The 60,367-nt window shown below is 55.9% G+C and overlaps 17 protein-coding genes and 1 non-coding gene across 18 annotated transcripts; 9 read left to right on the plus strand and 9 right to left on the minus strand.

The window, feature by feature from the left end:
• Nucleotides 1-7,799: 7,799 nt before the first annotated feature.
• Nucleotides 7,800-9,253, plus strand: BJ171DRAFT_473082 (uncharacterized protein; the record flags this gene model as incomplete). The annotated part of the gene is made up of 2 exons (XM_053108684.1): nt 7,800-8,512; nt 8,701-9,253. The coding sequence occupies 2 exons, from the start codon at nt 7,800-7,802 to the stop codon at nt 9,251-9,253; spliced, it is 1,266 nt and encodes a 421-aa protein (XP_052968624.1).
• A 1,084-nt stretch (nt 9,254-10,337) lies between these two features.
• BJ171DRAFT_11258 (uncharacterized protein) lies at nt 10,338-12,252 on the plus strand. Its single transcript, XM_053105470.1, has 5 exons — nt 10,338-10,432; nt 10,592-10,672; nt 10,828-11,377; nt 11,516-11,686; nt 11,795-12,252. The coding sequence occupies exons 2-5, from the start codon at nt 10,619-10,621 to the stop codon at nt 12,142-12,144; spliced, it is 1,125 nt and encodes a 374-aa protein (XP_052968625.1). The 5' UTR covers nt 10,338-10,432; nt 10,592-10,618; the 3' UTR covers nt 12,145-12,252.
• Nucleotides 12,253-12,849: 597 nt separating this feature from the next.
• On the minus strand, nt 12,850-14,196 carry BJ171DRAFT_579484 (P-loop containing nucleoside triphosphate hydrolase protein; the record flags this gene model as incomplete). The annotated part of the gene is made up of 4 exons (XM_053113970.1): nt 12,850-13,102; nt 13,155-13,492; nt 13,569-13,779; nt 13,811-14,196. 4 exons carry the CDS (start codon nt 14,194-14,196, stop codon nt 12,850-12,852), a joined length of 1,188 nt encoding a protein of 395 aa, XP_052968626.1.
• Nucleotides 14,197-14,225: 29 nt separating this feature from the next.
• On the minus strand, nt 14,226-17,868 carry BJ171DRAFT_11440 (uncharacterized protein). Its single transcript, XM_053105484.1, has 3 exons — nt 17,476-17,868; nt 14,949-17,395; nt 14,226-14,624 (listed from the first exon to the last, which is right to left on the minus strand). Exons 1-3 carry the CDS (start codon nt 17,631-17,633, stop codon nt 14,302-14,304), a joined length of 2,928 nt encoding a protein of 975 aa, XP_052968627.1. The 5' UTR covers nt 17,634-17,868; the 3' UTR covers nt 14,226-14,301.
• On the minus strand, nt 17,772-20,666 carry BJ171DRAFT_11478 (uncharacterized protein). The gene is made up of 2 exons (XM_053105485.1): nt 18,638-20,666; nt 17,772-17,841 (listed from the first exon to the last, which is right to left on the minus strand). Exons 1-2 carry the CDS (start codon nt 20,448-20,450, stop codon nt 17,810-17,812), a joined length of 1,845 nt encoding a protein of 614 aa, XP_052968628.1. The 5' UTR covers nt 20,451-20,666; the 3' UTR covers nt 17,772-17,809.
• A 138-nt stretch (nt 20,667-20,804) lies between these two features.
• Nucleotides 20,805-21,984, plus strand: BJ171DRAFT_495752 (uncharacterized protein). The gene has a single exon (XM_053110165.1). It carries the CDS (start codon nt 20,849-20,851, stop codon nt 21,959-21,961), a length of 1,113 nt encoding a protein of 370 aa, XP_052968629.1. The 5' UTR covers nt 20,805-20,848; the 3' UTR covers nt 21,962-21,984.
• A 3,008-nt stretch (nt 21,985-24,992) lies between these two features.
• Nucleotides 24,993-26,253, minus strand: BJ171DRAFT_11569 (uncharacterized protein). The gene has a single exon (XM_053105487.1). The coding sequence runs from the start codon at nt 25,921-25,923 to the stop codon at nt 25,138-25,140; it is 786 nt and encodes a 261-aa protein (XP_052968630.1). The 5' UTR covers nt 25,924-26,253; the 3' UTR covers nt 24,993-25,137.
• BJ171DRAFT_421828 (thymidylate kinase-like protein) lies at nt 25,974-26,567 on the minus strand (the record flags this gene model as incomplete). Its single annotated transcript, XM_053107508.1, has 1 exon — nt 25,974-26,567. The coding sequence occupies one exon, from the start codon at nt 26,565-26,567 to the stop codon at nt 25,974-25,976; it is 594 nt and encodes a 197-aa protein (XP_052968631.1).
• A 293-nt stretch (nt 26,568-26,860) lies between these two features.
• Nucleotides 26,861-27,699, plus strand: BJ171DRAFT_495760 (uncharacterized protein). Its single transcript, XM_053110166.1, has one exon. The coding sequence runs from the start codon at nt 27,007-27,009 to the stop codon at nt 27,688-27,690; it is 684 nt and encodes a 227-aa protein (XP_052968632.1). The 5' UTR covers nt 26,861-27,006; the 3' UTR covers nt 27,691-27,699.
• An 8,422-nt stretch (nt 27,700-36,121) lies between these two features.
• BJ171DRAFT_597231 (uncharacterized protein) lies at nt 36,122-40,545 on the minus strand (the record flags this gene model as incomplete). The annotated part of the gene is made up of 5 exons (XM_053114730.1): nt 36,122-37,012; nt 37,408-37,445; nt 37,554-39,475; nt 39,641-39,732; nt 40,405-40,545. 5 exons carry the CDS (start codon nt 40,543-40,545, stop codon nt 36,122-36,124), a joined length of 3,084 nt encoding a protein of 1,027 aa, XP_052968633.1.
• Nucleotides 40,546-46,999: 6,454 nt separating this feature from the next.
• Nucleotides 47,000-48,352, minus strand: BJ171DRAFT_11662 (uncharacterized protein). Its single transcript, XM_053105496.1, has one exon. The coding sequence runs from the start codon at nt 48,104-48,106 to the stop codon at nt 47,096-47,098; it is 1,011 nt and encodes a 336-aa protein (XP_052968634.1). The 5' UTR covers nt 48,107-48,352; the 3' UTR covers nt 47,000-47,095.
• On the plus strand, nt 48,254-48,326 carry BJ171DRAFT_t85. The gene has a single exon. It is a non-coding gene; the product is annotated as a tRNA-OTHER (tRNA).
• BJ171DRAFT_11671 (uncharacterized protein) lies at nt 48,353-50,915 on the minus strand. The gene is made up of 2 exons (XM_053105498.1): nt 50,396-50,915; nt 48,353-50,314 (listed from the first exon to the last, which is right to left on the minus strand). The coding sequence occupies exons 1-2, from the start codon at nt 50,816-50,818 to the stop codon at nt 48,599-48,601; spliced, it is 2,139 nt and encodes a 712-aa protein (XP_052968635.1). The 5' UTR covers nt 50,819-50,915; the 3' UTR covers nt 48,353-48,598.
• A 792-nt stretch (nt 50,916-51,707) lies between these two features.
• Nucleotides 51,708-52,593, plus strand: BJ171DRAFT_495814 (uncharacterized protein). Its single transcript, XM_053110167.1, has one exon. The coding sequence runs from the start codon at nt 51,771-51,773 to the stop codon at nt 52,536-52,538; it is 768 nt and encodes a 255-aa protein (XP_052968636.1). The 5' UTR covers nt 51,708-51,770; the 3' UTR covers nt 52,539-52,593.
• BJ171DRAFT_495816 (uncharacterized protein) lies at nt 52,594-54,956 on the plus strand. Its single transcript, XM_053110168.1, has 3 exons — nt 52,594-53,891; nt 53,923-54,127; nt 54,368-54,956. Exons 1-3 carry the CDS (start codon nt 52,734-52,736, stop codon nt 54,496-54,498), a joined length of 1,494 nt encoding a protein of 497 aa, XP_052968637.1. The 5' UTR covers nt 52,594-52,733; the 3' UTR covers nt 54,499-54,956.
• Nucleotides 54,957-55,231: 275 nt separating this feature from the next.
• BJ171DRAFT_597235 (uncharacterized protein) lies at nt 55,232-56,153 on the minus strand (the record flags this gene model as incomplete). The annotated part of the gene is made up of 2 exons (XM_053114731.1): nt 55,232-55,275; nt 55,445-56,153. The coding sequence occupies 2 exons, from the start codon at nt 56,151-56,153 to the stop codon at nt 55,232-55,234; spliced, it is 753 nt and encodes a 250-aa protein (XP_052968638.1).
• A 787-nt stretch (nt 56,154-56,940) lies between these two features.
• Nucleotides 56,941-57,911, plus strand: BJ171DRAFT_495821 (uncharacterized protein). The gene is made up of 2 exons (XM_053110169.1): nt 56,941-57,148; nt 57,248-57,911. Exons 1-2 carry the CDS (start codon nt 56,951-56,953, stop codon nt 57,890-57,892), a joined length of 843 nt encoding a protein of 280 aa, XP_052968639.1. The 5' UTR covers nt 56,941-56,950; the 3' UTR covers nt 57,893-57,911.
• Nucleotides 57,912-58,111: 200 nt separating this feature from the next.
• BJ171DRAFT_495822 (uncharacterized protein) lies at nt 58,112-59,258 on the plus strand. Its single transcript, XM_053110170.1, has one exon. The coding sequence runs from the start codon at nt 58,251-58,253 to the stop codon at nt 59,235-59,237; it is 987 nt and encodes a 328-aa protein (XP_052968640.1). The 5' UTR covers nt 58,112-58,250; the 3' UTR covers nt 59,238-59,258.
• The last annotated feature ends 1,109 nt before the right edge of the window (nt 59,259-60,367 follow it).

Raw genomic sequence — 60,367 nt, forward strand, 5'->3', positions numbered from 1 at the left:
CAATCGATGAGATAGTGCAGCTTTCCGCGCACGAACTTGGAGTCTAAGATCTCTTCGACCTCCCACTCCAAGTTCCCATCGATGACCACCGCAGGGGGCGGCGCTTGCACCCGACCCGGAAGCGAGTTCTTCTTGTAGGGCTCAAGAAGAGACACATGGAACACCGGGTGCACCTTTATGTCCTTTGGCAAGTCCAGGCGGAAAGCCAATGTCCCGACGGCCTCGAGGATGGTGAATGGTCCAATCCTCTGGTAATCCAGCTTCTTGCTTGGGCGAGTGGTGCTGATGTTACGAGTCAGCACCCAGACTTGATCGCCCGGACGCAAGTCGGGAGCCTGGGACCTCCGGAGATCTGAGAAGTGCTTGTAGTCAGACTTTGCCTTCTCAAGATTCTCCTTCAACAGTGCCAGGTTCCGCTGGAGATGTTCAACCCTCTCCGTGGCAGAGGGAACATCAGGGCCGCCAGCGACAACGGGGACTTCGAACCTTGGGTGGAACCCATAGGTTGCCAAGAATGGCGAGGCATGTGTTGACGAGTTCTCGAGGTTATTGTAAGAGAACTCGGCCAACGGCAGCAGCTCGGCCCAGTCATCTTGCTGATACGACGTGTAACAGCGCAGGTATTGGTTGATGACCTGGTTGACCCTCTCAGTCTGTCCATCGGTCTGGGGATGGAAGGCCGTGGACAGACTGGTTTGGATCCCGAGCTGCGTGCAGAGTGCCTTCCAGAACCGAGAGGTGAACTGACTTCCTCGGTCTGAAACCACTGTGTCGGGGAGGCCATGGAGACGAAAGACATTGTCGAGGAACAGTGACGCAGTCTCCTCCGCCGACGGCAGTGAACGCCAGGACATAAAGTGTGCCATCTTTGTGAGGCTGCATACCACCACAAAGATGCAGGTGTGACCCTTGGACTTTGGCAGATCAGTGATAAAGTCCATGGTCAGTGTCCCCCAGGGTCGATCGGCTGTCTGGAGTGGCAACAGGAACCCAAACGGCTTGTGTCGCGGAGCTTTCGAGCGTGCACAGGTGTCGCACGTCGAGACGTACTCTTTGACATCTTTCCGATAGGTTTGCCACCAAAACTGTCGCGATACCAGAGCCAGAGTCCGTCGGATGCCTGGATGACCCACAGCGACTGGGTCATGGCACGACTTGAGCGCCGGAACTCGGCACGACTCTGGGACCACAATCCTGTTCTGGAAGGTGAGGTACTGGCCATTCCAGACGAACTTCGGGTCACGACGGTATTTGTCTAGACCGGGATCCCGAGCCTGCTCTTCGGCTATGAGCTGCAGCAAATCCACAGGGTCACTGCGACTTGCAACCGAAGAGCGGGCGTCTCTGCTTCGGAGCACGCGTATCACCGCGGCAGGATCGAGAAGCAGAGGCGGATCCCTCGACACGGAGGCCGACGAAGGGATGTAGTCCGAGCGACGAGACAGGGCATCGGCCTTGCCGTTCCTCGCACCAGGACGGTACTGGATGCGGATGTCGAACCGAGACAAGAACTGGGACCACCGTGCATGACGCTGGTTTAGGATGCGAGCCGTTGCCAGGTACTCCAAGTTCTTGTGATCGGTCAGAACGGCAACGGGATGCTGGGCGCCTTCGAGGTAGTGTCGCCACGCCTCGAAAGCCTCCTTGATCGCCAACAGCTCTTTCTCGTATATGCTGTAGTTACGTTCAGCATTCGAGAGTGTCCGCGAATGGAACGAGCAAGGATGAAGGCGATCATCAGCACCCCGCTGGGAGAGCACGCATCCAAGCGCAAAGTCCGACGCATCTGACTCTACGACGAACGGCTTGGATGGGTCCGGATGCACCAGAACGGGCTCCGAAACGAAGGCATCCTTCAAGGATCTGAATGCTTTATCGGCTTCGCGGGACCACTGGAAGCCATGCGTCTTCCGGAAGAGCCGAGTCATGGGCCCCGCGATCTTTGCGTATCCATCGATGAAGCGTCGATAGAAGTTCGCAAACCCGACAAAGGATCGAAGATCCGAGATGTTGCGCGGTATGGGCCAATCCAAGATCGCAGAGAGCTTGGATCGCTCCATACCGATGCCCTCGGGCGAGACCATGAAACCAAGGAACGAGACCGAGGTTTTGGAGAACTCGCACTTCTCCAGCTTGCAATACAGCTTTGCAGCTCGGAGCTTCGAGAGGACCTGCTTGACGTGCTCTACATGCTGCGACGGATCAGCACTGTAGATCAAGATATCGTCAAGATACGCAATTGCGAACTGGTCCAACTCGGTGCGCAGGACGTCGTTGATGAAGTGCTGGAACGTCGCTGGCGCGTTGGTGAGCCCAAAGGGCATCACCAAGTACTCGAAGTGCCCATATCGAGTACGGAAAGCTGTCTTCCACTCGTCCCCGGAGCGGATGCGCAGCAGATTGTAGGCTCCACGAAGGTCCAGCTTAGTGAACACCTTCGCGCCTCGAAGTCGGTCCAGCAGCTCGCCGATCAGCGGTAAAGGGTAACGGTTCTTTACCGTGATACCGTTCAGTGCGCGGTAGTCAACGCAAAGACGAAGTGAGCCGTCCTTCTTCTTGACGAAGAGGATTGGTGAGCCTGCTGGGGACGACGAAGGACGAACGAATCCCTTGGCAAGATTCTCGTCGAGATAGTCACGCAGAGCGTGAAGTTCGGGCTCGGACAGTGAGTACAGAGGCCCGAACTTTGGCGACTTGCCCGGCTCCAAGTCAATGGGGCAGTCATAAGGGCGATGCGGAGGCAAGGAGTCAGCTTCCTGTTTAGAGAAAACAGACAGGAAGTCCTTGTACTCCGCAGGCACTTCGACAGTCGCAGTGCTCGGCTCGTCAGTGGGCAGGACATGGACCTGAAAGATGGTCAGGGGTTGCGTTCCATGCCTGCATGCATCCAAAGACTCGCGCATCGAGCGGTAATCAATGCTGCAGACGCGGAGAGGAGCGTCCGAGCTGAGAGGAGGGGCGTGGACAAGGTCAGAATAATGTTCGACGGTTACTTTATTCTGAACAATGTCCGAAGAACAAACAACAGGAGGAGGTACATCAAGGAGGGAAAGAGAACTGACAACAGAAGAAGGGGTTTGGGAAGAGCGAAGGGGTTCGGGAGGAACAAGACAAGAAGGGGAAGACGAAGGTGGGAGCGTAGGAGAGGAGCTTAGATCAATCAAAGGAGTGGAATCATCAAGAAGGGGAGTGACATTGGAGGAAGTGGAGCAAGACGAAAGAGAAGTAGTGCATGGAGAGGGGTCGGAATCAACAGAAGGAGGGAGACAAAGAAGACCGCGAGACCAGACAATCTTGGGCTCGGCGGTGCGCAACCAAGGAAAGCCAAGGATAAGTGGTTGATGTGGAGACCTGATCACATCGAACCGAAGGCGTTGCGAGACGTCCCCGAGAATCACCTCGAGTGGAGCAGTCTCGCGGAGGATGGGGCCAGACGACAGCGGCTTACCATCCACGCCTTCCACTGCCAAGGGCGAAGCCTTGGAGCAGGTGGGGACAGAGTGTCGAGCAACAAAGTCCTCGTCGATAAAGTTGCCAGAGGCACCAGAATCGACAAGTCCTTCGCACGACAGAGAATCACCAGAAGGAAGACGAACAGCGACGGGAACAACCAACGAGCAACGACGAACAGACGAAACACAAGACTTTGGTTCGGTACCAGCTTCGGCACCAGGGTTGCGGCTAGCACAGACAGTTAACTTTGCCGAGGGTTGGCAGGACAGCTCAGGTATTTGCACCTGTGGATGAGGTGCAGTTCCCAGTGACACCAGAGGTGCCACGGGTACTATGCCAGAGCTGAGAGTGTCCGCCGGTCCAGAGGCAAGGCGAAGCTGTCCGCACATCACTGCTTCCCCAGTACTTACCAAAGGCACCTTACCAATGTCTTCACTTTCGGAAGGCGGTGGGCACGGCTCCGGTTCAAGGCCTTCACTTAGAACCGGGCCTGGTCGTTTCCCGAACTGAAGTCTTGCACTTCTCCATCTTCGTAAACGATGGTGCGGATGATCCTCGGGCCGGGAGGTCCAGGGGGCGGTCCGGTAGCTCTGGTAGATCCAAACTTGACGGGGCAGTTTCGTACCAAGTGGCCCTTCTTGCCACAGTACAGGCAGAGTCCAAAGCGGCGGCGGCGTTGTTTCTCCTCGGCGGTCAGGGGTCCAGAGACGGCAGAGTCCACTTGCATGGGCTCGGAAACAATGTAGGAGGGGTGCGGCGGAGCGAGGACGGGCGCGGGAGCGATGGCGGGAACGGCAGCGGAGGCGGAACCAAAGGCGAACTGGGAAGACCGGTAGCGGGCAGGCGTGCTTCGGCGCTCTTGACGGCGCTCGCGGATTCGTGCATCGAGCTCGTTACAAAGCTCGATGTACTCCTCCAGATCTCGTGGCAGAGGGCGAACTCGCGAAAGTTCGTCTCTGACATCATCCGACAAGCCAAGTCGGAAGAACGAGATCTTTGCACCGTCGTTCCAAGTCGTATCGGCGGCAATACGAAGGAACTCGGATGCATAGACTGCGCACGGGCGGTTGCCCTGAGACAGTGTGGTGATCACTGACTCGGCAGTCCTGGCCCGATCAGGGTCGTCAAACACTTTGGAAAAGCGTTCTAGGAAATCGCCAAAAGAGTTGAGTCGGGGATCACCCATCTCAAGCATCGGAGTCGCCCACTGGAGAGCCGGTCCAGTGAGCAGACTAATGACGAATCCGACCTTAATCGGGTCAGCAGGGAACCGGTGGGGCTGCATTCGTATATACAGTTTGCACTGATTTACGAATGCCCGGAACCCTTGCCGGTTACCGTCGTAACGGTCCGGCATCTGCACGCTGTACCCAGCGGCAGGAGCATCGCGAGCTGTCCGGAGCTCGGCGAGCTCGGCCTCCAAGGCACGGAGGCGGTCCACGAGGGCAGGATCCATGGCGGGACTGGGACTGGGACTGGGAAAAAAAAAAAAAGCGAGGAGGTTCAAGAACAGGAGAGCGAAGAGGGCTCAGACACAAGTGTGCTTGAGGTTCGGACAGGACTAGGAAAGGGGCGGGGCTAGGAGCGGAAGATACCAAGCAGGTGGTATCAGTAGAAGAGAGTTCGAACAAAGTGTAAGGAGTGAACAAGCGCAAGGACGAAGACCAAGTGCTTGGTATGAGCTTTATTAGCTTTTAGCCCCGAACACCAAAGAACAAGTTTTGTTCGAACTGGTGTTCAACATAGGCTCAGACATGCAGGGCTATTTATAGACCGGGAGAAGGTCGAGGGGCAAAAGTGGGCGAGAAGGGTGGAGCATCACAGAGAAGCGAGAAGGGGGTGCGAGAGTGGCTGGTGTGCAAGCGAGAGAGGCTTGGCACAGCCCGGGGACATGTGCCGAGCGGTGGGGGAGGCAGGAAACCAGTAGACGCGGGTGGCAACGGCGCGTGCTCATGCATGGGGGCAAACAAACACGTGGGGACTCATGATTGGTGCGGAGGGCGAGAGCATGCGGGACAATCTCATTGGTCCGTTGTGATGCTGGTCATCACAGGCAGGCATTGTGGCAACTGGTCGGGGAATACGTCCTTGTACTCGTCGAGCAGCTTGGTCACCACAGGCGGGGGACCGGGACCGGCTTGGTCGGTGTCGTCGACCTCACGCACGACACAGAGGAACGACGTGTCCTTCTTGATCAGCCTCTTGAATTGCATGGCTGAGAGGAGAGGTGGCATGTTGGGTGAGGCCATGCCCTGCAGGACAATGTCAGGGCCAACACGGACAGTGCGGCCTTTCCAGTCGACGACTGGAGTCGGCTCGGCACGAGCAAGCCAGCTCATGCCGAGGATGGCATCGAACTTGGTGTCGATCACTTGGAACAACAGGACAGGATGGTACTTGGGATGGAGGGCCACTCGCAGGACCACTTGGTGTGTGCACTGCTGCACACGATCGTCTGCAAGCGCCACACTCATCGGCGACTTCTTCTTGGTTGCATGTATGTTGAGCTCCTGGAGCAAGCGTCTGCTGACAAAGTTGCAGCTTGCTCCAGAGTCCACCATCATTCGGACGGTGTGACCTTGGACGGTGGCAGGGAGGTACAGCAGGGACTCTTCATGGTCCTCCTGCACAGCCTCCTGCACCATGACTTGACTTGGGGGAACGGGCGACACTTGGTCTTGGTTGGCTTCATCACGGCCACTCGGACATTTTGGATAGGGTTCGGCCATTGCGGGGGCCTGCGGCGTCAGCACGCCATTGCACACGACGTCCACGGCTTGCGGACACATGTCGGAAGCATCCGACACACACGACTTGACAGGGGTGAGGGCACAGGCGGTCCTGTCCCTCAAGGGTTCTTGATTTTCTTTTTTGTTTTGGTTTTCAATTTTGGTTTTCTCTTCACGTTCGTGGAGAGGCAGGCGGCTTGCGCCACCATGCACCTCTCGCACGACGCACAACACTTGGTTTGTTTCTCCTTCGGGGGAGGGGGCGAGGTGAACTTCCTCTGGAGACGCGTGGACTGCATTGAGCAATCCACGGCGTTGGTCTCCTACTAGGGCTCCAGAGCCACCTAGTAGGGTCGGCCGTTTCCCGACTTCATGGGGCACTCCTTGGCCTGGTGTCCCGGTCGGTGACAGAAGAAGCAGGAACCATGGCGGAGGTCCTCCTGCTTCTGTCTGTCCTTGGGGGAGACAGTGGCAGCTTGCTGGAACCGGGAGCGGGGAGGGCCACGAGCCTCCATGGCGTTGACGTCAACGTCCATGGGCTCAGGCATGGGTCTTGCGGGCGGGGCCGGGCGAGGCGGACGGGCTGGGACGTGATGAGACCGATGGCCGCCTGCCAGCTGCGGGTAGAACTGGCGGCCATGGTACTGGACGTTGTCGAGGTTCTCGGCAACGTCCATCATCACGTCCAGGGACTTGCGGGCATCAGGGTTGCTGGCGATGTACTCTCTGATCTTGGGCTTGAGGCCCTTCTGGAAGAGGTACATCGCATCAGCAGAGCCCAGCTCCTCAATCTGGGAGGAGAGGTCTTCAAACTCCTCGATGTAGCGGGTCACAGAACCACGCTGCACGAGAGAGTATAGCTTGTCACGGGCAATGAGTTCAGCATTGGGGCTGCCGAAGCGGCGACGGAGGCGGTCCTTGAAGTCGTCAAACACACCTTCGCTCTGCTCGTCGAACCCTTGGCGGCGGTACCAACGGTACGCCTGGTCCTTTAAGCAGAGCTTGGCGGCGACGATGTGGTGGGTGGGGGCGACTTGGGCAGCATCGAGGTAGTCCTCGAGTTGCTGCAGCCAGTCCTCCACCGAGGAGGAGCGGCTCTTCCCAGTAAACACTGGGGCACGGAAGGTCTTGAGGAAGGCTTCCGGAAGTGGGCGGGGGTTGCTCATGGCAGGGGCAGGCTCCAGGGACAGAGAGGAGAGTCGGTCGGCAAGAGAGGCGGGATCCAGCTTGAGGATCTAGAAAGAGGACAAACAGGACGAAAACAAGACGAGGATTTCCGATGCTACCATGTAACGTCCACTACTGGGACGTTGGGGCAAGACGGGGAGGGAGGGGGTACAAGACAAGACAGGACGGGGCAGAACAGGGCGGTGCTAGGCTACTCTAGCGGACGGGTGAGCTCGGGGAGCACTTACGTTTATTCACGATAAAACCGAACTCCAGACAAACGGGGGGGAACGGGGGCAACCCGCAGGTATACCCTGCGGTGGCCTGCCTGCGGTGCGTGAAAACGCAAAGCGCAGCACAGGTCACGACCCACTGCGCCGCGCAGTACGCGCAGTACGCGCAGCACAGCGTCGGAGATACCATCTCCTACAGCCCGGGGTGAAGACCATTATGGCCCGTCAGATGAAAAATGCCCAGGACCACATTCAAGGAGACGATGATGACAACCACCTGCCGACTTCCACATCACCGCAGAGGCAGCTGATGCTCACACTCGCAGTCAGCGGATACGAGAGCCTGTTGAGGTACTTTATGCAAGATGCCCATCTACACGTACCTCTTGGACGGAGCCTTTACGAGTCACTGCGGTTCGGACACCACCGATTCGCCAAGCGATTGATCGAGCTGGGGACGACGCCCAGGCAGCAGCGGCTGCGGCTTGCGGTCAAGCAGATCCGCCGGGCGGTCACCAACGGGGAGCCATCCATCTTGCTTGCCCTGTGGCTCGAGCCGGACCTATGGGAAGCCAGTGAGTTCACCACGATATTCCCAAACGACGAGCACTGGAGCTATGGGATATCCAGTGGTCTCTATCCACGCTCGATCCAGGACGTTGCCACGACGGTTGCGCTGATGCTTGGGATCGACCTCAGCCGAACCCAAATCGTGCTGCTGTGCATGATTGCCACCAAGACCAAGCGGTTCCCGGGAGAGCTCATCCACAATCTACTGTACCTGTCACCGAACGTCTTTTACATTCTTGCTGCGATCGGGCGGTCGGCGTTTTCGGTCGGGTTGTTGAAACTGGTGCGGCAGTACCAGCAGTGCCCGCATCTGAACCGAGTGTACCAGCCGCATCCTGCGCTCTTTGAGTTTTTCCAATTGTGCGTTCCGGCCTCGACGATGCTTGCTGTCATCGAAGTGGTCCAAGTCCAAACGAGTCGACTGGACTTGGACATTGAACGAGAGCCACAGAGCTGCTACTATCGATCGACCCCGCCGCCGAGGCTTCTCAGACTGTACCAGGACCAAAAAAAAATTCTATTGGTTCAGTAGCAGACACCTCCCAAAGTTCAGTTTCACACATGGATCAATATGCGCAATACGTCGACGGTGCCCACAAATCCATCAACCTCTACACCGAGCCATGGGTCAACCGACTTACCGAACCCGTTTTCGCCGCCATCATCACGGTGTTCTTCTTCACCATGGCCGGCCACTTTGCGCCTCAGCTCGAGCTTTCCCAGTATGCCCAGATGCCTGCTGTCCAGGCGGTCGTCATGGCCCTGATCCTGTTCATCAAGAACCACGATATCACCATGTCGCTGGTTATTGCGTTGGCCTTCCTGTTCCTGCTGCACCACATCACCGCCGTCAAGCAAAAGAAAGCCCAGCAGGAGTCGTTCTCGCCGATGACCAGCATCATCCCCGGCTGCCTGAATGTCAAGATGACCGACATCTACACCAGCTTTGCCAACGACCAGGAGAAGATGCTCCAGGCCATCCGCTGGTCGCAGTTCCCCGGCAATGTCCCCCTGACGGACGAATACGCCCCTCTCGTTGCCACGTACCTGATCAACGCTGGCTACGCCATCAGCGCTGCAGGTTGTGGTGCACCAAACTGAGCGCAACCCCGGGAAACTTTTTCTCGACCTCCTGGACGACACCTTCGGCCAGGGAGCGGGATATCGGCACACAGGCGAGTTCGTGCGTGCGTTTTGGATAATAAAACGATATATAGTCCAATGAGCCCTCGTCTAAGGACTCATCGGGCAGCAGATCGTAGAGGAGGTTCTCAATGAAGAGATGGAGGTTGGGGAGCGAATCCTCGAACTGGAGCGACATTCGGTCGGGATTCTTGAGGGGGTGAGCAGAAAAAAAGATTGTCCATCGGCAAAGATGTCTGTCAGTCCTGACCAATTCACGGTTCCAAATATCTTTTCAATCAATCCAAACAACAACGTTACCATCTTTGCGACAACGGATGCGACGAGCTCGACGGCTGGTGGCAGCTTGACGGTGCAAGGAGGCGGTGCCGTCGCCAAGTCGTTCTGGGTTGGCACCCAAGTCAACGCGGCCACGCTTGCTACCACAGGCAATGCGGTGATTGGCGGCACGCTGTCGGTCACGGGGACAAGTGCCGTGGCGGGTCTGTCTGCATCGAGCCTGAGCGTTTCGGGCTCGTCGTCGTTGGGGGCGATCTCGGCCTCTGGGATTATTGCCTTCACCAATACCACCGACGCAACATCGTCAACCACCGGATCCCACACTCTGGCTGGAGGTATGGGAATCATCCAAGTCGCTCTATGTCGGCACATTCGATCAATTCGGCCACCTTAAGCACCACTGGTAATGCTAGCGTCGGAGGGACGTTGGGGGTGACCGGATCGACAACTCTTGCGGGTCTGGGTGCTGGAACGACCACTCTTGGATCTCTTTCCGTCACAGGCACCACGGCTCTTTCATCGGCAACCACAGGAACAACACTCAGTCTCTCGGACACCACGGACGCTGCTTCGACTCCAGCCGGTGCATTGCAGGTGAGTGGAGGTATCTATGTGGGTAAATCGATTTATGTCAACAGCACAACGGCATCCGACAACCACATCCACAGGATCGATCGTGGCAAAGGGCGGCCTCGGACTCGCAGGGAGCTGCTAACATCGGAGGAGCACTTGCGGTGACAGGCGCAACAACACTCTCGTCCACACTTGGAGTTACAGGAACGACAACGGCAGCTGCAATCAATGCCTCTGGAGCAGTGAATATTAGCAATTCTACGGCATCCAGTAGCAGCTCGACAGGTGCCTTGATCGTCTCAGGTGGTGCCGGAATTGGTGGTGCTCTCAATATTGGAGGAAATGGAAGCATTGGGGGCACCCTTTCGGTTACTGCCGCCACAACTCTCTCATCCACTCTGGGAGTGACCGGAACGACGACCGTGGCTGCAATTAACGCTTCAGGTATCGTTTCCTTGAATAACACCACCGATGCCACATCAACATCCACCGGATCACTCACCTTGGCGGGTGGTATGGGAGTCGGTAAGTCACTTTATGTCGGCACTTCGATCAACTCGGCCTACCTTAAGCACCGACTGGTAATGCCAGCGTAGGAGGGACGTTGGGGGTGACCGGATCGACAACTCTTGCGGGTCTGGGTGCTGGAACGACCACTCTTGGATCTCTTTCGGTCACAGGCACAACGGCTCTCTTCATCGGGCAACCACAGGGAACCACACTCAGTCTCTCGGACACCTACGGACGCTGCTTCGACTCCAGCCGGTGCATTTCAGGTGAGTGGAGGTATCTATGTGGGTAAATCGATTTATGTCAACAGCACAACGGCATCCACAACCACATCCACAGGATCGATCGTGGCAAAGGGCGGCCTCGGACTCGCGGGAGCTGCTAACATCGGAGGAGCACTTGCGGTGACAGGCGCAACAACACTCTCGTCCACACTTGGAGTTACAGGAACGACAACGGCAGCTGCAATCAATGCCTCTGGAGCAGTGAATATTAGCAATTCTACGGCATCCAGCAGCAGCTCGACAGGTGCCTTGATCGTCTCAGGTGGTGCCGGAATTGGTGGTGCTCTCAATGTCGGTGGAAATGGAAGCATTGGAGGGACACTGGGAATCACAGGTACGACAACTGCAGCTGCGATCAATGCTTCTGGCGTCGTCGCCTTCACCAACACCACCGACGCTACCTCATCAATCACCGGTTCGCACACTCTGGCTGGAGGTATGGGAATCGGTAAGTCACTTTATGTCGGTACATCGATCAACTCAGCCACCTTGAGCACGACTGGTAATGCCAGTGTCGGAGGGACATTGGGTGTGACTGGTGCAGCAACGCTCTCATCCACGCTCGGAATTACAGGAACGACAACGGCCGCTGCGATCAACGCTTCTGGAGCAGTGAATATCAGCAACTCGACGGCATCCAGCAGCAGCTCGACGGGTGCCCTGATCGTTTCCGGCGGCGCTGGAATCGGCGGTGCTCTCAATGTCGGTGGAAATGGAAGCATTGGAGGGACACTGGGAATCACAGGTACGACAACGGCAGCTGCAATTAATGCTTCGGGCGTGGTAAATATCAGCAACTCGACAGCATCCAGCAGTAGCTCGACAGGTGCCTTGATCGTTTCTGGCGGTGCAGGTGTCGGCGGCTCCCTCTATGTTGGCGGGTCGATCACATCCTCCGGCGATGTCACCGCCTTCTCGGATATCCGACTCAAGAAGCAGGTCTCGACACTCACCGATGCACTCGACAAGGTCAAGCGGCTGCGTGGAGTCCGGTTCTTGCGCAAGGACACGCGCGAGGAATGTATCGGTCTCATTGCCCAGGAAGTCGAGAAAGTCATCCCGCAAGTCGTTCACGAGCGCACCCTGGCCGTCGGCGATCCCGAGACAAAGTACAAGAGTGTCGCTTATGGAAACATTGTGGCTTTATTGATTGAGGCAGTCAAGGAGCTTGCACAAATGATGGAAAGCAATTTCTCTCAATAAACTCGGGATTCTCCATCTCTCTCAAATACTGCGCCTTGTTGTTCAGAATCGCATAAGGTCGCCTCGATCGATGGGGCTGGATTGGTGACTTCCACAATCTCGCCCGTCAGGGTGTTGAAGCAGTATGCATGCGTGGCACCCGTGATCCACTTGTACAGCGCCGTCTGCAGGACATGCTCTGGGGTGAGCATACTCACACTCTTGAGCTCGATCACGATGCGGCTCATCGACTGCACCGGCTCGATCCACATATCCAGTCGTCCGCTGATCTTGAACGATTCGGTCTCGAGGCTCACGGGTCTCTCAAAGATGGTATCCTTGGCCAGCACCGCCTCAGGTTCGGCGATACCGTGCTCTTCGGCCAACAAGCGCTTCAGTAGAGCATATCCGTTGCGGCAGCATCGATTGAACTCGACAGAGTCCAGCCAGTTCAAGCTGCTGATTTGGTGCAGCAGGTGAGGCTGGTCCTTGAGCGTGGCATAGTGGGCCAGGCGCAGGATCAGGCGGTTCGTCTCGACGTTGTCTCTGTCTTCTGGTCTGGGCTCAAAGATTTCCGAGGGGCAGCTGAAGCAGCTGGGTACAGGTGCCTGCTTGCCATGCTTGAAGCACTCGCGCCACTTGCGACGATTGGGTGTCTTGATCAGGCCCATACAAGCCAACTCCAGCTTCATCGAGATGGCGTTGCCATTGATGGCCGAGACATCCTCAGTGGAGGCGGATGCCGTTGTATTCCTGGGTACTCTGGTTGCGGATATTGATGCGATAGCTCTCCTCATAGACCGTGCGGATGTTGACCGAGCGGAAGGCATCGATCATCTGGCGTTGGGGGAGGTGTGAGAGCAGCTGGCCAACCGAGAGCATCTTCTTGGTCTTGGGCTGCTTGGCGGCCTTGTCGGCTCGGTCGGTGATCAGCTCCTCTCGCTTGCGCTTCAGCTCCATCTGAACCGCTGGAAGGCCGCTGGTATCGGTCAAACTCGGGCCGCTGGTCGCCCTTGGGAGTCACCAGATACAGAGTATCCGTGGCTCGGGTCATGGCAACAAAGACAGAAGTCGGCAGCTGGGGCTCGTATCGGAACTTTTTGGTGCCATAGTCGACCAGGAAGGTGTGGCGGCACTGCAGGCCCTTGGAGCGGATGAAGGTCATGATCCGGAGCTTGCCGCGCTGCAAATCGAGCTTGGACTCTGCGAGATCGCCGGCAATGAACAGGGGGATACGGCGCAGAGTGAGCTGCTGGTCGAGCTCGCCCACAGTGGTGGGGCGGTTGTACTGCACGAGCTTGGTGGAGTTGGCCAAGATAATAATGTCGTCGTAGGCAACGCTGAAGTGGTCGTGCAGCTTGATGATCTCCTCGACCACATCATGGACACTGTGCAAGTCAGTGGCGGATGGCGTGGTGGTGACGGCGGCTGCCGACGAGCTTGACCTTCTCCATGCCGGTGATGTGCTGCTTCATGTAGTCGACCACACCCTCGGTCAGCCGGTGCGAGACGGAGAGGCCGAAGCGGCCCCATTGGCGGTCCGGGTAGATATCAGAGACCATGGTCAGATATCGGGCGTCGCCGCCGCGGTAGCCGTAGATGGCCTGCAGCGGATCGCCCAGGAAGACGAGCTGCAGCGGGCGCTGCTTGGTAAGTCTCGAGGTCACGGATGAAGCAGTGGATGTACTGGTTCAGGCCCTCGTCGAGATCCTGGCACTCGTCGACGACAAAGACATCGACGGCCTTGGGCGGGGTGATGATGCGGTCGGGCATGTGCACCAGCTGGTCGAGGGCAATGGCGTTGGGGGACAGGAACTGGTAGTAGTCCGTGGTCGAGCTGTTCACGGTGCAGACATGGACATTGCGCAGACCCAGCTGGTTGAACTTGTGGACGGTCTCCTCGCGCAGGTTGCGGCCAAAGGACAGCACAAGAAAGTAGCGCTCGGGGAAGGCCTTGGCCAGCAGCGAGATCGTCGTGGTCTTGCCGCTGCCGGGAACGGCCGAGATGACCAGGTTGTTGGCGGTGTCGGCAAAGTGGGTCAGGATCGCGTGCTGCTCGTCCGTGGCCTGCATGGTGGTGTCGGTGTCGGGCGTAGATGCGTCGGTGCTATGCCATGGTATGGTAAAATATCTTTATTGATAATTCACAAGAGTGTGGTACATCATGATGGGAGTGGATTATTTGGATTTGGCGAGGCGCTCGAGTGCGGTTTTCGCTCTTTCGTGACCTTGGTCCGCTGCCTTCTGGTACCAGGATCGGGCAGTCTCGATGTCTTTGGAGACACCTTTGCCATCACGGTAGCAGTTGCCGATATTGTTCTGACCCCATACATTCCCCTGATTGGCGGCCTTGGTATACCACTCGATTGCCTTGACGTAGTCCTGGGCGACACCTTTGCCATTACGGTAGCAGTTGCCGATATTGTTCTGACCCCATGCATTCCCCTGATTGGCGGCCTTGGTGAACCACTCGACTGCCTTGGCATAATCTTGGTCGACACCTTGGCCGCCGTAGTAGCAGTTGCCGATATTGTTCTGACCCCATACATTCCCCTGATTGGCGGCCTTGGTATACCACTCGATTGCCTTGACGTAGTCCTGGGCGACACCTTTGCCATTACGGTAGCAGTTGCCGATATTGTTCTGACCCCATGCATTCCCCTGATTGGCGGCCTTGGTGAACCACTCGACTGCCTTGGCATAATCTTGGTCGACACCTTGGCCGCCGTAGTAGCAGTTGCCGATATTGTTCTGACCCCATACATTCCCCTGATTGGCGGCCTTGGTGAACCACTCGACTGCCTTGGCATAATCTTGGTCGACACCTTGGCCGCCGTAGTAGCAATCGCCGAGGCTATTCTGAGCCGCTGCATTTCCCTGATTGGCGGCCTTGGTGAACCACTCAACTGCCTTGGTGTAGTCCTGGGCGACACCATTTCCGTCGTAGTAGCAATCGCCGAGGTCGTTCTGAGCATCTGCATTTCCCTGCTCAGCGGCCTTGGTATACCACTCGACTGCCTTTTTGAGGTCCTTCTTGACACCTTTGCCGACGGCGTAGTGGACACCGAGGCTATTCTGAGCCGCTGCATTTCCCTGATTGGCGGCCTTGGTGAACCACTCAACTGCCTTGGTGTAGTCCTGGGCGACACCATTTCCGTCGTAGTAGCAATCGCCGAGGTCGTTCTGAGCATATGCATTTCCCTGCTCAGCGGACTTGGTGTACCACTCGACAGCCTTGGTGTAGTCCTGGGCGACACCATCTCCGTTGTAGTAGCAGTTACCGAGGTTGTTCTGAGCATCTGCATTTCCCTGTTCAGCGGCCTTGGTATACCACTCGACTGCCTTGGTGTAGTCCTGGGCGACACCATCTCCGTTGTAGTAGCAGTTACCGAGGTTGTTCTGAGCATATGCATTTCCCTGTTCAGCGGACTTGGTGAACCACTCGACTGCCTTGGTGTAGTCCTGGGCGACACCATTACCGTCGTAGTAGCAATCGCCGAGGTTGTTCTGAGCATCTGCATTTCCCTGTTCAGCGGACTTGGTGTACCACTCGACAGCCTTGGTGTAGTCCTGGGTGACACCTTTGCCGTCGTCGTAGCAAACGCCGAGGTTGTATTGACCCCAGGTATATCCCTGATTGGCGGCCTTGGTATACCACTCGACTGCCTTTTTGAGGTTCTTCTTGAAGCCTTGGTCGTATTGATAGAAATCGCCGAAAATTTGCTGGCTGATCGCGTGTCCTTTCTCGGCCAAATCTTGGAAATCTTCGAATATCTTGGTTTGGTTCAAGCGAGCGCCAAATCGGTGAAATCGACATATCGTCGCCAAGTGCTTGCAAACCCAGTTGAGAGAGGATGTTGTATCGCAGAGTCTGAAGAACTCCTTTGCGGCTTCTGTCATCGATTCTACCCGGATACTAAGATCGATCAATCCGACGCCCAAGTTGAAGTCATCGGTTATCGATTCGAGCATCAGATTGTATCCTCTCGGGATGTCCATGGCGACTCCGAATCCGTGGTAGTAGCACCACCCCATCATGAGCGTGGCGATGGGCTTCATGACAGGATCGGACGAGCTGTCGTAGACGGTTTGCCAGTTCGTAACTGCGTCTCGGTATTCTTCGAGTACGAGCAGATCCCAAGCCCTTTTGAAAGCTTCTGGGATGTTGGTGATATCGGGTTGCTCGACGACGACCGGTGCGACGGACGCTTCATTTTCCGTATACTCAGGAGGGTTGTCGTCCGAGATCGTAGGTGCCGGGGCAGGGGTTGGGACGGTTGGGTTCTGGGTATCATCATCGGCGTCGAGGTCGATACAGACGATCTTGGTTGGCCTGTGCTCGTCATTCGTCTGGGTCGACACCTCGAGTGGTCGCTTCATGGTAGCCGGAATCGATACCGGAGGAGGTGTGGGTTTGGTAGGAATATTTGTAAGACGTCGATAATGCTCGAGTCGAGGCACGATCTGGACGAAAGTCGGGCGATGCTGTGGTTCTTGATGCCAGCAGTGCTCGATCAATGCCCATATGTCATGAGGAATACCCTCAAACCGATCAGGACGTTTGTTGTCTTCAATGAGTGTTAACATTCTGTGTGCGCTCATGGGTCTGTTATCACTCGCGAGCCATAATGGACCACAGTTCTTGAGGACGACGTAGAGCATTACACCATAGGCGAAGACATCGGAAGACTTTGTGTAGCCCCCCTGGAAATTATCCTTGCTAATTTCCGGAGCGATAAAGGCATAAGTGCCGCTCAAGGGAGCTCCAATGGTCTTGGTGGCTTCGGTGGGTGTGGTTTCTCTCTTGTACCTTGCGGTACTAAAATCCGACATCACAGCGTTGAAGTCGGAATTCAGCAGGACGTTGGATGGCTTCAGATCCCCATGCACCATATCTTTCGAATGCAGATACTGCATCTCACATGCCACTTGGAACATCCAGCGAAGTTTCTCCTCGATGGACGTTTGGTGTTGGCGGAGGTACTTGTCGAGTGAGCCGTTTTTCATGAACTCGGAAACCATGACTCCTCCACCATCTTGGATGTAAGCACCCACGAGGGTGAGGATGCCCAGATCGCGACAATTCCACCAGAGATCGATCTCTTTGCGGAGGGTTGTGACCTTCTCGGTGGTGGTGACGCCATGTATCTTCTTCACAGCGACTTTGAAACCATTGTAATCGGCGGTATGAATTTCGCCAAAACCACCGACAGCGAAGGGTTCGGGAGAAATGTCGACCACCCGATCTGGATCAATCCACCAGGGTGGTCTCCTGCAAAGGATGCGAGCAAGTGTGTCGTCAGTGTCTACCCCGGGTCGATAGTCCCCAGACATGAGTCTATGCCAACATACGTCTGCGGAGTTGGCGGTGCCTGCATTTTGATGGAGCCGTGGATAGGTTGTGTCGTGAGTGATGGGCAATGGACGACGGCGGTGGTGTGAGGGAGGCCCAGTGCAGAACCTGGGGTTTTGAAGCCCTCTCCAGCAGAAAACGCCGCCTCCTCGGACATCGGCCGCTTTTCCCGCAAGACGCGCACCAGCCGTTGGCGCAGGTGATGGCGTCAGCCATGCACCTCTCTATTGGCGCATCCTCGAGCCACCAATCACCGCGACCCCAGCGGCCTGCTGCGCAGCAACTCGCGCACCAACCACACGCAAGAACAGCCCCACCCACGAGCCACACGAGTCATTGGATATCGCCTGTATTTGTTGTCAATTGTTAGGGATAGCTCCTGCTTGTTCCCCACTTTGACTGCACACTTGGCTGTTCTTTTGCCTCTCTGTTTGTTTGTGTGTAGCTTTGCAGTTCCCCCTCCAATTTTCCGCCTTTTGCCTGCCATTTCTGCTCCTTCCGCACTTCCGTTTTCCCGCGCTGCTCCGCTTCCTTTGTCTTCTTCGCACGCGCCGGTTTGTTTGTGCACGCGCCTTGCTGCGATTGGCTGCAATTCGACTGCCGGTCATGTGTCCCCCCACCGGTGACTCATGACCTGCCTGACCGTCCCGATCTCTTGTTCATCTCGCATGCATTTGCCCCAACCTTATACTTGACCAATCCGCTTCTTGGACGTTGAGTCACATTGCTTCGCCTTTGCACGTTTCTCCTGCCAGGTGCTTCGCTTTTGCTTGCGCCTCTCTCGCTTTGATTCTCTGCCTGTCTCGGTGGTCCTTCTCGGCCCTCGTTCGTGCATCGCCCCCTTCGCCCTGCTCGATCGCCCACTTTTCCCTCCCTTGGCCGCCCTTCGCTGCCAAGTCCGGACTTGTCTATAAATAGCCTGACCCCCGCGATGTGTAGTCGAACCTCAGCGTTCAAAATAGGACTAAATAAAGTGCCTTCTACTTTATTCTCTGAGTGTTCCTCACGTCTCATTTCGAGACAAGTCTTATCTTGAACGGATCTTTGCTTCCCTCGCTCCCTCTCCGAGTCCACTTCGGACTTTACCCTTGCTTTCCCTGAGCTCACTTCGAGCTCACTTCTTCTTTTGCCGTTGAGTCCCCCTCGGACTCTAACATCAATTCACAGCACATGAAACCTTCTCAAGCGCTTCTGCGCTGTCGAGGTTCTCCAAAGATGATATTGCGTCTCGATGACCTCTCGTGGCTGCCCTTTCATACCAAGATCTGGCAGTCTTGACGTCATGGACAACACCCCGACCACCATGATAACAGCAACCCACTTTGTACTCGCCATCGGCATCACCCTGGCTGGCAGCCTTCCTGTACCACTGGATCGCCTTTGTGTGGCTCGGTGAGACACCTTCTCCCTCTGCAAAGCAGTTACCGAGATTGACTTGGGCCAACGCATATCCCTGTTGAGCGGACTTGGTGAAAAATTCGTATGCCATTCTGGGATCTCTCTTGACACCAAGACCATATCGGTAGCAGTAACCAAGTTTGTTCTGAGCTTCGGGGTAGCCCTGTTCGACCGCCTTGGTGTACCACTTAAATGCTGTTCTGAAAACCCTCTTGACTCCATGTCCATTTTCGTAACACAGACCAAGGTTGAATTGAGCCTGAGCATTCCCTTCGTTGGCTGATTTGCGAAACCATTCGACCGCTTTGGTGTAATCCTGAGTGATGTCTTGGCCTCGGTGGTAGCAACTGCCGATTTCAAACTGCGCTTGTGGGTCGCCTCGTTTTGCAGCTGGCCAGTGCTCGTTCTTCTCGATACCATCATTTGCAAAATCCAAAAGCCCTCGTTCTTTGATCATTTTGAGACATAGTGTGGCTTGCTTGTTGCCCTGGGCGGCGGCTCTGGAAAACCAGGCGACTGCTTCGATATTGTCCTCGTCGACATCTTTCCCGTAGTAGTAGCGAGATGCAATCGCATATTGACCCCAGTGCAACCCCTGGTCGGCCGAGTCTTGATACAACTTCAAGGCCTTGACGCTGTCCTTTTTGACACCATTCCCTTTTGCGTAGCAGATACCGAGTTTGTACTGGGCAGTCCGAAGCCCGGCATCTGCCGATTTCCTGTACCACTTGACGGCCAGCTCAAAGCTTTGGGTGACCTCGTCTCCCTTGTAGTAGCAGTCACCAAGCATGACTTGAGCGTAGGAGTACCCTTGGTTGGCCGATTCGATGATCAACGATATCATCTTTGTCAGGTTTTTCTCGACGCCCGTGCCTGTGTTGTAACAGATTCCGAGGACGTATGTGCTGACGGCATGGTCGTCGCTCGACAGCTCTTTGAAGCGTTCTACTGCTCCGGAGTGGTCGACTTGTGTACCCAGTCCGTGGAGCTTGAAGGCGGCGACTAGATGCTTGCACACCCAGCTGCGATCAGCGCCGGCCGAGCAGCGTCTGAAAAACTCGACGACGGGGGGTGACATCGACTCAGCCAGCTGAATATCATCGAGTGCGAAAAACCACAAGACGAAATCGGGCCTCTGGGATTTGAGCATGAGCCGATAACCCTCTGGGATGTCCGCCTCAATTCCGAGTCCCAGGAAGGTGCACCATCCCAGCATGAAGGTGCTGATGCATGCTGCGATAGGGTCCGTGGATGTGGACGAGACGACGCGCCATCGGTCGAGGGTGGTTGGGAACTCGGACTCGATAAACGCATTCCACGCTTGATCGAAAGCATTCTGCACGTTGTCCGTTCCAGGCGGCTCGGGGGGTGATTCCACATCATCGGGGTTCTCGTTGGATCCACTATTGTCGACGGATTGGTGGGATTCGGCGGCAGGAGATGTGACCATCTCCGAAGGGGAATCATCTCCCTCGAGACGAGAGAGTCTGCTGGAATGGGCATCTTCCGACTCGGTCGAGGGTGATCGGATGCGTTTGACGCCCCTAGAGAGGTGTTTGGATTTTCTGGAGGGCATGATACGAGACGTTTGAGTCACTGGATGGTGGCGATCGAGGGGGATGAGCGCAGAACCCAGGCTTTTTGTCGACCCCAAGCAGAAAACGCAACCCCTCGGACATCTGCCACACCCACGCGAGTCGCGCACAAGGCGCTTATGTCAGCCGTTGGTGCATGTGATGGCGTCAGCCATGCACCTCTCTATTGGCGCATCCTCGAGCCACCAATCACCGCGACCCCCAGCGGCCTGGCTGTGCTGTGAACCACTCGCGACGCGACGAGTGGGGCCAGCCAAACGCGCACAATCCACCGCGTCCGTGTGTGGCCAGAGGCACCCACGCCTGGGTCAGCATTGCCATTGCGCTCATGTATTCATGGACGAGACGGCGACATGTGGATCTGGAACATTTCAAGTCCATGACGACCATCATCTTGGTTGAGTCGTCGAAGGTGTTCCTGGGCATGTTCATTGTCCCCTGGCTGGCTGCTGCTCGGATCGTAGATCGTGGCGAAGTGTGGGATGCCTGCCCACCGAGTTTTGTTGGATGCGCAAAGTTGTGGGTGAACCTGGCCGCTTTGTGCTCGGGAGGTGGCTGCGTCGCACCACAAACGAAGACCAGTCGCCGCTGCGGCAAGCGGCTGGACAAGACCCCCTCGAAGACAAAAAGACACGGCGCCTCCCCCCTTGATCGCCTGTCCATACCACCCCATTTCACCATGTCGATCGCCGACTTTCGTCGCCAACTTCGAGAGATCGCCCCTTGTGTCGATCCCACTATTCACAGCTTCATCGAGCGCTGCGAGGAACTCATCGATGCGTCCCTCCCACTCAAGGACGTTCGGTCGGCCTGGAAATCCCCCAAGTCCCTGCTCGAGAGGAGCGCCAAGAAGCTTCGTATACGCAAGTTTGAATTCTACCTCGCCTGGATGCACTACCTCGGTCTGGGGACACCTGTGGACACCGACAAGGCCTTTGCGCTGTGGAAGAAGGTCTACGAACGCAGCCAAGATCCGATCTTGATGAACCTGGCTGGCTTCATCGTCAAGTGTTGCTACGCTGCTGGCCAGTGCAGATCCTTCAATTGGTGCGAAGTTGAGATGAATACCTCCGAGTGGACTCTTGGCTGCGAACAAGTCCAGCTTCGATGCTTGCAGTTTTGCACACTCGGAGCTGAGCAGGGTGACTGGTTCTGCCAGTTCCTCAAGGCCCAATGCCTTCTCAATGGAGTTGGGCTCCAGGAACCCGATTTCGGCAGCGCATTTATGATTCTCGAAGGGCTAGCGCTACGAGGACATGCCATCGCACAGTGTCATCTCGGCGAGATGATTGAGGATGGACTCACTCCCCAGCCCAAGGACGGCCCCAGCATGACGTGGTGGTACGCACAGGCTGCAGCACAAGGGTACCCTGAAGCTCAATACGCTCTTGGACGCTGTCATTTGATGGACGATGATCGTCTCGACTTGGCCATGTTCTGGTTCGAGCTGGCAGCTCGGAACGGACATGGAGATGCGATTGCGATGCTTTGAAAATACAGTCATTCATACCACCACACACATACAAGCATGAGCGAGGTATCTGGGTATATATATTCACATTTCAGAGGAGCAGATCCAACAACTTCAAAGAATCACCAGCAGCAGTGTGTCCATGGTCGACAGCCAGCTGGTAGAAATATTTTGCCACTCGAATGTCAGAGGTGGCGCCTGTCAAGACTGGACAACGGGGCAAGCAGGGAAGTGCGCAAGAGTCCTAATACAAGACTCGAACGTAGGGAGAGGAGCGGGGACTGGACTGGGACACAGAGTGTCAAGTGTAAAGCCAAAGTTTTATTCTAGATCCAAGGCTTAGGATACTAAAAATACAAAGTTCATTTCAAGGACAAGGCAAGATAACTAGGCAAGATACAAGGCAAGGAAACTCGGTTCATGACACTATCTCCCCCTTATAGGTCAGCCATAATGGCTCGATAGGACTGGAACATGAACGGCACCCCAGCTCGGGCTTTTCCGAAATTCAGTGTCAGCATCGGTTTCGAACCGGCAACCTCCAGACTGGTATGCAGACACCTTAAACGAACTCGGCGAACTGGGGCACTGGCAGGGGACTCGGAACGGCGGATGAAACCCTTGGACAAGTTTTCTTGGATGTAGGTGTGGAGGGCGTCCATCTCCGGCTTGGAGAGGTTGTAGACGGGCCCAAACGACGGAGACGCACCTTCGACCAACGGGATCGTGTGGTCGTGAGGGCGGTGCTGGGGGAGCTTGTCGGCCTCGGACTTGGAAAACACCTTGGCAAAGGACGAGTACTTGGAGGGGACAGAGGGTTCGGCCTTGGGCTTGGCTCCAGCGTCGACGGAGCAGAGGGACAGGACTCGGGCAGCATCCAAGAGGAACACTTCCAGGCCTTCCTTCTGGACGGCGTGCTGGAAGGGGATGCTGCCGATCAGGCTGACGCTGGGCAGGGACGGGGTCTTGGTCTTGGTCTTTGGGACGGCAGGAGGCAAGGCAGGACTGGGCTTGGGCACGGCAGGAGGCAAGGCAGGGAGGATCTCGGGCTCGGCTGGGGACTCGGCTGGGGACTTCTTGGACTCGGGCAGGGACACGGCAGGCTCGGCGGGGACCTCAGCAGGGGACTCGGCAGGCGGCTCGGCAGGGCTGGACCTAGAGGACTGTGGCTCGGGAGAGAACGGGGAGGCCAAACTGTGGATAGAGGTGCAAGGCAAGAAAATAGAGTCATGGTGCCAGTCAAAGTAGGGTTTGTGTTTCTTGATCCAATCCATACCCAAGATGATCGGGTATGAAGCCAAGGGAATCAGCGCGAACGAGATTTGTTCATAGTGGCTGATGCCTGTGATCATAGAAACACAAACTCCAAGACTAGACTCCATCGAAGAACCATCGGCAAGAGTGATGACGAAGGAAGTTTCAAAGGTGGGGAGAGCGTGGGTTGCGGCGAATCCAGTGTCCATAAACGAAGTAACCGCGCCGGTATCGATCATGGCGGTTGCCCGTATGGACTCTGGACCGCACAGCAGAGTCACAGCGAGGGAGGGCTGACGTTGGATGTCAGGCTCGGGAGGCGAAGACGAAGAAGCAAGAGCGGTGGAAACGGTGGCAATGGTGACGGGGGCAAGATGGCAAAAGGCAGAAGAGTGATTTACCGTGGAGACATTTACAGGAGGAAGATTTATGACATGATTGACGCCTAGGAAAGCTCCTCCGACCTTTTCTAGGCAGAGAAGTTTTCCTGGTCGTCAAGTTTATTCACATCAACGACAGCCAAAGAAGCATCGATGGCAGCCAAGCGGGAGGAGGTCTTATTGGGGCAGCGAAGGGCAATGTGTCCTTCCTGCTTGCAATAAAAGCAGCGGTTGGCAGCACGGAGGGCGGCCTTGTCCTCGGCGGTCAGCCTGCGAGCGGAAGCCTGGCTGAGGTCCATGGGCTGCGGAACGTTGAAGGCTTGAGCGGGGCGAGGAGGAGGAGCAGGAGCGAACGGACGAGGAGCCGGACGGAAAGGGAGAGGAGCCGGACGAGCAGGAGCAGGAGCAGGAGCGGAGCGGTGGTTGGGACGGCGGGAGCGTTGGTCCTCCTGGCGGTTGTCGATGGCGATCGCCGCTTGCATGAGATCTTCGAGGTTGTCGAAGGAGCGGCGGGAGAGTTCGTCTTGGACCGAGGGCTTGAGTCCACTCTCGAAGTGGAACATGAGAGGGTCTTGGGACCAAGTGACGAGGTGGACGGCTTGGCGGCGGTACTCGGCGGCATAGGCGGCGGCGGAGGTGACTTGGTAAAGCCTGACCATCTCGCGAGCAGCGGCGATGGTGGGCTGAACCTGGCCAAAGGCAGCACGGAGCCACTCGGAGAAACCGGCAAAGTCACGGATGGCAGGGGGGGAGCACTCGGGGTCTCTCTCCAACTGATCGATGTACGGCTGCATGTAGTCTGCAGCAGTACCATCGAGATAGGATAAGGCGTAAAACACCTTATCCCTTTCAGTCTGGAAGAGGGGAGGGTTGGACACGAAGGCCAGTCTGCAATGCGAGAGGAAGGCATTGCAGCGGCTCGGGTCCTTACCAGAGAAGCGGTCGGGAGGACCTATCTGCCTGGTGGCAGAGTTGCGACCAGCAGAGTGATCCTCGGGGTCTTGGGCAGGATCATCGACGTCGTCAGGTACGCCGAAGTAGGGGCGACCTGCGCGACGGATCGGGGCGGGAGCGGGAGCAGGAGGAGGTAGCTGGGCCTGGTAGCTGCGGAGGGCCTCCTGGACACTGGCGGCGACAACTTGGCGGACATCCTCTTCACGGCGAGCCAGGACCTGGTCCATACGATCGGTGATGCGGTTGAGCGCATCATCCTGATCGTGGAGGAACTTGGAAAAGTCCTGGAGAGAACGGGCGTTCTCGGCGGACTGGATAATGACCGCACGGATGGCCTGGAGCTCGGGCTCGGAAAGGCCAGAAGGGGAAGCCATTGGTAAAAGAGATAGCGAAGGGAACGGGGGCAAAGGCAGGGCAAGTGGGGGGTTGTTGAAGGTCTTGCCAAGTGTCAAGACTGGACAACGGGGCAAGCAGGGAAGTGCGCAAGAGTCCTAATACAAGACTCGAACGTAGGGAGAGGAGCGGGGACTGGACTGGGACACAGAGTGTCAAGTGTAAAGCCAAAGTTTTATTCTAGATCCAAGGCTTAGGATACTAAAAATACAAAGTTCATTTCAAGGACAAGGCAAGATAACTAGGCAAGATACAAGGCAAGGAAACTCGGTTCATGACAGCGCCCAAACCAGCCTCCACGCAGTGCGCCAACTTGTACATGGCATCAGCGTACCCCTGGTTCGCTGCTGCAAAGTAGAGATGTGTCATCATCATTTGGTCTGCACTTGACTTGGTGAATCGCTCTTGAATGCAGTCAGCCAAGGCGCACTGGGCGACAGCGCGACCCTCCAAGGCAAGCTGCTCGAGCAGCGACGATGCGTATTCTAGATTGCAGCTGGGGGCTCCGATGCTGTGGATCCAGCACTGGGCGAGGAGGAACTCGCAGAACCAGTTGCCTCGCCCATTTCCTTCTTGACACCACTCAAAGAGTTCGCGGTGGAGCTGGGTTTTCCCTTCCCAGTCGGTCATGACGAACTCGGCTTCGTTCCAGTCGCTCGCAATGCCCACGCCAGCGGCGTAGCACCAATGGACCAGGAATCCAGCGAGGTCGCCAAGGACGTCGGCCTTGCTGTCGTCGTAGATCTGGAACCAGAGCTGGAATGCTTCTTCACGTTTGTGTTGCAGGAAGAGATCACAGGCCCAACGGAAATTGCAGACGTCTTGAACCATGGCGATGACATCGACGTCGTCGTGTCTCGAGTTCTCCTGGCCAAGACGAGCGAGCCAGCGGCGGTAGAGAGCGATTTCGTCTGCGGCGATGGTGGTCATTTTCGGAGTTGCGACTAGGAGAGCGATCGAGTATCTGCGATTTTTTATGGGGGGCGACGAAGCGGACGACATCGACAGCGGCAGACCCCACCCCCCACCGCACGGCCACCCCGGTCGTCGTGTCAAGGCAGCGAAACGCAGCGCTGGGCAGCGACAAGGACCTCCTTGGCCACGTTCTCCGGAGGCAGGCTGGCGTCGAGGACCACCCAGCTCGCATCCTGCAATTCAGCAAAGGCGTTGTACACTCTCTGCTGCAGCTCGACGTTTTCGTATAGCTCAGCCCCATAGCCGCCCCGCCCTGCGGCGACGGTGGGTGGTGCGTCCAGATAGATGACGAGATCTGGGTGGGGAAGCCCGATATCGGTGGCTCTGCACCACTCGACATCGAGGCCTCGGGCCATGGAGTACGCCAGCCCAGAGTGGACGTATCTGTCCAGCACCAGCGTCACCCCGGCGCGCTGCTGACGCTCCATCCAGGCCTTGAAGCCCCAGCGATTTGCCGAGAAGAGGAGGTGGATGCTGTGGTCGTCGAGCTCGGCGTCGCCCTTCAGATGGCGATCGATGATCTTGCCGATGACGGTGGTGCGATCGGGGAACTTGACGAGCTCCGTGGGCACCCCGGCATCGCGGAGACGCTGAACGAGAAGGGCAGCTTGCGTGCTCTTGCCAGAGCGATCACAACCCTCGATGGCGATGAGGGCACCCCTGGACGCCATGATTCGCTCGCTCTACCACCAACCCCCCAGAAAACGAATGCTGTGTCCAGCGCGAGTGGATATTTGTATTTGTGCGATGCCCTACTCCTCTTGCTTGGGTGCAAGAGTAGACTTGATGGTGTCGGGGTGTGTGGCGGGGTGTCTCCCTGGATTGGAGAGGAGGAAAGCGAGTCCCCCAGCAACCCCGCCGACTCACCGACCCATAAGAGTCGCGATCGCCGAAACCCGCACCTCGCCCTCATCGCATTCGCCTTCCCTCAACTGCTTACCCCCAGTCATGGATCATCCCGCCAAGAAACGTCGTCTCATCTCGGCCCCGGCTCCTCCAGTCCAGCAAGTATCGGACATCCCTGATCTAGCTCCCCAGGTCCAGCAAGACACTGATGCTCCTCCCCAGTCCGAGTCTGTGGGTGATCAGATCTCTACAACAAGCGTGGAGATGACCGAGCCTACCGGCCCTGCACCAGCCCAACCACCCAAGCCCGCCAAGAAGCGCAATCCCAGGACCAAGACGATCCCGGAAGGAACCCAGGTCTTCAATGGGCATCCGCTGCTCCAACCCTATCCCCAGAACCTGCTTTCTCCTCGCGACCCCAACAGCACCGACCCGGTGGATCCGATCATCCGCATGCACAAAAATGCACGAAGATGCCAAGACACACCATTGGGGTTCATCAGCGTTGTCAAGCTCCCAGATGGTAGATCGCTTGTTGATGCTCGAGAGGCCATCGCTCTTGCTGATGGCAAGCATCATTTCCGGGGCTATACTCCCAATAGGACCAAAGAAGCCAAGGCTGAGGCAAACAGCATCATGGTCAAATGGTCCAGGACTCTCACTACCATTCCAGCTGTGTACATCAAGTTTGGAAAGGCCATACATGCAGTTCCCTTTGTCGATGATGACGGGTTCTTGGATATTATCGAGATGGGTTTTGGAGGCCGAACAAAGATTGAAAAAGCCAGACAGCGCCGATTTGTGAAGGCAGTCCTAGCATATGATCTCCAAACTCTTGATGAGATTCGTGAAGAGATGGAGTTTGAAAATCGCCGCCAGGAGAACGAAAATCAAAACTTTGTATTTATTACTTGTGCTGCGTTTCAACGAAGGAACAGGGAACAATAAATCTTCTTGTCTCATGTGTCCGAGTGTGTCTCAATGTACCTTATGTCCCGGTAATGGAGTGACAAGCAGAGTACCTTACGCCACGGTAATGGAGTGACAAGTAGAGTACCTTACGCCACGGTAATGGAGTGACAAGCAGAGTACCTTACGCCACGGTAATGGAGTGACAAGCAGAGTACCTTACGCCACGGTAATGGAGTGACAAACAGCAGTACTTCAGCCTGACTCGGCGACGGCGATTCAAGCGACTCGATCTCCACAGCAAGCGACAGCGCACTGCCCACGAGATGTGCAAGCAGGTCATTGACCAGGTACCACCGGAGACCGAGGTGGTGATTGCCTTTGGGAATGCCTCCTGGAAGCAATGGGATGGATATGCGTCCAGTCCACAGAGGCTCGGAATCGCCAAGTATTTCGCGCAGTTCACCCACCAGAGACACCCACAAGGACAGGAAACAATCGCACGGTCTGTGTCGCTGATGCCAGGAAGGAACTGTCCCGTTTCTTTCTGGTTTGACTGTATATTCAAGGTCGTTCTGTCAATCTCAGAAGGCAAGTCTGAGATACAGCCAATCCAATAAAAAACGGGACACCCAGGTTTTGACCATTGATCGAATATTTTGTTACCCAAAACCATCGCGCGCTGGCCATGACCATTCGCCACACATCCGACTTTCGCACCGCCGCATTGCGATGCTACGCCCTCATCCATAGCCTGCGTAAGGTCGCCTCCATATTCAGTGTATCCAAGAGCACCATCCATCGATGGCACCGAGGATGCAAGCTGGATGACCCATCCCGGGTCCCAGCTCGCAGATCCACTTTCTTCGAGCAGGCATGTCCAGTCATTCGCACCCTGATTGAACAGGACCCGTTCCAGACTGGTCCTGTGTTGCGGTGCAAGCTCGAGTCCATCCTCCAGAGGAAAGTATCACTCTCACTCTGCCACACTGCCATCCAGCGAGCAGGCCTCTCACACAAGAGGGCAACACACCTCTACAAGTCCAAGCGACTGGATGAGCGAGTGGCACAGTTCAGGGACCAGGTCCGCTCCATCGACCCGCGGCGATTCGTTTTTGTCGATGAGACAGGGATCAGGAGATCCATTTTCCCTCTCTACGGATACTCACCGAAGGGCGTCCCACTCCGTCAGCGCAATCACATGAAGCACAAGTCTGTCTCGGCTGCATTTGCCATCAACCACTCTGGTGTGCTGCATCGCATGTACATCCCCACAACATTCAAGACACACTCGATGGTCGAGTTCTTTGAGCGAGCGGCCTTCCCAGATGGCTCTGTGATTGTGATGGACAATGTCAGCATGCACAAGACAATGGCTGTCCTGGACTGCATCGAGCGCCGAGGATGGTCAGTGATCTTCACCCCATCTGCTTCACCCGACTTCAATCCCATCGAGAACTTCTTTGGGATTGTGAAGCATCAGTACAGGAAGGCAGCAGCGCTGAATGCGTCTGAGGGGTTCAAGATCGGGATGGTGACCCTGTTCGAGTCCGCCGTGCGGAGGGTGCTTCCAGATGTCTTCCCACCGCTGATTGAGCGCGCGATGCGTTTCTGGGCGTGAATCATACCATCGAAAAAGTGCGTCATAATCACCCTTGGTTTTTTCTTGCCTATAGGTAGAATCAACGGGGTGTCGAAATCGCGACAGATGCCTCCCCGCAAGAAAAAATCCCCGCCTGACCCAAATCCAGATCCTGGACAACCCAGTGACGCACCTGCTGACAAGAAACCCGTCATCAAATCATGTCGTGCCTGTGGATTGACCAACCACGTCAAGCCATTCACCAAGAAATGCAAGGCCCGAACCGAGTTGGCCCCCCCTTCTGACTCGGCGTCTGCCTTTGGCGCCGTTTGCCAAGCACCCCCTCCAGACGAGTCCAGCGAAGACATCGCCGTTCCGGCCCTCGTGGTCGAGATGCCTGCACCAAAAGTCCCTGTATGTACCACGTGTGGGGAAGAGGGTCATGCCAGAAGCAGCAGCTCGTTGTGTTCAAAAAAGAACCCCCTCTGGAGCTCTACCGAGCCCGACTGTGGTCCAAACGAGTATGCCAAGGCAGAGTACTCGGTCATCAAGTGCACCCTCGACACCATCATCAAGAACGATGCCTTGCACGACAAGATCGAGGAGACTGTCCGGGCTATGACACACGTGCAGTACGAAGCATCTCGGCTCCTGGAGCTGCATCTCAGGCGATGCTTGGACGAGGGCATCACCATCCCCACTGTGTCGTCGAGTGACCCTTCGTTCGTTCGAAAGTGTTTCAACATGGTGCATACCGGAGCTACAGATGTCAAGAATGGCACGACCCAAGAAGACAAGCACCTCCTCGACACCTATGAGCTGTATCGAAGTACATGGGGTGGATCGTGTGCCCTACCTCCTGTAACCCTCCCAAAGGGCACTGGTTCACAGGTCCTCACATTGGCTGTCAAGACCTATGCAATCAACTGTGAGACACACATTCTCGATCGATATTGGTCCCTTCTACGCCGATTCTGCAATCTGGCCCTGATTGCTCCCAAGGATGTCAAGCGACATACACACGTCGATGAGTGTATGAAGCTGATGGAGAATCCCCTCTCCGATACACTCCTCGGTGATCTGAGGAAATCCTTCGCCCACCATGCCGACCAGCTCTACATCTTTCGCTACACAAGCCAACAGGACCTGTACAAAGTCGTACCAGTATTGGCCAGTGAAGTCTCTCAGCTGACCCACCGAAAGGAGACACTATTCGTGGCGACCATTCGAAACAGAATCATCCCCAGGCTCGTGAGGGATACCGATGATCTGAAAGGAGAGTGTGGACGACTGAACGAGGAGATGTGTCGCGCGATCGAACGAAGGCAGTCGGATCAATACAACGCACTCCACAAACGGCACGAGGAGGTGGAGAAGCAGGTCACCGTCAACACGAAGCGAATCAAGCGATTGACCGACCGACTTGCTCAGACCAGGAAACGACACAACGTCCCTCGAGCACAGTGCACCTTGGTCCCGCTCTGCGATGCCAGAGCCAAGTATGTCAAGCTCGACACCAAAGCATTGTGGGAGTTCCTTGGTTCCCAGAAGGGTACTGGTTTCAAGTGGAACGACCTGAAGACCAAGGTCAATGGCACCACAAAACAAGAGATCTTCTGGCGAAGGACCTTCAAGCTGGAGTCGAGACTCTTTGGTGCCAGGAAAGAGGGGAAGCAGCTCTTTGGTTGCGAGATCAGCACCGATGGGGTCGGGTGCTCGATCACCACACTCAGATATAAGATCCTGGAGAAGAAGGGCCCCGATGCCAAGCCGGTACCCAAGACCAAGGTGAACACACTCACTCCCGAGCAGAAGATCCAGACCAGGGTCGGTCCCATTGACGACTCTCGGACCACATGGATCGGGATCGACCCTGGAGTGGGATCGATCTTCACCGCTGTCAATCGAGCACCCGGTCAACCATCCATCCAGGAGCAAGACGGTGTCAAGGTGACCAAGGCACAGCGCGCCAACGAGAAGATCGTGTCGTTCTCCAACAAGGAGTACCAGCATCGAACTGGCACCAGTCAGGCGACCAAGTGGATCCAGAGCACCCACAAGGCCCTTGATCTGCAGGAATGGATGAGCACCACACCAAGTCCCAAGATCCCCGGGGTGGCCCCCTTCCTGCGATACATTCGCCATGTGTTCGATGGAGACATGCTGGACAAACAGCTGTACTTCAACCTGACCCGGCGACGGCGATTCAAGCGACTCGATCTCCACAGCAAGCGACAGCGCACTGTCCACGAGATGTGCAAGCGAGTCATCGACCAGGCAGCAAGGGAGACCGAAGTGGTGATTGCCTTTGGGAATGCATCCTGGAAACAGGGGAAGGGATATGCCTCCAGTCCCAGGAGACTCAGGTTTGCCAAGTACTTTGAGCAATTCCACCATCACCAGAGACGCCCACCAGACCCATCCGTCTCCAAGATCCATGTGTGCTCGGTGAACGAGTTCAACACATCCCAGGTGTGCTCACATTGTCGGGAAGCCAAGCGACTCGAGTCACCCGAGTATCTTGATATCGAGAAACCACACTTTGTACGGAGCTGTACAAGCTGCCATACGCTGTGGGATCGAGACATCAATGCAGCCAGGAACATGATCTCGGTATGCCAGTCGATCATCGCCACAGGAGATCGACCGAGTGTATTCAAGACTGTGCTTCCGGTGTAACGTCCACTACTGGGACGTTGGGGCAAGACGGGGAGGGAGGGGGTACAAGACAAGACAGGACGGGGCAGAACAGGGCGGTGCTAGGCTACTCTAGCGGACGGGTGAGCTCGGGGAGCACTTACGTTTATTCACGATAAAACCGAACTCCAGACAAACGGGGGGAACGGGGGCAACCCGCAGGTATACCCTGCGGTGGCCTGCCTGCGGTGCGTGAAAACGCAAAGCGCAGCACAGGTCACGACCCACTGCGCCGCGCAGTACGCGCAGTACGCGCAGCACAGCGTCGGAGATACCATCTCCTACACTCCCACACTTAAGAAGGCTTCCTGCGAGGAGCCCTGCGTGTGCTCTTTATTTGGGGCTCCTCGAGGTGTTTACCGTATTTACTCAGCTCCTCGGGTGCATGGGACAAGTCCTCCAGTGTTTGCCATGTGTTGCCCGAGTGTGGGTAACCAACCCACTTGACATAAAACCGAAGTGACCCATCAGCCACTTTCTTGTGCCTCACGATCCTTTCGACTTCATATTCTTGAGTATAGTATTGTCCGAGGTCGTCTTCCAGTGGTGCGTCGTCCGGGACACCTTCGTCGGCGTCGGGGAACTGTGCTGGACTGCGGGTCGTGTGGCGACGCAGCTTGGACACATGGAAGACAGGATGGAGCTTGCTTCCAGGTGGCAAGTCCAACAGGTAGTTGAGGGGACTGGGTCGGGCCGCTATCTTGAACGGTCCTCGGTACTTGGGCAACAACTTCTTTGACTGGGCTTCGGGGACCTTGATGTTGTCGGCGTCCAGGTAGACAAGGTCTCCAACTTCAAAGGAGACATCCTGGTGTCGGCGGTCGTAGTACTTCGCCATCACTTGTTGCGCATCCGTGAGCGCGTCGGCGATCATCTTGTGTCGGACTTGATGATCTTTGACAAAGGCACTTGGTTTGGGAGGCAATCCAGCCGTGGACTCGGTCAGTGTCAAGGAGGTGGGAACATCAGGCTGGAATCCGTAGAGCGCCTCAAAGGGGCTCAAGCCAGTTGTGCTCGACTTGGCGGTGTTGTATGCAAACTCTGCATGACTCAGCTGTATGTCCCAGTCGTCTTGGCTGGTCGAGGCGTATGTCCTCAGGTATTGCTCGAGGGTGCGGATCGTCCGCTCGGACTGTCCATCCGTTTGTTGGTGGTGCGAGGTTGACATGTTCAGCTTGGTGCCGAGATGGTCGAACAGACTTGTCCAAAACAAGGAGGTGAATCGGGGGTCTCGATCACTGACGATGGACTTTGGGAGGCCGTGGTGCTTGAACACATGCTTGAAGAACAGCAGTGCAAGGTCAGGCGCGGAGCATGTCGTCTGGCACGGCACAAAGTGTGCCATCTTGCTGAACCTGTCGACAAAGACAGCGATTGCATCGTGGTCCAACTTGGTCGTCGGTAGATGCGTGATGAGATCCATGGACATGCTGGTCCAGGGGCGGTCGGGAACAGGCAGGGGTTGCAGCAATCCTTGCTCTCGGGTCGTGCGTGACTTGACCATCTTGCAGGTATGGCAGGACTCGATGTACTTCTCGACGGTGCGCTTCATTCCAGGCCAGTATGCGACTTTGGCCAGTCGGTCGTATGTCTTCTCGACTCCAAAGTGTCCAGCGAGGGGCGAGTCGTGGACCTCTTGGAGCAACTTGGTCTTCAACGACGGAATGTCCGGCACACAGACACGGCTGTCCTTCTTCAGGAGGAGCAGGCCATCACGCACTGTGTACTCGGATGATTCGTCGTCCTTGGGGAGCTTAGACACCTTTCGGAACAGTTCTCCGAACTGTTTGTCGTTGGCGATGTTGTCTCGGACAACATCCAGCATCGTGTTGTCGACACTGACAGTCGACTCGTACAGTGACGCCAATTGGTAGTCGGGGCGTCGGGACAGTGCGTCAGGCACCACATTGAGTTTGCCTTTCTGGTATACAACCTCGTAGTTGTACTCGGCGAGGAACTCCATCCATCGCGCTTGGCGTCGGCTCAGGTTCTTCTTGGTGTCGAGGTAACGCAGTGACTGGTGGTCCGTCACAATCTTGAAGGGCTTGGCGGTACCGTGGAGGTACACTCGGAACTTCTGCAGCGCGTAGATGATCGCAAGCTGCTCCTTCTCGTGCACGGGATAGTTGATCTCGTGTTGGGACAGTTTGCGCGACTCGAAGGCAACGGGCCTTCCCTCCTGCATCAAAACAGCTCCCACCGCAAAGTCGGAGGCGTCGGTGTGCACGGAGACATCCGTGTTCGGGTCGAACACAGCGAGGACAGGAGCGTTCGTCAAGGCGTGCTTGAGGGTCTCGAACGCTTGGCGTTGTGGGTGGTCCCACACGAAGGGGCACTCTTTGCGGAGTAGGTCTGTGAGTGGACCGGCAGTGCGCGCCAGATCGGGGATGAATCGGCGGTAGTAGTTGACGAGACCGAGAAACGACTGCACGTCAGAGACGCATGCGAGCGGCGGCCACTCGACCACAGACTTGACCTTGGCGGGGTCGACTTCGATTCCTCTTCCTGAGACAACGTGTCCCAGGAACGGGACTTGATTCTTGAAGAACTCACACTTGGACAGTTTGGCATACAACTTGTGCTCGCGTAGCTTGGCCAGCACGCGGGCGACATGACCTTCATGGGTCGCTTCATCCTTGCTGTACACAAGGATATCATCCAGGTACACGATGACAGAGTTGTCGAGCTCTTGGCGGAACACATCGTTCATCAGCTGCATGAACGTGGCAGGTGCGTTCGTCAATCCGAACGGCAGCACTAGGAACTCGTACAGTCCGTAGCGAGTCCTGAAGGCGGTCTTGTGGACATCATCCTCGTGGATGCGGATCTGATGGTAGCCTGAGCGGAGGTCTATCTTGCTAAAGACCTTTGCTCCACTCAGACGATCCATCAACTCGTCGATCCTGGGCAACGGGTAGGTGTTCTTGATGGTCTGTTTGTTTAGTGCGCGATAGTCGACGCACATCCTGAGATCACCTTCTTTCTTCTTGACAAAGAGCACTGGTGCACCATACGGTGACTGGCTCGGGCGGATGAACCCATGGGCGAGGAGGTCATCCAACTGGCGCTTGAGTTCGTCCATCTCCGTCAGCGACAGTTGGTACGTCGGTCTTGACGGAGGCGACGAGCCTGGTTCGATGTCGATGCGATGATCGACGGTGCGTTGGGGTGGCAGGCATTGTGGCAACTGGTCGGGGAATACGTCCTTGTACTCGTCGAGCAGCTTGGTCACCACAGGCGGGGGACCGGGACCGGCTTGGTCGGTGTCGTCGACCTCACGCACGACACAGAGGAACGACGTGTCCTTCTTGATCAGCCTCTTGAATTGCATGGCTGAGAGGAGAGGTGGCATGTTGGGTGAGGCCATGCCCTGCAGGACAATGTCAGGGCCAACACGGACAGTGCGGCCTTTCCAGTCGACGACTGGAGTCGGCTCGGCACGAGCAAGCCAGCTCATGCCGAGGATGGCATCGAACTTGGTGTCGATCACTTGGAACAACAGGACAGGATGGTACTTGGGATGGAGGGCCACTCGCAGGACCACTTGGTGTGTGCACTGCTGCACACGATCGTCTGCAAGCGCCACACTCATCGGCGACTTCTTCTTGGTTGCATGTATGTTGAGCTCCTGGAGCAAGCGTCTGCTGACAAAGTTGCAGCTTGCTCCAGAGTCCACCATCATTCGGACGGTGTGACCTTGGACGGTGGCAGGGAGGTACAGCAGGGACTCTTCATGGTCCTCCTGCACAGCCTCCTGCACCATGACTTGACTTGGGGGAACGGGCGACACTTGGTCTTGGTTGGCTTCATCACGGCCACTCGGACATTTTGGATAGGGTTCGGCCATTGCGGGGGCCTGCGGCGTCAGCACGCCATTGCACACGACGTCCACGGCTTGCGGACACATGTCGGAAGCATCCGACACACACGACTTGACAGGGGTGAGGGCACAGGCGGTCCTGTCCCTCAAGGGTTCTTGATTTTCTTTTTTGTTTTGGTTTTCAATTTTGGTTTTCTCTTCACGTTCGTGGAGAGGCAGGCGGCTTGCGCCACCATGCACCTCTCGCACGACGCACAACACTTGGTTTGTTTCTCCTTCGGGGGAGGGGGCGAGGTGAACTTCCTCTGGAGACGCGTGGACTGCATTGAGCAATCCACGGCGTTGGTCTCCTACTAGGGCTCCAGAGCCACCTAGTAGGGTCGGCCGTTTCCCGACTTCATGGGGCACTCCTTGGCCTGGTGTCCCGGTCGGTGACAGAAGAAGCAGGAACCATGGCGGAGGTCCTCCTGCTTCTGTCTGTCCTTGGGGGAGACAGTGGCAGCTTGCTGGAACCGGGAGCGGGGAGGGCCACGAGCCTCCATGGCGTTGACGTCAACGTCCATGGGCTCAGGCATGGGTCTTGCGGGCGGGGCCGGGCGAGGCGGACGGGCTGGGACGTGATGAGACCGATGGCCGCCTGCCAGCTGCGGGTAGAACTGGCGGCCATGGTACTGGACGTTGTCGAGGTTCTCGGCAACGTCCATCATCACGTCCAGGGACTTGCGGGCATCAGGGTTGCTGGCGATGTACTCTCTGATCTTGGGCTTGAGGCCCTTCTGGAAGAGGTACATCGCATCAGCAGAGCCCAGCTCCTCAATCTGGGAGGAGAGGTCTTCAAACTCCTCGATGTAGCGGGTCACAGAACCACGCTGCACGAGAGAGTATAGCTTGTCACGGGCAATGAGTTCAGCATTGGGGCTGCCGAAGCGGCGACGGAGGCGGTCCTTGAAGTCGTCAAACACACCTTCGCTCTGCTCGTCGAACCCTTGGCGGCGGTACCAACGGTACGCCTGGTCCTTTAAGCAGAGCTTGGCGGCGACGATGTGGTGGGTGGGGGCGACTTGGGCAGCATCGAGGTAGTCCTCGAGTTGCTGCAGCCAGTCCTCCACCGAGGAGGAGCGGCTCTTCCCAGTAAACACTGGGGCACGGAAGGTCTTGAGGAAGGCTTCCGGAAGTGGGCGGGGGTTGCTCATGGCAGGGGCAGGCTCCAGGGACAGAGAGGAGAGTCGGTCGGCAAGAGAGGCGGGATCCAGCTTGAGGATCTAGAAAGAGGACAAACAGGACGAAAACAAGACGAGGATTTCCGATGCTACCATGTAACGTCCACTACTGGGACGTTGGGGCAAGACGGGGAGGGAGGGGGTACAAGACAAGACAGGACGGGGCAGAACAGGGCGGTGCTAGGCTACTCTAGCGGACGGGTGAGCTCGGGGAGCACTTACGTTTATTCACGATAAAACCGAACTCCAGACAAACGGGGGGAACGGGGGCAACCCGCAGGTATACCCTGCGGTGGCCTGCCTGCGGTGCGTGAAAACGCAAAGCGCAGCACAGGTCACGACCCACTGCGCCGCGCAGTACGCGCAGTACGCGCAGCACAGCGTCGGAGATACCATCTCCTACATCCGGACCCACCCAAAACAAAGTGATTGCCAACCAGGACGGGAAACAATCGCACGACCTGCCCACTGGGGTCTACGGATCAGCAGACATGTGTCGCTGATGCCAGGAAGTGACTGTCCCGTTTCTTTCTGGTTTGACTGTAAAGAGAGGATTTCATGCTATCCCAAGACAACAAATCACCTCGCTTGAAAACAAACAATTTCAAGATAACAATAACAAAGGTGTGCAAATCATGAAAGTACATTCTCGTGGATTCACCAGAATCGGAAATAGCCATCGAGCTCCAATTTTCGATCGAGTTTCCCCCAATGAACTCCTTCGCAGCAACTTCATCGAACCAATGAACGACGATTTCTTCCGCGGCACGAAAGATACGCGCCTTCCTGGATTCGGGACGAATCGACTGGAAGAATGCGTTGATCTCGCTGTTGCCCTCGATGAGCTGCTTCACCGACTTGAAGTTGCCGGGGCTGGTGTCGATGGGCTGGGTGAAGGCGTGCTTGAGTGCAGCGACGTCGAGCGCCTGGAATGACCAAGACTCGTCAGGTTGCTCCTCGATGACGGGTTGAGCTGGGGGAGTCGCTTTCTGAACCGGAGCCGGAGGAGCCGTGGTTGCTGGCGTGGCCGGGGTGACAGGGGCCGTGGGTTCAGGAGCGGTGCCCAAGGTCGATTTGATTTCTCTGAAGATCAGGGTCACCATGCTCTCAGGAATCAATGGTTTTCCTTCCGCGGCAGTCTTGACGATGCTACTGAGAAAGCGCCCCGTGAGGCGCTCATCGGCTTCGATTTTCATCTTTGCCTTTCGTTCAGCGGATCGATTCATTGCTTCCAACTTGGCGAGCTCCAACTTGGAAGCATGGTCAAGGACAGCATTGACCTTGTCCATGGGCATCGATACAGCGCACACATGATGGATGACTCGTTCCATCATCGTTTCACCATCGTTACCCGCATCGAGCTGATCGGCCTTCCTCTTGCGAGTCAGGGTAGAGCTCGTCGTGGGCAGCTGATCGACAACGACGGGTTCCTCAACAAAGGTGGTATCGCCATCCTCGGTGACCTCCTCCATGGTCTCGGGATCAGCGGCTCCGTTGTTGTCGAGGCTGCCTGGCTCCTCAACGATCAGATCGTCGTTGGAAGGAATGGGTGCTTCCACAGTGCTGCCGAGATGAGACGATCCATCGGGCTGGTTGGAAGTCTCGATCGATCCGGCAGAGCCGACGGGGGCCGGCAAGCCAATTGCTTCGGCTGCGTTGCTGGGGGGCTCCTGGTTGGCAAGATCGGGAGAGTCATCGAAATCCATCGCATCGGCGACTTGATCGCTATCTGGAGCTGGGTCAGCCAAGCCGGGTGAGACGCTGTGCGTGAGTGTGACCTCGATGATGGGTTCGGCGGAACGGGAGGTCTCGGGAACCACGGTTGCTTGTCCAGTGAGGAAGGTTTCGAGCTTTGTGAAATCTCTGTCGTGCGGGAAATCTCTTGAGACTCTATCTGAATCAAGGCAGACATTTTGGAATGGATGGACAAGTCTGTAGGGGTGTGGTCTGTAGTTGTTGATGATGGGGAACTCCAAACCCTTGAAGAGCTTCTGGCGTTTTCGCTCGTATGCAGTGCCATATGCCCTTCTCCAAATCTCGCGACGAGCGATCGTGGTGTGGCAGATGAAGTATGGGCGAACCCTCTCCTGCTCGGCCAAGTCGTCGGGGCACACAAGAGCCACGTATACGTGGCGAAGAGCCTCGATCTCGTATTGATTGGCAAAGAAATCGAAGTGGTGACTGAGCTCCAGTCCATATTCACCAATCTTTTCGAAATTGCGCTGAACAAGCTGATCGATCAAACGAAGCGTGTCGCCCCAATGATCTGCAGGACGATCCTCTTTGATCCTGTCGTATTGCTCAAGGAAATAAGTGAGCAACACGAAGATATATCGACGAACATACGCAATGTCGTCAATAGACCAGATGCAAGAGGCAAAGACAGGGTGTCCATTCCCGTCGAAACCTCTGGGTCGATCGAGTTTGGGGTTGGTCATCTCGTACGTCAAGTTCCAGTGATCTACACCGCGGATTCTGGTCCTGACGTCCAAAGAGAAGTGCTCCCTATAGGGAGGAATGTGAGAGGCCACAGTGTTCTGGCGCCCATTAGTTCGGTGGAAGTGTAACGTATCCTTCTTCCTGCGAGGCATTTTGAGAGATGAGTATCAAAGACGAAACCCCCTCGGTCGCTCTTTTATTGCCGGGTCGGCCTGGGGGAGGGTGACCCACCTGTCTGTCCAGAGTCGGAGGATGGCGAAGGGAAAAGAGGGCTCCAGTCGCCCCTGTTCATGTGGTCCAACTCCACCTTCCAGGTGCTTCTTCTGCAACGTCATTGGTCGCAGAGTGAGGTCGCACTGCTGCGCACGGATTCTGTGCTCGCCGTTCTGACACAGACACCAGCGCTCACGGGGCCGCTGACCTCTCCACGATTCGTGAGTTGTACGCTCCTGTGCATTTGGAGAGGGCATGTGCGTATCCTTTTCCCTTCCCCGCTCCATGCCCACCAACCACACACCCCCACACCACCCCATCCCATCACCGTGGTGTTTGTGGATATGCAAATGGCTCGTAAGAGACTCAGAAGAGACCTATCGAGTGGTCAGAAGTGATTCGGAAGTGAAACTTTTCATGGAGTGTGATAATATTATCATCTAACACTGAAAACATGGAGAGAATACCAGCGCGGAACTCACTCGGAAGTGATTTGGAAGTGAATATGGAGTGAGAAGCTCTTTTGGGGGCGGTTGGGGCATCGGAGAAGAAAAACAAATATTTCAAGAAAAAAAAGATAATTCAAGGCCGGGAAGGATTTGGGGCCCACCCACCCATTCATGGAGTGGACTCGGAAGAGACTCGGAAGAGAGGCTCACTCGATAAACATGGTGTGGGGCTGAAAACTCGTAAGAGACTCGGAAGTGAAACGTCGTCGCTTGTGAGCGGGTCGGAAGAGGATTGGAAGAAGGGGTTGTACACTGCATTCACTGCATGCATACCTCGCGAATGAGCCTCTCGTAGCGAGACCAAATAGCAGCACCATTGTTCTTGACCATGATGGAGCGCTTGAGCAAGTCCATAAACACGGCTTGAACCTGTGGATCGTTTCTGGCTGCAACGATATGGCTCGGAGCGATCATATCAACCCAGTGATCAGGACGATCCCAGTGATGTGGTGCACTGGGGGAAATGCTGAGGATTTGCTGGCGTGCTATCATGCTGCCATCCCTGTACGCCATGAGCAGCCTATACTGATACGTCGCCTTGCAGTTCATCCATCGAGGGAAGCCAATCGAGTTCTTCATGCAGTAGATTGACAGAAGGGTCCTGTCCCTTTGTTAGGGATAGCTCCTGCTTGTTCTCCACTTTGACTGCACACTTGGCTATTCTTTTGCCTTTCTGTTTGTTTGTGTGTAGCCTTGCAGTTCCCCTCCGATTTTCCGCCTTTTGCCTGTCTTTTCCGCTCCTTCCGCACTTCCGTTTTCCCGCGCTGCTCCGCTTCCTTTGTCTTCTTCGCACGCGCCGGTTTGTTTGTGCACGCGCCTTGCTGCGATTGGTTGCAATTCGGCTGCCGGTCATGTGTCCCCCCACCGGTGACTCATGACCTGCCTGACCGCCCCGATCTCTTGTTCATCTCGCATGCATTTGCCCCAACCTTATACTTGACCAATCCGCTTCTTGGACGTTGAGTCACATTGCTTCGCCTTTGCACGTTTCTCCTGCCAGGTGCTTCGCTTTTGCTTGCGCCTCTCTCGCTTTGGTTCTCTGCCTGTCTCGGTGGTCCTTCTCGGCCCTCGTTCGTGCATCGCCCCCTTCGCCCTGCTCGATCGCCCACTTTTCCCTCCCTTGGCCGCCCTTCGCTGCCAAGTCCGGACTTGTCTATAAATAGCCTGACCCCCGCGATGTGTAGTCGAACCTTAGCGTTCAAAATAGGACTAAATAAAGTGCCTTCTACTTTATTCTCTGAGTGTTCCTCACGTCTCATTTCGAGACAAGTCTTATCTTGAACGGATCTTTGCTTCCCTCGCTCCCTCTCCGAGTCCACTTCGGACTCTACCCTTGCTTTCCCTGAGCTCACTTCGAGCTCACTTCTTCTTTTGCCGTTGAGTCCCCTTTGGACTCTAACATCATTTTGAACGCTCCCTCTTGGCTTCCCGGCCTTTCTTCTTCTTTCGCCTCTCTTTCCCTCGTCGATCCGATGGCTGAGCCTGCTGCACCCCCGGCAGATCTCAATGCGTACCTGGCGCGCATGGAGGAGCGTATGAACGCCCTCATGACCCAGAACGCTGCTCTCCATCGTCAGATCCAAGATCTGCAAGCTCCCGCCGCCGCTCCCCGCCAGGTCTACCAGGTGAACAAGCCCAAGGAGTTCCTAGGTTCCCGCGACGAGACGACGGCCTTCCTCGCCCAGTGCCACCTCGTCTTCCTCGCCGATCCTGCCTTCTTTGCGCCCGAGCGCCAGAAGGTCCTTTATGCCACCTCCTTCCTCCGCGGCGAAGCTTTCAAATGGTACGAGGCCGCCTTTTATATGGCCAACCGCTTCCCGGCTTCCTTCGCGGATTTTGAAGTTGCCCTCAAGTCGACCTTCGGTGAGGACACGGCCTCCTCGCAAGATAAGGCCTTGAACGACCTCAAACGCTTGGTCCAGCTCAAGTCCTGCCAAGCCTTCGCCACCCGCTTCGTCCAGCTCGCCGCCCGCGTCCAGACTGACGAACCCACCAAGATGCACTTCTTCAAGGAGGGTTTGAAGTCTGAGGTCAAGTTCCACCTCATCGGTCTCCGCCCCGCTCCCGCTTCCTTGCCCGAGTTGATCAAGGCAGCGGTCGAGTACGACGATGCCCTCCATCGTCTCAAGGTCTCCTCCCGTTCCCAACCTCCTCCTCCTTCTTCTCGCTCTGCTCCCCATCACCACCATTCTCCCGCGCATGTTTCTTCTTCCTCCTCTTCTGCACCCACTCCCATGGACCTTGACTCTGTCTCGGTCCGCCCTGCTAAGCTCTCCGACGTCGAGAAAAAGCGACGTCGTGAGCAGGGTCTCTGCTTGTACTGCGGGGAAAAGTCTTGTCCCGGCAGTCGCGATGTTCAGCAGTGCCCGGTTCTGGTCAAACGGAACTCGGGAAATGCTCACAGCCGAGCAGCACCTCGCAAGTAAGCGAGGTGGTCTGTTCGGCGATACGAACATCTTCCCCCTCTGACTCGTCACTATCGGACGATAAGCTTCTTCTTCCGGCCACTCTTATCGTCATGAGTCTTTCTGGCCCGGTCTCCATCTCCCTTTCTGTTTTTATTGATGATGGATGTTCCGCTCTTGCCCTCATTGATCCTGCCTTTGCCGATCTCCATAAACTCTCTCTTATCCCTCTTTCTACTCCTTACTCCGTTTCCCTTGCTGATGGTTCTTCGGCCGGTTTCATTCGTTTCCAAACCGCGCCTTTGACTCTGACCATTGGTTCCCACACCGAGTCGATTTCTTTTCTTGTGACTCGACTCTCCACCACTCCCATCACTCTTGGTCTTCCCTGGATGCGCTTGCATAATCCAGTTGTTAATTGGAAGTCCCTCTCCCTTTCATTCTCCGATCCCTCTTGCCTTGCTGATGGACACATCCTCGCGGATGTCTCTGCTTCTTCCTTGGACACTCCGTCCGCTTCCGGCTCCTCGCCTCCCCCTTCGGGCACTTCGCCTTTGACTCCTCCTCCCTCCGGTCCTTCCCTTACACCGGTTCCCTCCTTTGGCACTTCGCCTTCCCTTTCTTCCCGCCTTGACTCTGCTTCGCTTTCTGAAGAGCCAACGGCTTTATCTTCACCCGACATTGAGCTCGTTAATGCGGCGAGTCTTCTCCGTCTTGCACGGGAAGACAAGCTCGACATTTTCGCTGCCCAAATGGATATCCGTCCTCCTTCGCCGGAGACGTATCCTACGGTGTCGATAAGGTCCGTGCTCACGACGAAGGTGTATGCCGAGTCTGGCACCCCTGTTGACTCTCGAGGCGTCCCACTCAAATACAATGAGTTTGGCGACGTTTTCAGCCTCAAGTCTGACCCTCCTTCTTCCTTGCCTCCTCATCGTCCGTATGACTTGTCCATTGAGTTTGTACGGACCGAGGATGGAAAGGAACCTCGTTTGCCAAAGCCGGGGAAAGTCTATCCTTTGTCCCCGGCCGAGGAATCTGCTCTTTCGGAGTATCTGACCAACGCCCTCGCACGTGGTTGGATCTCCAAATCCTCTTCTCCCGTTGGTGCTCCCTGCTTCTTCGTGAAGAAGCCCAATGGTGGTCTTCGCCTTTGCGTCGACTACCGAGGCCTCAATGCCATCACGAAGAAGAACCGTTACCCACTTCCCCTCTTCCAGGATCTTCTGGATAAACTTTCTTCTGCCCGCGTCTTCTCACACCTCGACCTTCCTGATGCTTACCACTTGGTTCGTGTCAAGAAGGGCGATGAGTGGAAGACTGCTTTTGTTTGCAAATCTGGCTCATTTGAGTACAATGTTATCCCCTTTGGTCTTTCGAATGCCCCCGCTGCTTTTCAGTTTTTTATGAACGACATCTTCTCGGACCTCCTTGGTGTCTGTGTTGTCATTTATCTTGACGACATCCTGATCTTCTCAAAAGATCCCCAGGAGCATGAGGAGCATGTTAAGCTTGTTCTCTCTCGCCTTCGTGAACACTCCCTTAAGGTCAATCCGGCCAAGTGTTCTTTTGACCTTTCTGAAGTTGACTTTCTCGGCATGATCATTTCTGCCGATGGCATCAAAATGGACCCTGCCAAGGTCGAGGCCGTTTCCCTTTGGCCTGTTCCCTCTTCTGCTCGCGATATCCAAGTCTTTATTGGTTTCGCAAACTTTTACCGCCGCTTCGTCAAGGACTTTTCCGCACTTGCTCGTCCTTTGACTTCCCTCACTACCAAATCCTCCACCTTCTCTTGGTCTCCCGAGGCCCAAGAGGCTTTTGATTCTCTTAAACTTTCCTTCACTTCCGCACCTATTCTTCGATACTTTGATTTCTCTAAACCCGCTGTCATCGAGCCCGATGCTTCTGACTTTGCTTTGGGTGCCGTCCTTTCTCAGTTTGACCCTGACGGCGCTCTTCACCCCGTTGCTTTTCACTCTCGGCAATTCCGTCCCGCCGAGGTGAATTATGACACTCACGACAAAGAGCTCCTCGCCATTGTCGATTCCTTTACCGCCTGGCGTCATTACTTGATGGCTGCCGACCCTGATATTCCCACTCTTGTTTTCTCTGATCATCAGAACCTTACCCGGTTCACTGCCGCTTCTCAACTTTCTCGCCGCCAGTTCCGGTGGGCCCAATTCCTTTCTGACTTTGCTTTTCGCATTTACCACCGCCCTGGTCGTCTCAACACCAAAGCCGATGCTCTCAGTCGCCGTTCTGACTTTGAGATAAAGCCTGGTGACTCCCTCCACTCCACCAACTTCCTTCAGCTGTTCGAGTCTATTTCTCTCGACAGCATCACTGTTATCGGCTCGAATCCCGACTTTCTTTCCGAGATTCGAGCTGCCACCCTTTCTTGTTCCCTCCTTTCTGACTTTAACGCCAAACGTCTTGATGGCGATTACTCCTTCCGTGACGGTCTCCTTTACTTTAAAGACCTGATCGTTGTCCCTTCCCCCGAGCTCCAGCTCAAAGTGTTTGAGCAACGTCACTGCTCCGCTGCCGCTGGTCACTTTGGTCTTGCCAAGACCGTTGAGCTCGTCTCCCGGGACTTTCACTGGCCCCGGCTTCGTAAGTCTGTGCGTCGCTTCATTGCTAATTGTGAAGCGTGCCAGCGAGCCAAGCCGTCCCGTCACTCCCCTTATGGTTTACTTCATCCTCTCCCCGTTCCTTCCGAACGTTGGTGGGACCTGTCGATGGACTTCATCACGGATCTCCCACCTTCGAACGGTTTTGACTCGATCTTCGTGGTTAAGGACCGCCTGTCCAAACAAGCACACTTTGTGCCCACCACGAAGACGGTTACAGGCGAGCAAACCGCCGAACTCTTCCTCTCCCACATCTTCCGCTTGCATGGTTGTCCCCGGTCTATTGTTTCGGACCGAGGAACTCAGTTTACTTCGGCCTTCTGGAGGCGCTTCAATGAGCTTCTGAAGACGAAGATTTCCCTTTCTTCTGCCTTCCACCCCGAGACCGACGGTTCGACCGAGGTTCTCAACCAGGTCATCGAGCAGTATTTGCGTATCCATTGCAATTACCTGCAAGACGACTGGACCCTTCACCTTCCCCTTGCCGAGTTCACTTACAACAACTCGGAAAACACCTCCACTGGCATGACTCCCTTCTTTGCAGTCCATGGCCATCACCCCATTTTCGATCCCTCTATCATTCGTGATCCCTCTGTTGTGCCCTCTGCCGAAGAACGTGTCGACCGACTTCAGACCGTTCTCGAGGATCTCAAGGCCAACCTCCGGGTTGCCCAAGAGTCCTACACTGTGCAGGCCAACAAATCCCGTCTCCCCACTCCCGACATCTCCGTTGGCGACCTCGTTTTTCTGGATCGTCGCCACATTCGCACCCTTCGTCCCTCCAACAAGCTTGACCAGAAAAAGCTTGGCCCCTTTAAAGTTCTTCGCCGCATCAACCCCGTTGCCTTTGAGCTTAAACTCCCTTCCACACTTAAAGTTCACCCCGTTTTCCATGTATCCCTCCTTGAACCCCGAACGAAGGACATTGTTCCCGAGTTCACCCAACCAGAACCACCTCCCATTCTTGTTAACTCCCAGGAAGAGTTTGAGGTCGAGACTGTTCTCGATTCTCGGCTCTTCCGTGGTCGCTTACAGTACTTGGTTCAGTGGAAGGGCTATTCCGAGACTGACCGGTCTTGGGAGCCCGCTGCCAATGTTTCCCACGCCACTGATCTTGTTGCTGACTTCCACCTTCGCTATCCCTCAAAGCCGAAGGCGACGTCCGGAGTTCGTCGCTAAGGAAGGGGATGATGTTAGGGATAGCTCCTGCTTGTTCTCCACTTTGACTGCACACTTGGCTATTCTTTTGCCTTTCTGTTTGTTTGTGTGTAGCCTTGCAGTTCCCCTCCGATTTTCCGCCTTTTGCCTGTCTTTTCCGCTCCTTCCGCACTTCCGTTTTCCCGCGCTGCTCCGCTTCCTTTGTCTTCTTCGCACGCGCCGGTTTGTTTGTGCACGCGCCTTGCTGCGATTGGTTGCAATTCGGCTGCCGGTCATGTGTCCCCCCACCGGTGACTCATGACCTGCCTGACCGCCCCGATCTCTTGTTCATCTCGCATGCATTTGCCCCAACCTTATACTTGACCAATCCGCTTCTTGGACGTTGAGTCACATTGCTTCGCCTTTGCACGTTTCTCCTGCCAGGTGCTTCGCTTTTGCTTGCGCCTCTCTCGCTTTGGTTCTCTGCCTGTCTCGGTGGTCCTTCTCGGCCCTCGTTCGTGCATCGCCCCCTTCGCCCTGCTCGATCGCCCACTTTTCCCTCCCTTGGCCGCCCTTCGCTGCCAAGTCCGGACTTGTCTATAAATAGCCTGACCCCCGCGATGTGTAGTCGAACCTTAGCGTTCAAAATAGGACTAAATAAAGTGCCTTCTACTTTATTCTCTGAGTGTTCCTCACGTCTCATTTCGAGACAAGTCTTATCTTGAACGGATCTTTGCTTCCCTCGCTCCCTCTCCGAGTCCACTTCGGACTCTACCCTTGCTTTCCCTGAGCTCACTTCGAGCTCACTTCTTCTTTTGCCGTTGAGTCCCCTTTGGACTCTAACACCCTTTCAGGGAGACTGTGTCCCGACGAATCCGACAACCAATGCCAGACGGACGATGCTTGGGGCGCATTTCGGATCCACCCGTGTCGGCAGATGTCGTAGATCTGCTGGGCGCTGTCGTGATAACCACCTCGAGCGCATTCGACCAGAAGATTCAAGGCTCTGGTCGGGTTGGCATCAGTACCTCTGCCATATCGATAGCATTCGTGGAGGGCGAACTTGACCTTCAGTTCGGATGCGTCCAATGACTCGAGCCACTGAAAGTACGCCTGGTTGATCTCGATCGATGGTGATCCGAGGAAGATGTCACGTTCTTCGAGGAGGAAGTCGTCGAGCGCCTTGGATTTGTTGCTCAAGACGGAAAGGCATTTGCTGACGATTTCGCCATTCCAGACCATGCGCTTGACAAACCACATTGCAGTGGGGACGTGCTTGGCCTCGAGGAGTCGTCGTACGATCTGGAACTCGGAGTTGTCTCGGCGGAAACGAGTGACGACTCGGACGAACTCGGCTGAAACCACGGTCCCCGGAATGAACTTGAACCACTTGAGGTTGAAGGCAACTGGTCCAGCAGGGAAATACTTGACCAGTTGGACGCAGTCATCGGAGAGGAGCCTGGTGTGGTGTTGCTTGTTGAACCACTCGGCCCAGATGCGAATCCCCACGGTCTTGGTCGAGAGCAGAGCCCTCACGTCGCTGGAAGTTGCCTTGAGCTTCGCGAGACTGCAAGCGGGGAGCATCTCGATCAGCTCGGGGACCGAGAGGACGACCAGGAGGACAGAAAGGGTTTCTTCGATTCCCAAGGAGACCAGTTGTTCATGGACACGTTGGCGCTTGGCAGTACGGGTGCTCATCGAGCGGGTGATGCGCTTGGTAGCCTGGGAGGACATGGCGATGAAGGAAAGTTGGCTAGACGGGGTGCTCCAGCAACGCACACCGGGCTCCCTCATATACCCCATGCCCGGCCGCTTGGGGACGATTGTGTCTGTCACTCGAATTCCTGTCACTCGAATTCCTGTCAGCCATGACAGATTCTACCATTCCTGTCAGCCACGTGATCCAAATTGAGACGATACGGTCCGTGCACGCGCTACTCCGCTGTAGTCGGTGGTTTGCGCATTGGGAAGCGCGCACCGTCTTGCAACGTGATGCCGCGGGTTCGATCCCCGTATCCCACCATCGGGGCGTATCTTTGGCCGCCCTCGGAGGAAGTTAGTCCGCCCCCATCTGGTGATAGCGGATGACGCACGAGCTCCCTCAGAGTTCATGCCGAGCGTGCCGGTGGGGCCCAGCTGCTTAAGCCTTTGGTCGCTATTGGTGCGTTCCGAACTTTTTTTTTCACCACTCTCGACGCCTGATTTTTGCATCGTTACGAAACATCATCCGGGACAACACCCCACACCCCACGCTCGAAAATAGAGTTTCGCATGAATGGACGTCACTTTATTGATTTAATCATTGGAAACAAACGACTCGACGAAAATATAAACGGGCTCGGGACGATCGTGAAGGCGGCGATAGTTCTCACCCCAGGTGATGCGCTTAGAACACTGGTGCATATTCTGATTCACCACCAACTGCTGGATAACAAAGCGACAGGTATCCATATAGGAGGGGAACTTGAATGACTTGGAAATGTCCAGCTTCACCAGGCTCGTAACGTTCAATCCGGCAAAATCCAAGAAGCTCCTTGGCATGACGATGTGTTGAAGATTGGGGATTTCAGGCATACCTGCGAAACTCCTGAGCCTGGTGCACTTGGAGAGATCGAGTTTATGGAGGTTTGTGCGAGGTAGCTTGTTCAATTCGTTCAGGAACTTGAAATTCTCGGGAAGTGCCAATGAGCGAAGAGTCACCACATTCTCGAGGTGTGCGTCGATTTCAACCATATTGATACAGCGGGAGAGATCAAGACTGGCCAATCTGGGAAGCGTTGCGTCGGCCAGTGGTTCAAGGGAGACGACATCCTTCGGCAACTTAAGCTCGAGCAGCTGTGGAACCGTCTTCGTGATGCCCAAGAGAGACACCAGCTGTTCACAATTCTCCAGTCCAGTGATAGTTGTCATGGCCGGAAGGTTCAAGGGCATCCCAAAGAGATTCAAGGTTGTGCCAGGCGGGATCTCCAAATTCTTGAGTCGGGGAAGGGTGAACGGAAAGTCGGATAGTCTCGTCAAGTTTCGGTTATTGACAATCCCAGTAAGGAGCTCGAGCTCCTTCATAGACTTGGGAAGGCCGGCCGTGGTCTCGAGGCTCGTCGGAAGTCGGAGAACTTTCAACTTGTCCATCGCCGAGGGCATCTTCACAATTGACTCGAGAGAGGTGCAGCCTGAAAGATCGAGCATTTCCAAACCCGAGAGCACCTCTGGCATCCTCCCGAGTTTTTGAAGACCAGAGATGCCCAAAGACAGATCAGTCAAAAATGGCATGCTTGGGAAATCGCTCCAGTGGAAAGAAACATCGGGGTTCAGCATCGGGTAAGATGTGGAGTACTCGATTGCCAATTTGACGACATTCGAAAGAGCAAGGGGCCAGTCGCCTACAGTGCTGAAAGTACAGAAATGCAAGTGCAAGAAAACATCCTGAGACACCTTAGACGACGTCCTAGGCTCTGAAGGGGTCAACATCTCGATCTGAAATCGTTCAAGGGGAAGGAGTCTATCCTGGGCACCGAGAATTCGAAGCGGGGGCTGAACATCATCAGGGGTGCGGAAGATCAAAAGATGACGATGGGTCGAATCCACATCCTCAACCATGGGGAGATACTCAGACAACATCATGGCCGGGTCAAAGAGAGCAAAAACATCAGAGTGAACAAAATCAAACACTCCAGAGTCGAATGATTGACTCTGCTCCCTCAACTTTGCCTGAATGTATCTGGTCTTCAAGGGGCCCGTGATTTCCTTGAGGATATGCTCGAAGTGACGAACGTTGTCCGTAGGGATGCTTCTAAGCCTTTCGCACTTCATGACCGATTTGCGGAACTCGGCGTTGTTGGCCACGGCTTCCCAGAGGTGGCGCTCGGACTTGAACCAGGTCGACGAACGCGGAATCCTCAACTTGACCGGGGACTCAAAACCTCCAACGAAGCTTTCTCTTCTGCCTTCAACAAAGCAATAGAGCCCTTGGAGGACGAGGTGTAGGTTCTCGAGGTCGAAGGTGCCCCAGTCCTGCAACCCGAAATGTTCGACGATACGTTGGCACATGGCAGGATAGGCATCATTTCGCAACACAATATCGTCCGTGTATACCATGACCATGCCTGTGCCAACGTATCTGTCAAAGTCCGGGATGCTGACTTTGAAGATCTCCTTGAGCTCGGCGTACTTCATATCTTCGGGCGGGGGCTGAGGGCCTTCATATATGCGCTTGCTGGACGTGCCGATAGGCGGGCAGTATTCTGCTCGACGCTTGCCTTTGTCCACAACGACGACTGGAGAATTTGTGGATTCGCTGGACGACGGTGTAAAATCTTCGAGGGGGTCATGCTCATCCTCAGATTCAAAGGCATCGTCGGGCAGCTCTCGTTCGATGAGTTGGGTGTCGGTGATTCGATCTCCGACGAGCAATGTATCGGACTGGAGCGACTCGTCTCCGCTGTCGTCCAGTGAACCACCACCCATGAGGGGTTTGCAGTTGCTCCTGTTTCCCGGCTTGAACTGGAATGGGTTCATCGTTGCGGGGGGAATAGCGACGAAAACGCAAAAAGGGGGATGTGGGGATTTTTCTTCTCTGCCGTGCCCCAGGACCTCGGACGGCGCGAACGCGACCCTGGGGCACAGTGCTGCGCACGGATCCACGTGTTTGAAGCGCCACCCGTGGTATGGCGACGGGCGGGATCCCGGTCATGGAGTGCGCAAGTGCCACTTCCAATATCATCTGGTCATCGATAGCGCTCCACAATCCGTGAGTTGCACGCACTTATGCATTAGATTTCGGGATTCATGGAGAGGGTGTGTCGGGGTTCTGCATTAGGTTTCATCATGGAGTGAGTGCTATTTGTACTCTCATTTGTTCTCAAGGAGTGATGTTGTCGAGTGAGGGTGTGGTTGTGTCGGTGCTGTGTATTAGAAATGAGTTTCGTGGAGTGAGGGTCTTGTCGTCGTTGCCAGCTACCCCAAAATACAGAAAATTCAAAAAATTTCAATCACTTTCTTGGCCAGGACTTTCAACCAGTTCATCCAGGACCCATGGAGTGGGGCGGGTTTCAGAGCGAACGCAGCCACTCCATGAACCATGGAGACGTTTCGGGTCATGTGTATTAGCGTAGATCAGCCGTGCATCAGGCATGGAGAGGGTGTGCATCAGGACGACGTTTTTCTGCATTAGCCTTCGAGTGGGTGTGTATTAGCGATCCGTTATCTCCCACACCACCAACATGGAGGGCGAACGTCACCTTCCTATTCACTCACCCAAGCAAACGCCAATCCATCCCGTCATCTTCTGTGGCTAGCCTCAGCATGGCTATCCAGCCAAATGAATTCCGTGTTCGTGGTTACTGCCACAGAAACACGCGTGTCCATGAGACCCAGCCTTGCTTCCCCCAAGCCAACAAAGTCCTCCATCCCCTTGTCATCTCGCACCATTCCCTCCATCCTCGATACCCACCAATACCCCCACCACATCATGACCATGTACAGCTGGATTCAGATGGTCACTCGCAAAGAGCGTGGTATCTCCATTTTCAAAGATGGAGACCGCCGCACGCCCGAGGGCCTCGATTTCGCTCGAGAGAAGACTCGTCTCCTCATCTCGGACATTCGCGCTCGCTTCTCCTCCGGCGACCAACTCCCTTTCGACCTCAGGTTCATAGAAACCCTTCGCTCTCTCCTCGACCATACCTCTGGTGAACTCGCCGATGGAGACTTGTTTCTGACCGAGGAACAGGTCATGGCCCTGCACAGCGCTGTCGTCACCCTCTATCGCGACGAACTTTCGGACGACGAAGACGATGTTTCTCGCTTCCTGCAGTACACCAAGAGCAGCATCGTCAATGGTGTTTCGCCCGGCAAACGACAGGAATCGGCAGCGACTCCCATCGGCTCCAGCTCTCGCTTGTTTGCACGTCGCTCGACCCCCCGTCGTCTGAAGAGAAAGTCACCTCCTCACCAGAGCCCCGAGCTCGCTACCGAGGATACCCGATCTTCGCCCAGTCCCCCTACTCAAGTTCGCCGCCGACTTCCCAGCCCTGAAGTCGCAGCAGAGGTCGTCATTGAAACCACGGAGCAGGCGAACACCCCGACCAATATCGAAGATCCGATGATGATGCTCAAGCGCAGGAACCTCGAGCTCCAAAACGAGCTCCTTCTCGAACGCATCGAAACGGAACGAGCCCTCCGCCAAGAAAGGATCGCTGCCATCAGACGTGGCGACGCCAGAACGTCCTCCCACTGACTTGTTCGCTGTCAGCTACAGCTGTGATCAATATATCGCACCTATTGACCCCTTGATTTGCTTCCTGTCCCTGACGAGTCCCTGAGTGGGGCGGAGGACGACCCTGATGTGACTTGCGCTGGATGGGGGGTTGTGATTTTCATACAAAAACCACAAGCATCTGCCACCGGCCCGCACCCCCCAACCCGATCCACCATGCCTCGCAAGCGCAAAGCCCAGTCGTCCGTTTCCGCCGAACCCACCAGCTCCAAGCGAGCCAAGGCCAATCCCACAGCTCCTGCCGCAGAGCCGCCCAAACCCACCGGCCCAGTGGTGACATGGTCGCCCACGCCCATGCCTGAGTTACCTGTCGAGATCATCCAGCTCATCTCGGACTTCATGCCTGCTGCCGCTGCTGCAAGATTCGCCAAGACCAGTCGCTACCACCATGCCGCCGTCAACGACGTCCACTACTGGGCCGTGCGTCTCCACAAGCATCCATCCAAGCCTGCCTTCACCGAGGAGCTGAAGACCTGCAAGAGCATCATGGCCTGGATCCACTGCCTCGATACCACTCTGTGTGTGGGGTGTCGTCGCATCAGGATTCCCAGAAACAGCTACCCTTGTATTCCCTACCCCATTTGCTACAACTGCACCTTTGACCACGATTCTTGCATTTATGGGTTGGTCTCGGTCAGTACCATGTACAAGCTCTACAAGATCAAGCCCGGAGACATGCCAACGGGATCGATCTGCATCAGCAAGAAGTGCAGATTCACCTTTGGCACCTATTACTTGCGCCCTCAGGTCATGGCCCGCGTCGCCGAGCTGCATGGGAGCTGGACCGCCTTCAAGGAGCGAGCCGTGGTCAAGAGATGCCAGAAGGGCCAGCATATCCTCGAGCGCAAGCAAAAGATCGCAGCCCTCCCCAAGAAGACGTACGAGTTCTCCAAGGACATGGTCGCCGCATTCCTCGCCAACGGCAGGGGCTGGCGTGAGCTCAAGAAGCGACTCGAGCGCGACTATGATTTCCTGGAGACGATGAAGTCGCGCAGCTACCCGTACACACCAGCCGAATATGCCCGCTATCGAGACGAGCACATCAAGACGCCCGAGGAGCTGCTTGTGTGGATCGATCGCCACGCAGCAGGCAAAGATGCCTTCAAGGACAGCATTGTGGCGATATTCCCGGCCATCGCTGAGCGAGTCGAGCAGGCAGTCGCTGCACTCCCCGAGCTCCAGCGAGACCATCGAGTATCGTGGCTCAATGATATCATCGTCCCGCTCATGGGCGTGAGTGTCCAGGACATTCGCAGCAAGTCAGAATACGACGACTTTGCCACGAGCAGCTACCAGGTCACTCCGGCATCCGCTGTTCAGAGCTTCCTGAGCATCGGACGACGAGGGCCAAGAAAGCAAATTCAGGTGGTTCGCTAGGAACCTGGTCAGATACCTTTACGAACGCCATCTCTGGAACGTCGCGGAGCACGACTTGTTGACGAAGCAGCAGGACCCATCCGAATTCGCCAGTCTCCTGACGATCAGCGATCTCAAGACGATGCTGCTGGAGCATGGACTTCGCCATCGCGGCATGAGCCGACGATCAGACAGCAAGCTCTGTGATCTCTACGCTCACGAACAAGAAGCAGATCCAGGCTCTTTGACGTGGTCCAGCGCATGTGCGAGATGCGGACGTTGTTCGAGGTGTATGATGCAAGCTATCGGGAGTATCGGGAAGCCAACGACCTTGACTGGAGAGAACCAGTCGAGTTTGAGGACCTCGAGCCGTTTGCTGTGAGGAGTTGCTCTGACGAGATCAATCGTGGCTACCCACTTGTCCACAATCGCAGGTGGTGATCTCGACATGGAGTGCGCATGTGCCACTCTCGGTTACCATCGAACACCACTTCATTCCCACCAGCCACCCACACACTCACACCATCCCTCTTCATCACTCTGGTGTTTGTGGATATGCAAATGACTCGGAAGAGACTCGGAAGAGACGTATCGAGTGGTCGGAAGAGACTCGGAAGAGGAATTTTTCATGGAGTGTGATAATATTATCATCTCAACACTGAAAACATGGAGAGAATACCACCGCGGAACTCACTCGGAAGTGATTTGGAAGTGAATATGGAGTGAGAAGCTCTTTTGGGGGCCGGTTGGGGGCATTGGAGAAGAAAAAACAAAAATTTTCAAGAAAAAAAAGATATTCCTGGCCGGGAAGGATTTGGGGCCCACGCTCGCATTCATGGAGTGGACTCGGAAGAGACTCGGAAGTGAAGCTCGCTCGATAAACATGGTGTGGGGCTGAAAACTCGTAAGAGACTCGGAAGTGAAACGTCGTCGCTTGTGAGCGGGTTGGAAGAGGATTGGAAGAAGGTGTGTGCACTCCATTCACTGCATGCATGCCTCGCGAATGAGCCTCTCGTAGCGAGACCCAAATAGCAGTGCCATTGCTCTGGGCCATGATCGAGCGCTTGAACAAGTCGATCAACATGGCTTGAACCTGGAGATCGTGCTTGGCTGCGGCGATGTCGTCCAGAGCAATAATATCACACCAGTTCTCGGGCGATCCCAGGGATGTTGTGCATAAGGGGAAATGTGCAGGATTTGCTGGTGTGCTATAGTGCTACCTGCTCGGCAACTCGTGAGCAAAATGTACTGGTAGAGATTCTTGCAGTTCATCGCTCGAGGGAAGCCGATCGAGTTTTTCATGCAATATAAAAATAGGACATTCCTGTCGCTTTCAGGGAGGCTGTGACCAGACGACTCCAACAACCAACGTCGGACGGACGATGCATGGGGCGCATTTCGGATCCCCCCATATTGGCAGATGTCGTAGATCTGCTGGGCGCTGTCGCGATAACCACCTCGAGCGCATTCGACCAGGAGATCCAAGGCTCTGGTCGGGTTGACATCAGTACCTCTGCCATATCGATAGCATTCGTGGAGGGCGAATTTGACCTTCAGTTGGATGTGTCCAACGACTTGAGCCACTGAAAGTACGCCCTGGTTGATCTCGAGCAATGGTCCTCTGATGAATACGGCATGTTCTTCGAGGAGGAAGTCGTCGAGCACCTCGGATTTGTTGCTCAAGACGGAAAGGCATTTGCTGACGATTTCGCCATTCCAGACCATGCGCTTGACAAACCACATTGCAGTGGGGACGTGCTTGGCCTCGAGGAGTCGTCGTACGATCTGGAACTCGGAGTTGTCTCGGCGGAAACGAGTGACGACTCGGACGAACTCGGCTGAAACCACGGATCTCGGAATGGACTTGAGCCACTTGAGGTTGAAGGCAACTGGTCCAGCAGGGAAATACTTGACCAGTTGGACGCAGTCATCGGAGAGGAGCCTGGTGTGGTGTTGCTTGTTGAACCACTCGGCCCAGATGCGAATCCCCACGGTCTTGGTCGAGAGCAGAGCCCTCACGTCGCTGGAAGTCGCCTTGAGCTTCACGAGACTACAAACAGGGAGCATCTCGATCAGCTCAGGGATCGAGAGGATGGCCAGGAGGACAGGATAGGTCTCTTCGATTCCCAAGGAGATCAGCTGCTCTTGGAGGCGTTGTCGCTTGGCGGCCCGGATGCTCATCGAGCGGGTGATGCGCTTGGTAGCCTGGGAGGGGGGCATGGTAGATCTGGTCATTGTCGATGGATGGATGGGGAGCATGGATGCTCCAGCAGCGACCTCATATACCCCATGCCCAGCGGTGCCTGGGAGACGGTGGTTCCCGCCGGACGGGGTGTCCAAGCCCAGCCCATATCTCCGCCGTCCCCTGCGAGGACGAGGTGTCATCTCCGGGTGCAGCGTTCTGCCCCTTCTCTCTCGCCATCTCACCAACCCCAGCTCCAGCTCCTACACGATTACAGCCTCGCCCGATGCCTGACACCAGCCACCTCGTCATCCCTATGGACTTTCGCTCACGCGACCTCTACAAAACCGCCATCGGCCCATCACCCGCGTCCAAATGGACCATGGTCGAATCCTCTTGGACGCAAGAGAAGCAGTCGCTCGTGCCAGGGGCGATCTCGAGTACTCTGGCTACGCCCGCCCCACCACCACCGGTCAAGAAGGTGTTCGCAGGATGATGATCGCCAATATCTGCACCAGAACGCTTCCTGGCATCCCTGTGGTCTACCTCAAGTTCAACGACAGCACCACGCCTCAGCTTCCCTTTGTTGATATGAATGGTCTCGCTGCGATCCGCCAGCGTATCGAGCCTGGCTTTCGATACCCAATGTGAGCTTCGAGGGGCAGATCAATACACCCGCATTTTCGCTTGTCCATGTCGTTCCGATTGGTGTGGCGTCAGCGGCGCGTGTCGCAATCTCCGACTCCGTTGGGTTCTGTCCGATGGGAGGTGCCTTAGCGACATCCGCCACCCCTGCCATTGATCTCGCATCCCAGCTTCAGCTCCAGCTCCAGCAATGCCTGCTTCCAGATCCAAGCGTCGTGCTCCTGCCCAACGCAAGAAACCAGCGCCTCTCCCGCCCAAGCACACCACGACCGAGAAGGAGGAGTGTCCTGTCATCGTCATCGACGACTCGGATGCAGAATCCGACATCACCTGCGACATCGATCCATCGGAGGTCGTCCCGGGAACGCCAGTGTCGCTCGCCGGTCTTGCAGTCGACGATATCGTGCCCGTCGAATTTGGCATCGATCCAGGCTCGACGACAAGCGTTGGAACCGCGAAGGGAGGAATCGCTGTAGCCAGGCCCCAGATGGTCGAGCAAAGCGTATGTGCTTTGACCTCTGTGCAGCAACCAGCTCCCAGGGCAATGAAGAATCGTCGCCAGGCGGTTCCGAAGCCCGCCGGTGCAACGATCTTTCGTGGGCATCCACTTCTCGAGCCCTATCCTCAAACCAATGCGGATGGAACGGTGAACCCGATCATCGTCTTGGATTCCTCTCAACGACAGCTTCAGTGTACACCCCTTGGCCGACTTCACAAGATCACCCTCGGGAATGGCCAAATATTCTGCGATGCTCGAGAGGTCATTGCACTATCCGACGACAAAATGTTCGATGGCTATGATCCCGATGGTATTGAGGATTATGCCTCTGTAGCCTCGTCGATTCGACGTAAATGGGCAGAGACCCTCCATTTCGTTCCTGCCGCGTATGTCAAGTTCAAAGGCTTGGCAAACCCCCTCCCCTTCGTGGACGATCGTGGGTATATTCAGATTTTGCGCTGTGGCAGAGGTGAAAGATGCAAGGCGCTGAAAGGGAAGTTCGATACGCTCATTGGCGAGGTTTTTGGGCGATCTCGCAAAGTGCTCGAGTACCTCCAGTCTGACGACCATGGAGATGACAACTGCGAGGACGAGGCTGCTATTTTTGTGACTGGAGTGAGGTCTCGCCAATAAAAATTCTCGTATTTCATGACTGACGCCTGTGAGAGTACTGAGTCGCGAACGAAAGTGCGTTGGGGAGCTCATGGGATGGCGATAGTGCAGCGCCAGTCATGTGTGTGGCGGTGCACAGGATCCAGCCAGTTTGTGGCTGGCACGCGGGGCTGCGCACAAATTCGAACCACTCAGGTTCCAGCCATACTGCCATCGGGCGACGGTGCGTCAACCCCGACCCCATGGGCGACATGTCCCGCAGCCTCCGTCCCCGACCCTGTTCAAAAGGGCGCACCCCCGCCCAAGGTGGTGCCCTGCCATCTTCGCCCCGCCGTTTCCTCCTTCACCAGCGATCACCAGCCTTCTCCTCTGCCTCGCCATGAGCTCCATTACCAAGACCACGCGAGCTGCCCCTGCTGCCGCCCCCCGAGCCAGGAAGAGGCGCGCTACTGCCCCAACCTTAGTCCAGCCCGTCAACGACTCGATCCCGTTCGATCCTCCCGTCGATGCCGAAATTCCCGTCATTGTTAGCCACGAAGTGTCTGATGAAGCTGCAGTCGCCGCCCCAGCTCGCCTCGAGCTTGAGCCCATCATCAACCCGAGTACTTCTCATCTTCCCGTCGCTGCCGAGGTGATTGAAACCACGAGTCTCGAAATGGATGATCCGATCTATACACCCGGCTTTGAACTAGCCGATTCTAGTGTCGCTGATCCAGTTCAAGTGCACCAACTCTCAAGAGTGCGCGCCCGAAGGATCAAGGCGATCCCAGAGGGAACCAAGGTCTTCAACGGACACCCGCTTCTAGATCCTTATCCCGACGACATGCTCCCCCTCCGTGATCCTGACAGCACACAGCCTTTTGAACCGGTCATTGTACTGGATTCGAGTGCTCGTATCCTCCAAGATTCCCCTCTCGGTGTAATCAGTACCGTGAAGCTCCGAGATGGTCGTTTGTTATCTGATGCTCGTGAGGCCATCGCATTGACTGATGATAAGCTTCATTTCAATGGCTATGCAGCAAATAGGACCAAAGAAGCCAAGAATGAAGCCCACTCCATTGCAGTCAAGTGGTCCAATACCCTCAAGACTATCCCAGCCGTTTTTGTCAAATTCAAAGGAGTCCGAAATGTTCTTCCATTCGTCGATGCTGATGGCTTGCTGGATATTGTGGATAAAGGGTTTGGATCTCTCTCCGAAGAAGAGAAAAAACGACAAAGAACTATAGTCAAAGCCGTTTACGGATCGGACAACCAAAAGATCGGTGACATTCGCAAAGAGATTGAGTTTGAGAATCGTCGTGGGGATGACGGTAATCAGAATCAGATCTTCGTCGAGTCTGTTGCGTTTCACCGTCGTCGCAAATAAACATACCATTTTCTTCGATGACATACTTGGTACTGATCCGTCCCAGGATCGATGGTGCAGCCTGGTACTGATCCGTCCGATGCTCGATGGTGCAGCCTGGTACTGATCCGTCCCAGGCTCGATGGTGCAGCCTGGTGCTGATCCGTCCCAGGCCCAATGGCGCAGCCTGGTGCTGATCCGTCCCAGGCTCGACGGTGCAGCCTGGTGCTGATCCGTCCCAGGCCCAATGGCGCAGCCTGGTGCTGATCCGTCCCAGGCCCAATGGCGCAGCCTGGTGCTGATCCGTCCCAGGCCCAATGGCGCAGCCTGGTACTGATCCGTCCCAGGCTCGACGGTGCAGCTGGTGCTGATCCGTCCCAGGCCCAATGGCGCAGCCTGGTACTGATCCGTCCCAGGCCCAATGGCGCAGCCTGGTGCTGATCCGTCCCAGGCCCAATGGCGCAGCCTGGTACTGATCCGTCACAGGCTCGACGGTGCAGCTGGTGCTGATCCGTCCCAGGCCCAATGGCGCAGCCTGGTACTGATCCGTCACAGGCTCGACGGTGCAGCTGGTGCTGATCCGTCCCAGGCCCAATGGCGCAGCCTGGTGCTGATCCGTCCCAGGCCCAATGGCGCAGCCTGGTGCTGATCCGTCCCAGGCCCAATGGCGCAGCCTGGTACTGATCCGTCACAGGCTCGACGGTGCAGCTGGTGCTGATCCGTCCCAGGCTCGACGGTGCAGCCTGGTACTGATCCGTCCGATGCTCGATGGTGCTGATCCGTCCCAGGCCCAATGGCGCAGCCTGGTACTGATCCGTCACAGGCTCGACGGTGCAGCTGGTGCTGATCCGTCCCAGGCCCAATGGCGCAGCCTGGTACTGATCCGTCACAGGCTCGACGGTGCAGCTGGTGCTGATCCGTCCCAGGCTCGACGATGCAGCCTGGTACTGATCCGTCCGATGCTCGATGGTGCAGCCTGGTACTGATCCGTCCCAGGCCCAATGGCGCAGCCTGGTACTGATCCGTCACAGGCTCGACGGTGCAGCTGGTGCTGATCCGTCCCAGGCCCAATGGCGCAGCCTGGTACTGATCCGTCACAGGCTCGACGGTGCAGCTGGTGCTGATCCGTCCCAGGCCCAATGGCGCAGCCT

This window comes from Polychytrium aggregatum, assembly GCF_025602895.1.
Source record: "Polychytrium aggregatum strain JEL109 chromosome Unknown BJ171scaffold_10, whole genome shotgun sequence".
NCBI classification, from domain to species: domain Eukaryota; kingdom Fungi; phylum Chytridiomycota; class Chytridiomycetes; order Polychytriales; genus Polychytrium; species Polychytrium aggregatum.

What these genes read in the sequence shown, in the direction of transcription:
- BJ171DRAFT_11671 (XM_053105498.1), bottom strand. Translation starts at nt 50,818, where the DNA reads ATGAACCCATTCCAGTTCAAGCCGGGAAACAGGAGCAACTGCAAACCC. An exon ending in TTGGCACAGGCATGGTCATG is followed by an intron (nt 50,315 to 50,395) that starts GTATACACGGAC and finishes TTCGGGTTGCAG; the next exon opens with GACTGGGGCACCTTCGACCT.
- BJ171DRAFT_11569 (XM_053105487.1), bottom strand. Translation starts at nt 25,923, where the DNA reads ATGTCGTCCGCTTCGTCGCCCCCCATAAAAAATCGCAGATACTCGATC.
- BJ171DRAFT_495752 (XM_053110165.1), top strand. Translation starts at nt 20,849, where the DNA reads ATGACGACCATCATCTTGGTTGAGTCGTCGAAGGTGTTCCTGGGCATG.
- BJ171DRAFT_11478 (XM_053105485.1), bottom strand. Translation starts at nt 20,450, where the DNA reads ATGCCCTCCAGAAAATCCAAACACCTCTCTAGGGGCGTCAAACGCATC. An exon ending in GAAGGTTTCATGTGCTGTGA is followed by an intron (nt 17,842 to 18,637) that starts ATTGATGTTAGA and finishes GCTATCCCTAAC; the next exon opens with AATTGACAACAAATACAGGC.
- BJ171DRAFT_11440 (XM_053105484.1), bottom strand. Translation starts at nt 17,633, where the DNA reads ATGTCCGAGGAGGCGGCGTTTTCTGCTGGAGAGGGCTTCAAAACCCCA. An exon ending in GCACCGCCAACTCCGCAGAC is followed by an intron (nt 17,396 to 17,475) that starts GTATGTTGGCAT and finishes CATCCTTTGCAG; the next exon opens with GAGACCACCCTGGTGGATTG. An exon ending in TTGCTACTACGGCGGCCAAG is followed by an intron (nt 14,625 to 14,948) that starts GTGTCGACCAAG and finishes ACGGCGGCCAAG; the next exon opens with GTGTCGACCAAGATTATGCC.
- BJ171DRAFT_495821 (XM_053110169.1), top strand. Translation starts at nt 56,951, where the DNA reads ATGCCTGCTTCCAGATCCAAGCGTCGTGCTCCTGCCCAACGCAAGAAA. An exon ending in CAGTGTCGCTCGCCGGTCTT is followed by an intron (nt 57,149 to 57,247) that starts GCAGTCGACGAT and finishes GCCAGGCCCCAG; the next exon opens with ATGGTCGAGCAAAGCGTATG.
- BJ171DRAFT_495814 (XM_053110167.1), top strand. Translation starts at nt 51,771, where the DNA reads ATGACCATGTACAGCTGGATTCAGATGGTCACTCGCAAAGAGCGTGGT.
- BJ171DRAFT_495816 (XM_053110168.1), top strand. Translation starts at nt 52,734, where the DNA reads ATGCCTCGCAAGCGCAAAGCCCAGTCGTCCGTTTCCGCCGAACCCACC. An exon ending in AGGTCACTCCGGCATCCGCT is followed by an intron (nt 53,892 to 53,922) that starts GTTCAGAGCTTC and finishes TCGGACGACGAG; the next exon opens with GGCCAAGAAAGCAAATTCAG. An exon ending in CATGAGCCGACGATCAGACA is followed by an intron (nt 54,128 to 54,367) that starts GCAAGCTCTGTG and finishes CCACAATCGCAG; the next exon opens with GTGGTGATCTCGACATGGAG.
- BJ171DRAFT_495822 (XM_053110170.1), top strand. Translation starts at nt 58,251, where the DNA reads ATGAGCTCCATTACCAAGACCACGCGAGCTGCCCCTGCTGCCGCCCCC.
- BJ171DRAFT_11662 (XM_053105496.1), bottom strand. Translation starts at nt 48,106, where the DNA reads ATGGGGTATATGAGGGAGCCCGGTGTGCGTTGCTGGAGCACCCCGTCT.
- BJ171DRAFT_11258 (XM_053105470.1), top strand. Translation starts at nt 10,619, where the DNA reads ATGCCACATCAACATCCACCGGATCACTCACCTTGGCGGGTGGTATGG. An exon ending in GGCGGGTGGTATGGGAGTCG is followed by an intron (nt 10,673 to 10,827) that starts GTAAGTCACTTT and finishes TTTCGGTCACAG; the next exon opens with GCACAACGGCTCTCTTCATC. An exon ending in AGGGACACTGGGAATCACAG is followed by an intron (nt 11,687 to 11,794) that starts GTACGACAACGG and finishes CTGGCGGTGCAG; the next exon opens with GTGTCGGCGGCTCCCTCTAT.
- BJ171DRAFT_495760 (XM_053110166.1), top strand. Translation starts at nt 27,007, where the DNA reads ATGACCGAGCCTACCGGCCCTGCACCAGCCCAACCACCCAAGCCCGCC.